This window comes from Crotalus tigris, unplaced genomic scaffold, assembly GCF_016545835.1.
Source record: "Crotalus tigris isolate CLP2741 ecotype Arizona unplaced genomic scaffold, ASM1654583v1 scf7180000018305.80059, whole genome shotgun sequence".
Classification (NCBI taxonomy): Eukaryota; Metazoa; Chordata; class Lepidosauria; order Squamata; family Viperidae; genus Crotalus; species Crotalus tigris.
This window is the reverse complement of record NW_024096933.1, coordinates 1-69,678: the sequence shown is the minus strand read 5'-3', so window position 1 is coordinate 69,678 and position 69,678 is coordinate 1. Positions and strand designations below refer to the sequence as shown.

The 69,678-nt window shown below is 39.4% G+C and overlaps 6 protein-coding genes across 19 annotated transcripts in view; 2 read left to right on the top strand and 4 right to left on the bottom strand.

The window, feature by feature from the left end:
- LOC120310968 (transcription activator BRG1-like) overlaps positions 1–647 on the top strand; it is an 11,001-nt gene extending 10,354 nt beyond the window's left edge. For both annotated transcript variants that reach the window (XM_039349990.1, XM_039349991.1), the window contains one exon: positions 120–647. In XM_039349990.1, coding sequence (XP_039205924.1) covers positions 120–152 — 33 coding nt within the window. In that variant the 3' untranslated portion in view covers positions 153–647. The remainder of the gene's footprint in view (positions 1–119) is intronic.
- A 437-nt stretch (positions 648–1,084) lies between these two features.
- Positions 1,085–9,648, bottom strand: LOC120310967 (deoxyribonuclease-2-alpha-like). 3 transcript variants are annotated; one of them, XM_039349989.1, is made up of 7 exons: positions 7,229–9,648; positions 6,405–6,514; positions 5,249–5,426; positions 4,690–4,771; positions 4,352–4,516; positions 3,165–3,362; positions 1,085–2,206 (listed from the first exon to the last, which is right to left on the bottom strand). In XM_039349989.1, the coding sequence occupies exons 2-7, from the start codon at positions 6,494–6,496 to the stop codon at positions 1,848–1,850; spliced, it is 1,074 nt and encodes a 357-aa protein (XP_039205923.1). In that variant the 5' UTR covers positions 6,497–6,514; positions 7,229–9,648; the 3' UTR covers positions 1,085–1,847. The 3 variants fall into 3 exon arrangements, with proteins under 3 accessions (XP_039205923.1, XP_039205921.1, XP_039205922.1); XM_039349987.1 differs by having other exon boundaries at positions 7,233–9,647; XM_039349988.1 differs by having other exon boundaries at positions 7,579–9,645.
- Positions 9,649–9,824: 176 nt separating this feature from the next.
- LOC120310966 (centromere-associated protein E-like) lies at positions 9,825–24,492 on the bottom strand. Of its 8 annotated transcripts, none has more exons than XM_039349979.1 (12): positions 23,315–24,492; positions 22,991–23,109; positions 20,761–20,895; positions 19,564–19,681; positions 18,591–18,641; positions 16,958–17,035; positions 15,660–15,716; positions 14,344–14,403; positions 13,042–13,106; positions 12,393–12,474; positions 11,094–11,152; positions 9,825–10,318 (listed from the first exon to the last, which is right to left on the bottom strand). In XM_039349979.1, exons 2-12 carry the CDS (start codon positions 23,038–23,040, stop codon positions 10,129–10,131), a joined length of 945 nt encoding a protein of 314 aa, XP_039205913.1. In that variant the 5' UTR covers positions 23,041–23,109; positions 23,315–24,492; the 3' UTR covers positions 9,825–10,128. The 8 variants fall into 8 exon arrangements, with proteins under 8 accessions (XP_039205913.1, XP_039205914.1, XP_039205912.1 ...); XM_039349980.1 differs by having other exon boundaries at positions 23,500–24,492; XM_039349978.1 differs by having other exon boundaries at positions 22,991–24,492.
- Positions 24,493–24,618: 126 nt separating this feature from the next.
- On the bottom strand, positions 24,619–31,000 carry LOC120310965 (Krueppel-like factor 1). 3 transcript variants are annotated; one of them, XM_039349977.1, is made up of 4 exons: positions 30,981–31,000; positions 29,483–29,590; positions 26,067–26,937; positions 24,619–25,748 (listed from the first exon to the last, which is right to left on the bottom strand). In XM_039349977.1, the coding sequence occupies exons 2-4, from the start codon at positions 29,567–29,569 to the stop codon at positions 25,573–25,575; spliced, it is 1,134 nt and encodes a 377-aa protein (XP_039205911.1). In that variant the 5' UTR covers positions 29,570–29,590; positions 30,981–31,000; the 3' UTR covers positions 24,619–25,572. The 3 variants fall into 3 exon arrangements, with proteins under 3 accessions (XP_039205911.1, XP_039205910.1, XP_039205908.1); XM_039349976.1 differs by lacking the exon at positions 30,981–31,000 and adding an exon at positions 29,739–29,792; XM_039349974.1 differs by lacking the exon at positions 30,981–31,000 and adding an exon at positions 29,758–29,786.
- An 8,199-nt stretch (positions 31,001–39,199) lies between these two features.
- On the top strand, positions 39,200–55,016 carry LOC120310964 (glutaryl-CoA dehydrogenase, mitochondrial-like). Of its 2 annotated transcripts, XM_039349972.1 has the most exons (12): positions 39,200–39,334; positions 40,341–40,455; positions 40,614–40,649; positions 41,355–41,498; positions 44,636–44,698; positions 45,534–45,704; positions 49,306–49,435; positions 49,755–49,971; positions 50,500–50,603; positions 51,818–51,943; positions 52,899–53,059; positions 53,186–55,016. In XM_039349972.1, the coding sequence occupies exons 1-12, from the start codon at positions 39,215–39,217 to the stop codon at positions 53,257–53,259; spliced, it is 1,461 nt and encodes a 486-aa protein (XP_039205906.1). In that variant the 5' UTR covers positions 39,200–39,214; the 3' UTR covers positions 53,260–55,016. The 2 variants fall into 2 exon arrangements, with proteins under 2 accessions (XP_039205906.1, XP_039205907.1); XM_039349973.1 differs by lacking the exon at positions 40,614–40,649.
- Positions 55,017–55,415: 399 nt separating this feature from the next.
- Positions 55,416–62,642, bottom strand: LOC120310963 (synaptonemal complex central element protein 2-like). The gene is made up of 4 exons (XM_039349971.1): positions 62,575–62,642; positions 60,869–60,983; positions 59,359–59,563; positions 55,416–56,665 (listed from the first exon to the last, which is right to left on the bottom strand). Exons 2-4 carry the CDS (start codon positions 60,976–60,978, stop codon positions 56,471–56,473), a joined length of 510 nt encoding a protein of 169 aa, XP_039205905.1. The 5' UTR covers positions 60,979–60,983; positions 62,575–62,642; the 3' UTR covers positions 55,416–56,470.
- Between the last annotated feature and the right edge of the window lie 7,036 nt (positions 62,643–69,678).

Genomic DNA, 69,678 nt, shown 5'->3' with positions numbered 1-69,678 from the left:
CCATGAGATTTCCTGGATCATTACTGTTCTTTTGCCTGCCTACCTACTTCCCAGGACAGTCAGGAAGATACCTGATACATTAAGGTACAACTAAAAAGTATTTTCCTCTTCTCTCCTAGGATCGCTCAGGAAGTGGCACAGAAGATGACTAGGTGACATTCCATGATGGAGACCTCAGGCATCAGTTTTTCCAAAGCAGAGGTGCTCTAGTCCTTTAGCTGCAACGGGTAGAAAGAAAAGTAGTGTTGGATGTGGGTAAACTGTATAAATTCTTCCATATTTATACTGCAGTGAAGATGTAGGACTTACTTGTGTCTTGCCTTGTCCTCACATCAGTAGCGTTTGTAACAGCATTAACTGTTGTTTTTTTTTAAAAAAAAATTATGACTGGGGGAACACTTGATTTTTTTTAAAGGCAGTACTATTTTCAGTTGCAGTATTGAATCACTGTAGTTTTAACCTGTGGGTGCATGTGTGTAAGCAGTCCACTTCCTAGTACTGTATTTTATGAAACAGGTCAAACAGCCAGCTGCTCCCCCCAAAGCAAGGAGAGGGTGGCAGGGGTAACTGTGTCAGTGTCACTGGATTTCAAGCAGTAATAAATTAAGCAAAACAAACAGTAATAAATTAAGCAAAACAAACAAACACCCCACCATCACCGTGGTGCATTTGTTAAATGTGCTTCTCTTTTACTGTAACATCTGGAAAGCTCCTCCCATCAGCTCAGTAAGGTCTGAAATGTATCCATCTTCTGATCCATTCAGAGAATACAGAATAACAGAGTTGGAAGGAACCTTGGAGATTTTCTAGTCCAACCCTCTGCTCAAGCAGGAGACCCTGTATCGTTTTAGACAAGTGGCTGCCCAGTCTCTTCATGACTATGACAACTATGATTATGGCCTGCTTAAAATGGCTGTCCAGATGCTCCTAAATCCCCATCTGGCTTCTCATCTGTAGTAATATTCAAAGGAGATGGCAGGTTGCAATATCTTATCATTCCAGATTGCACAAGAGATTTTGATCAGGCCTGTTTTTGTAAAACAGATATTTAAAGAATTTAAAGATGAAAACATCAGAACACATCTTTAAAGCATTTTAGCTTTTATTCATTTTGTCTCTGGTACTTTATTCTCATTCTGAAAGTCTCTGCTTCTTTTATCCACATCTATGTTTGTGGGCGATCATCTTGCATGACCTGCTGGGCGATGGAACAATATTCGTGCTTTAGCCAAAAACAAGAGAGGGGAGGAAGTCGCTCCATTTCAAATTGAGTTACTTTCTGGACCATGTATTCTGTAAATCTACAGAATTATGATACACATGTGGAAGTTACTTAGTAGGTTTGTGGTTGCTGTGGTTTAAGACATGCTGTATTTAACAAAGCCTTGTTAAAGGCTTTCCAATTACTCAGAAGGGGCCAGGGAGGCTTATCTTTAGATCAGCCTATTTCTCTCACACTCATAGAATTTGCACACTAAAAATATTTCCTTGGAATACCCAGATTTTGGAAACTTATACAAAATAAACACTGTATACATTTTTATTACAGGAAAAGAATTTCCTTCTGTATTTTTCCATATAACTCATGTAGCCCCTTGGAATTGTTATTATGTAACAGGAAAAAGATAGTGATGGGAGCAGTCCAGAACACAAAGAAACCATTGCTGGAAATTAACTTTCTGAAAAATAAGGAGACCAACGCAACAGCACAACTCCCTGCATTATGCTATGTAGGGAGTTAATATACTGTGAAGAAGATAGGTAGGGACATTATTATGCTTTCGAATCAATCTCTTTCCCAATTAATTGAATTCTGCTCCCTTAATAATATAGACAAGCTTAGCCAATTAAAGTCCGTATCCTGTTGTATCACAATCCGTATAGTTCTGTACCAAGGAGTGGAAGCTTTTCCAAATTGTGACATCACGGCAACAGATGGTACCACCCCCACGGTGTTCCTCTGCATGATTACGGTTCATGTCTCCAACACAGGCCCACTCCGAATCACTCTCTATTCCAACACACCACTTGGAATGGTCCGATGTGGAAAAGAAGGTGGTGGCTGGGTCCTGGAATGCCAGTTGCTTCACATTGTAAACTCTGTATTGTCCAGAGCAGTTGGATGCCAAAACACCATGAGACTTGAGCCAGAATTCAACATAGAGATCAGTAGCAAGAGCCTGGGCCAACCAGCCAGAGTACAGATCTGGGGAGATGAAATACAAGTAGTCCTTGAGTTACGAGTGTAATGAAGCCTGCCCATTACACTTGTAACTCGAAAACTTGTAGAGTGAATCTCGTACCTCAAATGAAATTACTCCCTTGCTCATTAAAATGCACACAGCTCGTTAAGCAAACATAAGTTATCTCAGAGTGGGGAAGGTCATGGAGGGCCTAGTGATGGAACAGGGCCTCCAAGGCCTCCCTGACCCATAAGATACCACATGCTTCCCCCCCCCCTTCCTGCTGCACCGGACTCACTTCGAAAAGATCGTATCCTCTCTGCTGCAGTTTTTGCTGCCGCCCAGATCTGAGGCTGGGGAACACTTCTGGATCTTGCCACAGCCCGATCCGGACTCTGGAGGCCTTTTCCAGGCCATTGCTGCCTGGATTTGAGGCCAGGGTGGGGTGCGGAAGCCCTGAGCACGTGGAAGTGTCCTCCAGCTTCGGTTCCGTTCTCTGTTGCAGAGAACAGAGGCCTAAAGTACCATGGGATCACGCGAGATCAGTAGCGTGAGATCTCGCCCCACTGACCTCGTGTGATCTTGGGGTTACTTTAGGCCTTCATTCTCTACGAACTCACTGAAGGCCTGGAGCAGCTAAGAAAGTGAAGGATCTCGATCTTTGCAGGGTGAGTATTGAAGGCCTGGTGCCTAAGGAAAACCAGGGGGCGGGGAGGGAGGGAATAACCAGGGTGAATGTTGCAGAGCCACTGCAGTCCCTCATAAGAGCTATAATATTTGTAACTTTGTGACTTGCTCATAAGCACTTGGGTGCGCTCGTCACATAACTTTAAATGAGCATTAAGTGAATGCTCGTAACTCAGAGATTACCTGTAATTGCAAATGAATTTATGAGCATAGTTTTGATATAACTCGATGGCCATATTCCCTCTCTAGTAACTCCACTGCTTTCTACACCTATCTTCCCCCATCATTACTTACCATCATCAAAGAAACGGAATTTTGCAAAGCTGACAAATTCCTTGCCCCCTTTTGATGTCAGAGTCACCGAGGAGTTCCATGGCTCCTCCTGTACATGTTTCCCCTCAGAAGCATTCAACAAGGCAGGCAGATCCCGGGCAAAGGCCCCTGGCACCTGGTAATCATAGACGTGGGGCTCCGTGAAGAGCAGCTGATTCCCTAAGGCGGAAATACAGTGTACAGTGTTAGATTTATTGGCTGGGAGCACATTATCATCCTGCCAGGAAAAAAAAAACATTTTGACACCTCAGAACAGCTAAGGATATTTCTGTACTGCTAGGATCTCCAGTCTCACAAAGGCCCATTGTTTTTTCCATTTGCCAAAGTTGACCAGCAATTCCTCCACATGGTCTACACGAGAACGCCAAAACTGGCCTAGCAACATGTTGCCACATCCGCACTCTCACCATGCTTGTTTGTTTAATGAAGCTAAAAAAAAAAAAAAAACACTATTAACTGACTGGTTTTCCAAGGCACCTTATTGACTGCTAGGAAGGGGAGAAGGCTGAAAGACAGGGACTCTTGAAAACAAACTGCAATCCAGATTTTGGGGATTTGGAGCAGCTGAATACAACTGCTAATGTTGGAAGCTAGGGATACAGCACTACCCTGTGTGGAATCTGCCTCAGTTTCTCCATAGGAATACTGTGCTTCTTGAAATGGAATCATGTTGAGAAATGGTGATGGTCTATTGCTTGTTCATATGCTATTCCTTTGTGGAGACAAGGGACAGAGTGTTCTTCATTTTTGTGGGGAGGCTTGGCTGGCATGGTTAGATGACTGAATGACATATTGACACATGCATTTCAAGGAAGCTAGTGTCAAAATGTTTGGCTGGAATTCTTCCTCATAAATTTTTGTACTCCTTGAACAATAATTTTAGAAGTTATGCTTCTTAGGAGCATGAACCTATAAATTTCTCTTTCCTCCGTTTCCATGGTAATAGCTCTGCTGTCTTGACTATCCTATCTACATCTTCATAATCCATTCATTCTCCTGCACAAGCCACAAGTTCGGGAAGATTTTTGTTTGGGAAAGACATTTTAGCACTTCCTAGCCAAATGCCCTGAAATAATCCCAAGATTTTCATTTTCATTTTCAGCATGGAGTTTTTAAATATCCTAACATTCCCCAGCCCTCACACCTACCTATGGCTTTGAACTGGCTATAGGGGTAGGTGACACATAGAAAGCTCTGTCCATAAGTCAGGGCAGTGTGGGGCCATGCATACGTCTTCTCATCCAGTCTGGAAGGAAACCAAGGTGTGCTGTGAACAAGCCAGAATCCTTGAGTTCTGTCCAGGAAGATGACCCCTGGGAGGGGAAGAGAAAAAACCAAAGCATGCAGTCAACCTCTGTCCAGCTGTCTTGAAGTTCCAGAAGTGCATCACAAAGTGGCTTGTCTGCTCCACCATAGACTAAACTGAAGAAAAGTCACAGGTCACAGTAGTCTCTTTCTTTGAATACATTTGATGCAAGGGCACTACCTTTTGTATGACCCTTAGAACCAGAGAAATTCTCCTTTGGAGGCTCATCGTTGTACAGGACATAGGCCATCTCTTCCTCCCTCTGGAGGGAAAATAAAACACACGTAGAGCAAGATTTTTCAAAAAGAACTTGAGTAGCTTCATGAGAGATTAACAGTAAAAAGAGATTCACTTGAATGCAGACCTTTAGGTATCCATAGCAATTTTTTAAGGGGATGACATTTGGTGACATTTCAAACCTTTCTCCCCAGGGGGTATTTATGTCCATGACTTATTGTTTTACATCTTGACTAGAGGTTCTGGGATTTTTTTTTAAACTAACAAGATCCACCCATGTGAAAAAGTATGCAGCCTGACCCAGCCTCAGTAATGTGGCCTTTACCACAATTTTGCATCCAATCCCTTGGTCCTACTTGTGATGAGACAAGTAGCCATTGGTGTGATTCAAGGGAAATTCAAATAGAAACTGGGTCTTTTCAGTGAGAACCATATTACCCCATGATCACAATTTTTAATTTGGGATCATGAGAAACTGAAACTGCTCTTTCTGCAGACTCACCTGCCTGCTTGCAGCCTCCAGATACAGCTGATTCAGTGTTCTGCCCACAGCTCCCTCAGTACTGTTCATCAAGCTCCTGCCTTGCACCCAGCCCTGGGTATGTCCATCTTGATACATGTACCGCATGCCTTCTACTGGGGAGCTGTGACGGGACTTGGGCAGCTTGTAAACAATAAACCTGTAAAACAGGCCTTTAGAAATCGCAACCAGCCCGTGGATGAGAAAACTCTGTATTTAATTTCTCTGAAGTGTGCAATGTGACTTCACTGTAGGATTGAGAAAGGAAAGGAAATGAGGAGATAGAGCATATTAGGGGTGTAAACTCCTGAGGCAATCTAGGGAAGTGGAGACTCACAGGATTTCAAAGATAGCCTCACTGAGAAATAAGGTTTTTCTCAGCAGTGGCACCTACATTACAGACCAATCTTCTGCCAGAAATCCAAATGACTCAAATCACTTCTGACCTTTAGAAAAACCTTAAGAGCTAAAATGTTCAGAGGGTATTTTAAGGCAGAGGTCCCCAACCTTTTGGGCACCAAGGACCGGTTCCGTGGAGAGAGGTTTTTCCACGGACCAAAGGGTGCCTGGTTTTGTTTGCTGCCTGCAGCTTGTGAATGGGGCTTTGCTTGTTTTGGCAGCTTGGTTGCTGGCATGCTGCGGGCCGGTACTGGTCCAGGGACTGGAGATTGGGGACCCCTAATTTAAAATCAGTCATCAATAGATCCATTAGGAATTTTGTTTGTAGTAATTTATGAAAAATTTGGGTAGTTTTAAGGATTATTGTTTCTACATTATATCTGTATTTCTGTCTTAATTGTACACCACCAAGAGTCCATGTAGAGTGTGATTGTTGATAAATACAATAAATAAATGCATTTTCTGACTAAAAGGCAGCCAGGATAGAGTGTACTGCTTGCATCTCTTGCACAAGGCATTTCAAATACACTACTCATCTGTTCATGGATGGTTGCAGGGAAGGAGTTGGGGTAAACAATTGAAAAGCCTAAAAACTGCCAGGGAAACAGGAAGACCAAGGAGGGAAAGAGAGGTGGAGAATTTAGTTTACTTTTTGTAAATTCCTCTAGAGACTTTGATGAAAAGGGCAGGAATCTTTTTGAGAAAACAAAAGATAAAGCCAGGTAAAATAAACACACACCAGTCGACAGGCTTCCCAGAGTCATCATAGCAGGAAATGCTCCCATACACAACATAGGTGTGAGCCAAAGACAGTGCCAGAATGAGCAGCATCAGGATTTTGCAGAATCCCTGCAAAGAATGAACAAGCATGGCTAAAAATGAAAGTCAGGACAATTGCCACATTCCACCATTATCCTAATATACCTGTCAGTATACCCATGAAAGGTTCCCTTTTTAAAAATGTATTTAACTGAGGGAAGTTTTCTAACCAAACATTCTTTAAGTGGAGGAAAACTGGCTTATTAAATAATATATTTTCCCTTTCTAATATAACTATCTCAATAGTTGATTCTCTTAATTTTTCTTCCCAACTTATTTTCACTTCCCCATTTAGCAAATGGCGTTTATAATCCTGAAATACAAATTATTTTGTACTGCATAGTCCCTGGAGGTTTCTACTTACAACTGTGTTCAAAAGACACATTCATGCTACCATAAAGCAACCACATGTGCTGGATTTGCACAACGGAGAACTAGTTGGCTAACTCATCACTCACTGTACCATGCGAGCACTTCCTATAGTCGATAACTGTTGCCTCTGGGGTCATGTGAAAAATGAATCTTTCATTAAAGTGCAATTATCACTTCACTGCCGCCCCCCGCCCAATAATCAGATTCAGATTAGGAGACAGCCATGGCACACAAAACTCAAAAGAGGAAAAACCGAACAGGCAACCCAGAATTGGTCTAACCCAAAAGATGTACATCTCCGTGCATCTCATCTTAGTCCAAGGAATAACGCGGAGAAATTAAATCAACCTTACCCAACCTGATGATCCTCACCTACCTTGGACTGCCACGCCCACATTCTCTGCGCAGCATAGTTATGGAAAATGGGAGTTGGAGAGCCAACGCTCCTGGAGGGCGTTAGGAAGGCTGAGTCGTAATCCTAGGCAGAGAGAGTCTGTCCTCCCAGCGTTAAAGCCGTCGGGGGCGGAAGACACCGAAAGAAATCACAGAAGAGGGAGGGAGCGAGGACGCACAAAGTGCTCGCCCGGCGCTCTGCAATAAGCGAAGGCGAGCTCGCCTCTCCGCTCGCAGACCCTTTTCTGACTCAACTCCCCGGGCGCGACGCCCACCGCCTGCCGAAGAATCTGCTCCTCCCCGCCTCGCCTGTTGTTAGGCTGACTCACTTGACCGTAAGAAGCTTTTTCCGATGCTCCGGAGGACGTACAGGACGTAGTGCAGCCACCGAAGGGGGACAACGCGGACTGGACTCTTAAACAGCTCCCTCAGCGCTGCCCCGACCGAAGGCGCCGCGCTTCTCCGCCTCGCTCCCGGTGAAAGGGAAAGAAAGAATAGCGAGCGAGCTTGGCAAAAGCTCAGCCGGCAATACTGTGCAGAAACTTTCCCATGGAGAAGAACATCATGTGCCTTGGCACCACCCTGCCCAGTTGGCGGCGGCGGCGGCGGCGGCGGCTCTTCCAGCAAACCCCGGGTGGAAACTGAAGGCGACACCCAAGGCCGGCAGGATCCGGGCGGGGGTGGCGGGAGGCGTTTGGCGGCGCTTGCCGATGCCCAGGGGGCTGGGCTTGGGAGTAGAAGAGGGAGGGTGGTCATTTGAGTGCATCAGCCGCCTGCATTAAGTTGCAGGCTAGGTGGAAAATCATATCTACTCTGTGGTTTATTCGGAAAAGGACAGCAGGAAGGTTTGCTATAGTTGGGAAGGCTCCTTAGAACTTAGAACCCTGCGGCTTTGCTTCCCCATTAAATTCACTGCCGGGGAATCTCTTGGTGATCTTCTGATCTTCTATCCTCGGGCCATCAAGTGCTGACCCTGCTGTAATTCCCTAGAATGATGAATCAAGATCTGAGATCTTGGCAAATGTTATACCTTTTGAGATAATCCAGAGAAGAAGCACAGCAATGAATCCTGCTTTTACCTGTTGGTGGTCCTCTGTGTCCAGCTGTCCAGGTGGGGCCTGTGTTTTTATCAGTCTCATGTGGCTTGGTGTCTCCCGAAGCTGACATTCCACAGGTCCAGCGGGAGCAGCTTGTTCAGATTCAGATTCTGCATATGTTAAGTCCTTTATTTTGGTAACTTTAAAGACTTTAAAGAAGTAGGATAGAAAGAGTAGTGTGATTTCTTTCAACTTTGATGTTGGAGAGAATATTGTGGACAGCCAAGAAAATCAACAAATGGATCATTGAACAATTCAACCAAAAGTTCTCACTTGAGGCACAAATGACCATAAATTACTCTATTTCAGACAGAGTATGTGAAGACCCAACTCTCTGGAAAAGGCTTTAATGCTGGGAAAGTGGAAGGAAAGAAAAGTAAAGGACAACCAGCAACAAAGTGGATAGGTTTGGTGATAATGGCAATGAATGCATCATTGGGAAACCTAAAGGAATAGGTTAGGGATAGATTGTCAAAGAGAAAAGCTGTCTGTATGAAAGCTAGGAGTCAAAAAGTCGTGTGATGACAAGTAATCAATTTCCACACCACCTAGTGACAGTCCTAGAACAATGCCTAATTATTCAATAAGGCATATTCAGAAAGGAGAGTGACACCCCTGACACACCTTTTAAGACTGAAAACTGCTCTGAAAGAGCTTCTTTGCAAGAAGAATCGGGCTGTCAGGTAGCCTATTGAGCAAAATATTTTGGTTTGCATTTGACAGTAAATAATCAAGAAACATAACTAAGTTTACAATATTAAATGTATGGCAAGAGATTAAAAAGACTTTGAGAGGTGGTGAGATCTATATCTTGCTCAGGATCAACTGCAATCATTGAAATAAATGGATTAAGCAAAGTAAACTATGGTATTTCAAATTACTCCAAATTATAATTATAATTTCTGAGATAATTCTACACAAATGGCAAGAAACTATCAAAATTTCAATAAGTTTCTAAAGAAATTTCAATATCAAGTTATTTAGCTTATGGCCAAAACATTTGTTACATAACAAGTATCTTGATATACTGTATGCTCTTCCTTCATCTCCTCATTTTCAATGTTATCAATGAGAAAGCCAAATAATCATAATACTTGTAACTTTAAACTGTAATATTCTAGTATTGATAGAATAGCTAATTTTTCTTTCCTCTATATTAGATTTTTATCCCACTTTTATTTGTATCTTTACATATATTTATATATTTCATGCTTATAGACCACCATCTCCCTCAGTGAGGGACTCTGGGCAATGTACAGCCTATATACTCAGATGCTACCTTAACAGCTCTTAGCTCCTTGGTTAGGACTTGAACTGTTAAGTTTTTAAGTAGTCCCAGACTGTGAATTGAATTGAAGATTAAATCTTAAATAACAACAACAATATCCATCGGTGTTGACAAATTTGCCATCAGTCAATTGCAAAAGGCTGCTTTATTTGGAATAGCTTTCATCCTGTGATGATATCTGTAACACCATCAAACATCCACATCTGCCTATCCTACGTCCTTGGAAAGGATTCAATAGGTAGACAAAAATGCCAAACCCAGTCTGAATATCTGGCTGACTGCAATGAATCATAATAATAAAGTTGTGATTCCAAATTGAGAGCAGATAATTTAGTCTGGCTATTGTAAATAAAAAACAACAACCACATAAAGGAAAGTTGCACAGTAAACAACAGATATGGTTCCTATTTCAGGTAAACAGAGAAGTTTGTGGCGATTGTTATTCAATTTTATTAAAGGTCATTAATGATATGTGTGTAAGTGCCTTCAGGAAGCTAAAGGGGAAACAACCTCTTGGACTCGATGTAGAGCAGGGGTGTTGAGTGCCGCTGCAAACATGGCTGCCTGGAGTACCTGCCATGAAAGAAATGGAGAGGCAGAGCTAACAGCAGGATCAGAAACAGGACTTTGGCCAAGGCCCACAACATCCTCCAGGCAGCCTGGGGAGTTGGACGTAGGAAAGATCTGCACAAAAAGGGGAAAGAACAATATGTAAACAAAGGCACAAGAAGAGGATCAAATACAGCTGATGGTTCCTAGTGGAACAATGAAAAGGTGGATTTATTTTTTCTTCATTTTTTTTAACATTGATTTAATATTGGAATAATGCTATGAGGGAGCCATCTCTTTTTTTTAACCAATGAAATTGAAGAGTCATCACTTCTTCTAAATTATAGCCAATGGAGAGAAAAAAATGGTAAAGCTGCAATGTCTTGTTTTTTTAATCAGTTCAGTAGGAATTTTAAAAGGGGAGGGGATTACCAATCAGAATAACAGGCCACAACCAGAGCCAAAGCAGTGGGAGGAGCTGAAATCTAGAATGGGATTTCTTTATTTCCATCTGGTTTATTCATGGGAGATTAACAGCTTAAAGCTGCAATACAAAAAATGCCTAACAGTATTGGGATGGGGGGACAAAGTTTAGATTAATTAATATTCAAACACATTAAATTAAGCTGTATACATCATGTAATTCAGCTTTCAGTCTTCTACTAATCTGGTTAAAGCTCATTGTGTGAATACAGTCAATGCCCTTTCCTTTCTTTCCATCCCCCCACCTCCAACTCTTCTGCTTTTTGTCTACCTATTTTACAGTACCTGCATGTTTATTTATTTAGACTTCTTTGCCTGCCAACTTGCCAAGATGACTCTATACAGTTTACAGCTGTACAATTAAAATATTGTATAAAATGTTAAAGTGTTAATAAATCATTTCTCCAATAGTCCATCAGTCACTTACATGGATGAGCAGTATTCCTTAGAAGTAATTCTGTATAGTTCCAGATGTGGAAGTCTCTTCTGAGAGAATAGGAAAAATAAAATGTGAGTTACAAGAGTTCCACCAAGCACACTGTTAAGAATCCTATGCTCTCTTCCAAAAGCAGTCCTCAATTTATAACCATTTGTTTAACCACACTTCAAAGTTACGACTGCCACAGAAAAAGTGACACTCTGTCCTTAGAATGACAATTGTCTCCTCACTCCCACAGTTACAGAAATGCAATTTGAGCATTGGGCTACTGCTAGCATTTACATTTGTTGTAGAGTCTTGTGGTCACATGATCATGATTTGCAACTTCCCCAGCAGGCTTCTGACAAGCAGAGTCAATTGGAGAAGCTGGATTCGCTTAATGACTGCATGTTTCACTTAATGATCACGATTCAAAAACTGTTGTAAAATCAGGTACAGTCACATGGCGACTACATCGCTTGCCATCCCAATTATGGTCATAGGTTGAGGACTACCTGTAGTGGAGTGCAAAAAGGAGTATTCTTTGACAGTTTCCTTCCCCGTTAAGAAGCAAGAATAAACGGGGAAAAAGTGGCAAAGATGGAGGCCCTCCAAAGACAAGGATTTGCAGCTGTCCTGGGCTGGCTCTACAGCTGGGTGATCAAGTACAATTGCCAATCTTGTTGATACAGAATGGGACAACTCACCATGGTTAACTCGCTACAGGCCAACTCGCCATAGGACAATTCAACAATTCAATTTAATTATTTAAAATAATTAAAACAAATATTTTAATTTTTTGTCATTCACATTTCATTTTGCCCTTCTTTTTGCATCCTTTCTTTAATGATTCTGTTCCACCATTTCTTCAATATTAATGTAACTCTTGTCCCATGGTGAGTTATCCCGCAGCAAGTTGGCCATGGTGAATTGGTCATGGCAAGTTGTCCTAGACCCTCGTGGACGAGTATTAATTTGCAGCTCTGCTCCAACATACTTAAAATGATTGCAAACCCTATTTATAGAGGACATGTCAGAATTTCAGGGTTCCTGTTAATACAGATTCTTGCTTTATCCCATTGCCTCTTCACTCTTGAAATTGTGTTCAAGTGCCATCTTTTTTTCTTTAAAAAAAAGGAAGATGGCAGTGTTAGAGCCTCTTTCATAGTGACTATTCAGAGGGAAATAGCAAAGTATCTCAAGGCAGGGAACTAGTTGGAGAGGCCCTGGCCAAATCATCCAGAGTTTTGTATTTGGAAGAGGGTGGCATTAAGGACAATTGCAACCACCCAATCACATACTTCATACCATCTGGTCGCACACTTGTTCCTCCCAAAGAAAGCCTCCTGCCAAGGTCACCATTTCTCCAGAAAGTGCATCTTTCTGCAAACTAAAATAGAACACAGTAGTAAAAAGGCAGGCTATGTTTTCTGTGTGTATAACTGAAGCCTAGCAGAACAGGAGAGAATACAACTTGGACAGAATATCTTGGGACTTGCAACTCTGTAACTTATTCTTGCTTTACCCAACTTGCCTTCTGGGTCTTTTAAGCTGCAGATTAAACTAATTTTGAAGTCTCCAAAAATATCTCGTCTCTTATACATGTACGCGTGCGCGCACACGCGCACACACACACAAGCACACAATGTTTCTTGCAAATAAATGCAATTCCACTGTCAAATGTAGCAAACTCCAATAGTAATTCCAATCCAGGATGTTTTCAATGAGAACATGTGCTAAATTTTTATTTATTTCCAGCCTATGTACATTCCCAAGACCTATTTGTTGAGATACCCTCAAATGGATATTATTGCTATTCCTATTTTACAGATGAGGAACTGAGTCCAAGAAATTGTGACCATACTCCTTTTGGCCAAGATTTGGTCTAAGTCTTTGATGCTCAGCTCATTAACTGATCATCATAGCCAACTAAGAGGATTGATTAGGTCATCCTTACAGTGCTATTTCCTGTTGAACTTCCACCACATTGTCTTCCAAGAAGGTGATACTTCGGTGCAGTTCCTTCATTGATTTAGAAAGAAAATAACACTGCTTTAGTCTTTCATATTTTTCTTTATCTTAATTTTTTACACTAATTCAGTTAAGCTTCAGACTCTCCTGAAAGCCCTGAGATGGCAGGATATGGGAAGAGAGATTAATTTGAAGATCGCTAATCCTTAATAGTTTATATTGGATTGCTTTATATGCCATCTGATTCTAACTGAAGATAATCTAAACCTGAAATCAAAACTAGAAGAGGATTTTTCTAGGAATTTGGCAGACACAATTTTCATCATAATCTTCAACTTTTATCTGTTATTTCAGCACTTAGATTGCTGTGGCAATTACAGGTAATCCTAAACTTATGGTCTCAGTTGGGACCAGGATTGCTGTCATAATTGCTGTGGTCATAAAGCAAGATGTCACATCACCACAACAACATATGATAGCAATCCCAGCACTCCCCACTGAGTCATTAAACAGGAATTGCGGGTATTTAAGCAACTACCCACTCCAACTCAAGCCATTCCAGGCTTGGTCCCTCCAAGCCCTGAGCCTCTGTAAGGTAAGGAACAGGCTCCAACTCCCAACACAACTGTTCCCTCCCCCCATGTCTGTATTTTGGCCAACCTGCACTCTGCCTTCTGGGGTGGCACAAGTAGCCCCAGCATTGTGTGACTCTGGAGCTGCTAGCCCTGTCCTGGGAAGCCTCAGTTACCAGAGTCTGTCCCAGCACGCATTTGGTTGCCCAGCTGCCTGCTCTTCCAGTTCCCTGCACCAACCTTTCACTTTTTGCACCCAGCCACCACAGCTGAAGCAGAAGCACTTTGCTGCCTTTGCTATTTCCTTTTCAGACCTTTGGCCTGTTACCCCATGTGCCCCAGCTTCTCTGGTTTCCTAAACGTGGCTCCCAAGCCTGCCTTAATAGCACTAAGCCACAGCCTCTATGAAGCCCCAAGCAAGCTTTTGTTCACCCAGTTGTCTTCTCTGCCAGTTCCCCGCACCAACCATCTACCTTTTACACCCAGCCAAAGCAGAAGCGCCTATCTTTGCTGTCTTTTTTTTTTTTTTTGTACCAAGCTTCTCCAGTGTACATTTTCTAGGTCTGTGTCTTCTTTTAGAAAGCAGTGCAGTGCCCCGTTTGTTTCAGTGCTGATTCGCTTTTACTTTGTGATTCCCTTTGATCATGCATAGATTCTGTTGGCTTCATATATGTGACATCTCTGTTGCAGGCAACAAAGCCTAAAGGGAGTCCTACCTGGCTCTTCAGAGACAGCCCCTGGATTACAGTGCTCAGTTTCTCAATATGCTGCTGTTTCTAAAATGCCAAAAATCAGAAGACTTTTATTCTATTTCTATGTAGAAAAAAAAGAGAGCTGTCAACCTTGCATACTTTGAGGGAATGAACCTGGAGGTGCTTCTATGCTAAAAACTCATAATATTAATATATAATTACTCTTCTAGAAGCTGTAGGAAGAATTGCAATTGCTTTGTAAACAGGCTTGCTGTATTATACTTATTTAATGTTAATATATTATCAAAATATTAAAATACCTAGCTAACTACTAACCAGTTTGCTAAAATATAAATGACTGAAAAATATAGGTTTTGAAATCATAGTAACATATTTATGTTCTATTATTCTTTTATCAAAGTGGTACTTTGGGAATCATAGAATCTTTGAGTTGGAAGGGACTTTAGAAACTATATAGTCTGGCCCTCTGCCCAGTACAAGTTCCTCTAGAAATGCCACTGACACTATCCAGTCTTTGCTTAACAACATCTGGTAAAAAAACCTCAACCACACCATGGTAGCTTGTTCCATACAGTGAGGAGGTTGATCAGATATTAGGCGGACAAAGGCTCTTTGTCCAGGCTTTCTTGGGTTTGAAGGAGAGTGCATAATGAAAAGTGAACAGAGGGGAGGAAGGTATTATATTTTTTCTTTCATAATTCTAGAATTCCGAATGATCTGGTAAGCCTGAATGTTGAAGATGGAGAGGAAATCAGAACATGCAGTGATAGTTTCGACTGCTTTGAATGAATTTGAGACAACTTCATAGGGCCTGGGTGGTACTAGCAATTAGTTGTAATGGCTGTATAGTGTATAAATATGGGGTGCAGTAGGCCACTTAGTACCTGTTTCTAGGGAAAAGCAGTAGAAGAAGCTATTGCATTAATATTTGGGTTCCCAGAAGCATCAGGCTGGGCTTTGTGGGAAATTAACATTATATACTATCATTGTCTCCAATTCTTATATTCAATATTTCCACAAGGCTAGTTTTATTATGAATAAATGGACCTTTTAGTCTTAGAAGCTGCTCCTAAGCAATGACATATCTCTCAAATTAAAGTAAGGATCCAGGAAGTAGCAGCTGAGAGACGATTGAACAATAGCCCTGCCTGCTGAATAACATATATAGGTTGTGAACTTTGACAAAAGTGACTATTATAAAATAGAGAGCTGAAAAATAATCAATCCCCGCCTTGACTCACATTTCTCAGCCAAAGACCCATGATTAGCTTGCTGTCAAAAACAAAGGAGCTTTGAAACCAGAAATATATTTGATTTACCTGCCTGATCCTCTCATACTTTGTCTGCCACTTAGCTTCCCATTCGAACAAGTGCCTCTGTGTTGGTGGGAAAAAATTATAATAATATAGTTGCAACAACTTGCAGTCTTCAAATGCAAAGACACAGCCACAGCTATGAGCTGTCCCCTAAGATCTTGAATATCTTAGATTATTTCTGTCCCAAAGGTGGGACACAATTGTGGAGCTCCAGTTTCAATACAGTAGTTCTCTTTTGTCTTCAACAAGTAAGTAAGCTGGTGAGAAACTATATTCTCAGAACAGCAAGAATGCGTTCAAATACTTCACACATGAAATCTTGGAGAGATTTTTTTTCTTACCGGTAGTAGCAATAATTGCCCTTCTAAACACTGCTCTTTGCAAAGCAAAAATGTTCCACCTCAACAACACACTTTAGGCCATGCCATAATGTATTCTGCCTCAGTGCTTCACCCTACTTCTTAAAGTACTGAGGTGCAAATCTCTTCTTGATTGACAGCTCATATCAAAAGAAATGCCCAGGGACTACATTCTTAGAGAGCAGCAAAACAGGGCAGCCTCTCCAGTGCATAAAAGCAGAGGCTATTCACTTTGCAGTTTTGCCTCATAGCTTCATCAGAAAGAAGTGTCCTTTTAACTTTATATATTCCTAATAGGGACATATTCCATTATGATACTTTGGGGAACAGAAGGGAACCAACTAGGGCACAAAACCTCTGCTCCATGCTCAAAAAAAGCTCATTCCTTTCTCCCCGCCCATGAGGAGACATACAGAGATCTCCTATCTCCATTCAGATTTTTCCCACTTCCTGGTAAAGAACAGAGGAGGAATTAGCAGACCTCCCATTTCCCATGCTTTTCACTGCCCAACAGCTACAGCATCTAGTTGTAGGGAATATGACAGCAGTAGAGCACTATTAGTTTAATAACCTGCTTCATATGAAAATCCTCCCACCATAAATCTTACCTTGTCTTAATAAATCTGACAGCTGTAGCATGTGGCATGAAAAACAAATACATAAGTGTATAACTCCTCCTGTCTGTACAAAGTGGATCTTTTCTTGTGAAAGAGAAGGGACAGTTACTCAAAGAATCAGAACTATATTTAGTAAATAAGTGTGTGTGTGTGCATGCGCGCGCATGGGCTTGTGTGTGCATAAAATAAGTACACAAGATAACAAATCAATGCTTAGGATTTCTATTACTCTACTACCAAATTCTGTGATCATTTTACATTAGTTGTATTGATTTCCTAGTCTAGTAGGTCTATATAACAAATATATAAGGTATGGGAAAGTTACCTTCAGTTCATTGCCTTCTGATCTAAGTTCCTTCTGAACATCTTTGTTGTACTGCTCATCCAGCTGTTGCTTGAAGACCTGTATGTTATGATTGCAAAAAGAATCCAAAGTTTTCATAGCTGGGAAGAAGGCAGTGCTGTTATATGGGCTCACAGATAGATGGTTAGGAAGCAGGATAGTGGTTTCTTATTTGATCTTGCACACTTTTCCACATCATCTGCCCTCTCAGAGATGAGCCAAGAACAGATTCTCCTAAACCAGGGGTCTTTGAACTTGGTCCTTTTATGGCATGCTGGCTGAGGAATTCTGGGAGTTGAAGTCCACAAGTCATAAAAAGGCCAAGTTTGAAGATCCTGTCCTAGACTAACATGTCTTTTGTATCTGCTGAGGCTCTCACATTCTGAAAAATTAGCAAATGTAGTATCTTGTATCAAAGACAATTCTTAGTTCAGATGCCTGCTCCCCCATTTGTTTCAGAAAAGGGTCCCTCTAAACCAGAGCTGGCCAATCTGTGTCCAACTTAATATGGTTTGGGAGAATGAGAATAGCAGCGGAAGGAAAGAGATTTTCTAGATTTCTGAAATCAGCAAAGATCCTGAATCCTACGTAAGATAGGAAATTTAACCATATCTTTATAAATCTACCCTCTGTAGCTGATTATTTAGTCAGATTACTGCATTAGTTTTTTTGGTCTGAATTTTCAGACTCATTTGAATTAAATTTGAAGCAAGATTAGATTTATGGTGTCATACAGTTCCTATATGTGCAATCTCCATTATGTAATCACATCTTTGACCTGTGAAGAATTATGAAATGATGCTAGATAAGCAGCATATATCCAAAGATGTTTGGCTAAGTACAGTTCTGATATATTATCATGAGTTGGTATCTTTCTATTGACTTATTGAGTCTTGCTACATGCTGGAAATTGCCATCCAAGTAAATATTATTCCAAATTCAGAGTTTGCATTGCTGACTTATTCTCACCATTCTCACCAGGTTATAATTGGTTTCTTATTTAGCAGCTGGTGTTTTGCATTGATTTCTAAGGTTCTACCCATTCCCCCCTTCCCACCAAAAGGGGAAGCACTTCATTTATTTTTCCTGGCTTCCCATCCCTGCTTTTCCACCATTTCTATATATACCGTACTATCACTGCTACGTGGCAGCAACTAATCAAATTTAGCAGATCTTCAAATGTCATGCAGGGACAAATCTAGTTAATAATTGGATGGGAGACTAAGACTCTGAGTTGGGAAATTGGGAATCTTTTTTTTTTGAAGGAGGCAATAAGAAACCACTTCCATGAAACTGCTACAAAAGTTACATGGGTTTATCCCATAGGGTCACCAGGAGTCAAGTGGCAGGTACAATGCCCAATTTCCATTTCAGGTTGCAAATTAAGTGCTGCATATTCAAATATTGGTTAATGGAATTTGGCATATCTATGACATCAATTTATTTCATTTAGTATGGCACTGGTTTTTTTGCAAGTTTATGTTTTAAGACTTATTGTACTTGGAGCACAAAGTGATAACCTTAAGCCAAAGTTAATCACTTTATTTTATAGTCAATTGAAGTTAAGAATAAGAGCAGCAATCTTCTTGAACTCTGCCCTATCTCAAGTACTCACCTTTTTTTCCAGTTCTTTAACTATCTCAGCCATTTTCTGATTTTCCTTTTCCTGCAATTTAGCAAACAAATGGAACAGTCTAAGCCCTGCTACTCAGATTTTTTTGAACAATTTTAGTGTTGTATTGTTTTTCTTATCAGCACTATTAACATTTAGAAATTATACTGTGTAGCACCTTAGAATATTCAGCATGCTTTATGCAATTTGTGTAAAGCCAGTATTGTTATCTTGAAGACATGGGGACTACAGCTAAGATTGCTATTAATGAATTCAAACTTTTATTAAACTTAGCACTATTTTCTTGATCTGAATGGCCTTAATCTGAAATTCTCCAAAAAGGTAGAGTTTTTAAAAGAATCCAATCCCTATTGCATTTCGCACAGCAAACATACCAAAGGCAAGTTTCGGATTCTCATCAGCAGGCAAGTTTCAGATTCTCATCAGCAAGATGGCATGGCCAATGAGAAAGGAGTATCAAAACTCTTGTCCAAAATGTTTAGAAAGCACCAGAATGCCTATTTTTAAAGACACTTTTTATTTCTTCAAAATGTTACATATCAGATAGGATAATGAAAAACCACATACTGGAATGGATATTTCTCTAGACGTAATCAATTTATTCCAAGGTATTTAAAAAACGTTGTTTTAGAATGCCTAAATTTGAAGGAGAAAATGTATTATTGGTCATCAGAAATGAAGACTAAAAACAGAACATTGAAACAGCAATTACAAAAATTACAAACAAACAAACAACCTTTATTGGTTCCTGTTAATCTACAGAGCCATTCTAACACCAACTTCTTTCTCCCAGATTACAAATTGGCCAAAGTTTCTAGAACACCATGTCACATAACCAATTCTCTTATCTCCACCCTGAGGCATAAACACAATAGTATAAGGAAGGAAGGAGGGGAAGCTGAGGACCATGGGGAGAGAATGCAGAGCTCTTAAATTGGTCCCCTGAGGGGCTCACTTGTTTGTGGATATGCAGCTGGCGTTGACGACTTCGGTTCTGATACTCCTGCAGAACTTCCTGGATTTCTTCCAGCTCCTCTTGCAATGCTCGAGTTTTCTTCTCCAGGGACTTAAAACTGCAAAGGAGAAAAGGGAAGGTATCCTCACCATCTCCTATGCCAAAATTTAATCCCAGAAGCACCCTACACTTGCCAGCACACTGAGCTGAGCCTTCCTACTTCCTATCAGCTAACCTTTGCAAATCCTTGCAGTATTCTTTGGTTAAATCACCATGAAGAAAAACCTCTACAAAAATGGCTTTAAATTTAGCCATAACAGAATAACAGAGTTGGAAGGGACCTTGGAGAACTTCTAATCTAGTCCAACCCCCTGCCCAAGCATGAAACCCTATACTATTCCAGATAAGTGGCTGTCCAGTCTCTTTTTGAAAGCTTCAAGTGATGGAGCACCTACAACTTCTGAAGGCAATTGTTCTGTTAGGAAATTTCTCCTTAGTTCTAGATGGCTTCTCTCCTTGATTAGTTTCCATCCATTGCTTTTTGTCTTGCCTTCTGGTGCTTTGGAAAATGGATTGAACCTCTCTTCTTTGTGGCAGCCCCTCAAGTATTGGAACACTGCTATCATGTCACCCCTAGTTTTTCTTTTCACTAGACTAGACAAATCCAGTTCCTACAACCATTCTTCAAATGTTTTAACCTCCATCCCCTAATCATCTTTGTCCCTCTTTTCTATACTCTTTCCAGAATCTTTACATCTTTTTTATAATGTGGTGAGCAAAACTGGATGCAGTATTCTAAGTGTGGTCTTACTAAGATTTTATAAAGCAGAACTAATATTTCACATGATCTTGATTCTATCCCTGTTAATACAACCTAGAATTGTGTTGGCTTTTTTGACTGTTGCCACACACTGCTAGCTCATATTTAAGTGATTGTCTACTAGGGTTCCAAGATCCTTCTCACAGTTGTACCTGTACCTATACCTGTACAATTGATTTTTCTTTCCTAAGTGTAAAACCTTACTTTTCTCTACATTGAACAAATTTCAATGTATTTCTGGTTTTTGACCAAATAGAAAAATGGGAGGCTGAATTCTGAATAAATAATTTTCATGGGACCCCATTTTCTCTCCAGCTTTTTGAGGGATCAGCAACTGTCAGGAAAAATTGGGAAGAATCCCCATGACAGCCTCTCACCTCTTAGTCTGCAGCAAGGCACAAAGCTGGGACTGATGTCTTAACAGTGCTTCATATTCCTTCTGCCAGACTTCACCGTGAGCAAGTTCTTCATGGATCCATTCCTGTAGCCAAGCATTCTCATCTTCAAAGTTCCTGAGTTTGTAGGGGAGAAAATTGATGAGGAGTGAATTTGAGGCATTCTGGTAAATCAGAGAGGTTGCAGAAGTGATACTTCCTGTCCAACTGATAAGTGTGAAAAGCAAGAACTAGATGTTCCTCCAAAATTGATGAAAAAACAAGAAGAAAATAAGAATTGCTGCCAAGAGGCCTCCAGCAATATTAAAGGAGCTGTAGGAATGTCTGGCAAGTAGTAGTTATGTACTATACAGGACAACAGTCTCCCATATTCTTCATATGTCTGGGCTATAGGGTAGGTAGGGTGACAAGATGGAAATCTTTTCTTACAAAGAAAGACATCCAAACCTGGCTCCATTTTGTAAAATCTATATCAAGTCTGACAAAAGCATGTGGGAAAATGTGTTATAGTCTGAGGAGAGCAAGGTTGAATTTTTTTGGCCATAACCTCAAAAAGTATGTTTGGTGCAACAGCATGCATCACCAAAAGTACACCATACTCACAGTGAAGCATGGTAGCACCATTATGCTTTGGGGCTTTTCTTCAGCTGGAACTGGGGCTTTAGTCAAGGTGGAAGGAATTATGAATATGCCAAATATCAATTTTGGCACAAAACTTTCAGGCCTCTATTAAAATGCTGAAGATGAAGAATTTCACCTTTCAATATGAAAGCATGCCTCCAAATCAATAAAAGCATGGCTTTACCAGAAGCTGATCAAAGTTTTGGAATGGCCCAGCTAAAGCTTAGACCTGAATCCAATTGAACATCTATGGGATGACCTGAAGAGGGCTGTGCACAGATGACCTCACAATCAGACAGATTTGTAGTACTTTTGCAAGGAAGAGGGGCAAAGATTCCCAAGGCAAGATGTGCCAGGCTGATAGGCTCCTACTCCAAAAGACTGGATACTGTCATAAAATCAAAAGGTGTTTCAATAAAGTATTATTTAAAGTTTGCATTATTGTAAGTTTTTTATTTTTATTTCCACCCCCCTAAATGTCTTGGACATTTTTTGTACTCTTCTCCTGACTAATGCATTCCAGCAACGAGATCCCTTTAATGCTTTGTAAACATAGCAGATCATGACTTTTGCTGTAAGAGGCAACTGAGTAACTGTATAGGGCTTGATCAGTCACTTTAATGGATGGCAGGTGTGCACTGACTACTATTTAACATCAGTTTGAATGTGATTCACATTCATATTTATAAGAGGGTGTGCACACTTGTGCAACCATGTTATTGTAAGATTCCCCCCCCCCATTTTAATTGAATTGTACAATTTACAGTATATGTTAAAAGAGGGAAAAAATTCTGAAGTGATTTATCTTGGTTTGATTTTTACATCTCAAAAAACTTGCATTTCAACAGAGGTATGTACTTTTTATATCCAGAGTTCTTCCTAAAGCTGGATTTGTTTCTTCTTTTCTTATACACTATGGGAATATTCCTTCTCATACTCATTTAAAATTATCGCCAATCTTTTCTGTGGCTGAAAATTCAAGGTTCTGTGTTTATCTAAGCGTTTATCTGTATATAAATTGGTAAATACATCCTGTCTGCTCATTCAGGGAAACAGCTGATTATATAATGTGAATCAAGTCTCCCTTCCCATATTTCTAACATGATGTGTAGTGGGAGAAAAGCTTCTTTGGCTAAATAGGGACTAAGTGGAAACAAAGAGATTGTTTTATTGCTATTTGTCCAGGAGCTGAAGGCAGTATACATAGGACATCTCCCATTTTGTCATGAGTAAAGTGAGTTGAAAGTACTGTTGGCTTATTTGGTCAGCCAACTCCATGGCTGAATGGGAACCCAAACCTGAACCTGGATCTCTCTAATCCCAGTCTAGAATGGTATCCATCAAACAAAACTGGGTCTAGGCCCTTCTATCTCTATGAAAAGCCCCAAATGGTTCCACTACTGGTGATGGTATTGCTATTCCTGTAAGAGACAAGTGTAAATATTGTATCTAGTTTTACCTTCATTACCTCCTATTCAGTATGCTAAAGATGTCTGTTTTCTGTAACATATTTCCCATGGCCTGACAGATCCCATTTCACAATTAGCTCTTTTTCATAATCAGGCTGCAAAGAAAAGCTGTTAAAACACACCCAGGACTTCTTTGCTTGAGTTTGCTGCTTTGACTCAGTGCCATATTCATGTCCACAATTCCTTAGTTGGGCAATTTCTTAAAGAAAATTAATACATTTGCAAGCATGAACTGGCGACCCTGAAAAAGAAAATATCAAGCTATTCACGCATTTATAAATATTGAACCACTTTATCAGATGACACCCCAAAATTGCTGTTTCTGTGATCCAGTGCATACATAAAAACATGTTACAAAAATAACATTTGGAAGAATTGGCTTGATATATGTCATATTTTTGTATGGCCAATTTACATGTTTGTGTGTGTGTGTGTGAAACTGATACCTGCCACTCAGGGACAGATTCATCAGGACATCAGTTAGTGACCACCAAGCCAATTAAATAGACCTTCTAAGAGTAGCTCCCTAAGCCAGTTGCCATCACATAGGAACATGTTGCTCGGCAACCAACTGCCAACCATTACCATTCTACCTTCCAAATGCATCTCAAACATAGGGCTAGTTCCTCACATGCTGTAATCCCAGAACCTGGGATTGTCCTGGCAATAGCTTTTTCATTGGCTCCTTGGAAAATTGCCTCCGTCTCACATCCAGCAGACCACGAGTGACACAATTTTAGATAATTTTTATTGCCTCAGTGAACTTTCCCCTTTTAGCCCAGCACTCTAAGGCAGGCAAAATCTCTTAGGCTTTTTCACCTATTATCTTGGGGAGACATCTGGAAACTGCAGCAACAACTTTGTGGCATTTCTTCCAGAACTGTAGGATAAGCAATTTCATATTGAAGTGAGCCCCAATGACATGCCAAGGGACTCTAGGAATTTATCTCCACCCCATCCAAAAACCCGGGGCCCACGTGTGTTAACACCACCAGACTTCTCTTTAAGGAGAAAGATACAGATTGGTTGAGCTCCCTCATGGTAGCCTGCATTCTCCCATTGCAAAAACAAATCCAGAGAGAAAAGAAGTGGCAGACTGCTTGCTAAAATGTCTGTTCTCCTATCTCACTGACCAGGGGTATCCTTTCTTGGGTCTTTCCAGGAGCGAGAATATTAATGCTCATAACCACTGAGGAGGGGAAGAAAGGCAAGACCAGCCAGTATTTGGAGGTGCCCAAAAGTAATCTTTCGGTGATTATTCTGTTGTTGAGGAAAAGCTGAAATATTGGCTCAGCTGCAGCTTCTTCAAAATCATAGGAAAACCTATTTCCTCAAAAAAAAAAAAAAAAAAGGCTGCAGCTTTTCTTTGATACAAAGAATAAGACCTGTGGCAGCTCAGAACAGCCAGTAATTTTTGTTTCTTCTCAAAATTCCAGGTTTACGGATGATTGTTAGTTATCTTGGAGCTACATCTAAGCACTCAGATAACAGCTGAGACCTTTCCCAAATGTCTCTTGCTTCTCATACTGTATCAGCTGAATAGGAAGAGCAACTATACATTGCTGGATTCACGTAATACAACAGGCAATCATTTATTATGCATGGTTTATTGAATAAACTATACATAATATACCAAGCCATGACCATGGAAGTCATACCTACTGGGTTGTATAATATTATGCCAGAAATATGCAATTCATATTTTGACTTAGCATTGTGAACCCACAATTAAAGTAACAGAACCAAACCATTTGACATTGGATGGTGGCCTTTTAATAATCGCAAGATGTAGACCTTTCAGCAAGTCTAATTTGCATAAAAAAATTACACTCTTCAGCACACAACTGTTAAAAAAGGAAAGTTGTGTTCTCCTTCACATCATGGTTGTTCAGTTCAAAAGATACAAAAGCATAATAAAAAAGGAATAATTTGATACATGCAGATGTGTCCATTTTTCACCAATAAAACTATGCCAGATACAATAAAGGAACTCCTTTGTTCCCTTATTTTTTAGCCCAGGAAAAAGGACTACTCCATCAGCTCCTTCAACATTTGATCCTAATAGAAGATCAAAATAAATCTCATTTCCAGGATCTGCCAGTGAGGGAAACTTCAATGCCTTCATTTTAATACTGATAGCTATAGACCCTAGCCCTTATTCCAATTTCATGTATTCAGAAAATATATCTAAGAATGCATTAGACTAATTGCGTTGGCTTCACTGCTGCCTCAGATCCCTTTCTCATATCTCTGGCATTAAACCAAAGTAAATCATACCTACAGGAATGTTTTAGGCTATGGAAAAAGTGATCTCTTCTTAATGCAAGATCAATGAAATATAAAAGGTTCTTCTATAGCCTAGATGACAATAGCTTTGTGGTCTTAGAAATAACTTGAATGCTATTTAGTAGGAAGAGAAGAAAAAGATACAAGAATGCCCAATTTAGGTTTCAAAATATGGGTATCATGTTTTTTTTAGTAGTGATAGAATAACACAGCTAAAACCCTTCAGTCTGGGAGTCCAACTAGGTAACTAGTCTCCATTACATTCTCTTGGCTAATACCCCAAGGGACAAAGGCAGGTGTGCCTTCTTTGTAGGAAATGGAAACATGCAGAGATACCTCCCTCACCCCACAATCACTATCCCACTGTGAGGTTTCCTTATGAGTTAGAATATCTATTGCAATCCAAAATGTTTATTTGTCACACGTGTCTCTTCAAATGTAGAGAGAGGTGATCTGAACGTGAGAAAGCACGTTGACAGAGGTGACACTTGAATGGACGCTGTCCTGTGTGTTTACGATAATGGCGAGTCAGCTCATCTGAACGGGCAAATTTCCAACCACATCCTTCCCAAGTGCAGTGATATGGCTTCTCTCCTGTAAAACAGATAGTACCACTATGTCCTTTTGCTATCATTGGACCCAAAGAGGGTCATTATTTTAAGTTACACAGTTAACATTCATACAGAATTTTGAGGAAATAAGCAGCCCCAAATTACAGGATCTCCCACTTCCTCCTACCCCAACACAGGGCAAGGGGGCCAACCACATAGTGCAACATCCAAACTTTAGATATTCAGCAGACACAGCAGAAGACTCAACAGACGAGCAATTGCTAAGATCCCAGAGCAGAGGATAAAATGCCCCAAGAGCCAACGTACAGCTACACACAGCCTCTATATCTTTTTTTCTTACCTGTATGTGTGCGAAGGTGAGCCTTGAGATGGGAGCTCTTGGTGTATGTCTTCCCACAACTGGGATGACTGCAGATATGACTAGCAGGCCGCTTGTGGGACCATTGTTTGTGTCCTTTCTTAGGCTTGGCTATGGCTTCTCTAGTAGGTGACGGTGGTTTCCTGAAACCAAGGAGTGGCAAAGCATGGAGAACAGAATCTGTCTGGTACATTTGAACTCGGGCTTGATATGGGTTATGGGAGAAAGGATGGTAACCATTCAGCAGACTGCAGTGTGGCAGCTGGGAAGCCACTGCAGCTGGTGGAAACTGATTGTAAGAAGCATGTTTGCCTAGCAAGTGAGGACTTGGCTGTACATAGGCTTCACAGGTTACATGATAATATTGCCCGAGAGATTTTTGTCTGGGCTCCCTGGGCTGTTGCCCTGCTGCAACAAGAGACACAGGATCTCCCTGGGCAAAGTGTGGCAATTGATTGTTGGAAAATACTAGACTCTTATTGGGCTCTATTATATCCTGGGAATAACTGGCTGGGATCGGGGCACAGTTCACAGAGTTCTCTTTTAGCAGGAACTGGACTTCCGAGCTTGAGGAACCAGGAACTTCTGCAACCTTGAGGCTTCCTGGGAGCTTTTTGCTGACTTCCTCCTCAACTGACACTGTCTGACAGACAGCAGACACTGAGGTCTGGTCCTCTTGGTCAACTCGAGAAAGACTGGCATTTTGCCCTGAGGTAGAAAAATTTTTTAGGAGAAAGTCAAGGTCCCAATAGGCTTCCTCATGCTCCTGCTTGACATGTTGGATCCCTTCAGGTTGGTTTGACTCCAAGAACTCCAGAGATGGAGTTTCGGGGCAGTCTTCTGTCTTCCACCACTAGAAAGCAAGTAAATAGCTCATGAAATAAATTGCATTCCAGGTATGAAATGCAGGTAGAAGCTGGTGGGAAGTAAGCAGATTCTTCATACATTGTAGTAAGTGCCTTTCACTAATTGAAAGACAGAAGCAGGTTACAAATGTTCTGATGGATGAGCTTCAGAAACCAGGGCATAGGCTGAAGCCTGCCATCAAGGTAGAGATAAGAAGCCCATTATCACAAGACTGCATAAGTTTCTGCCTTACAGTTGGGAGAGGCTGAATGTTAGTTATCTCACCGGGCCTTAGAAACAGGCAACAGAACCATTTACTACTCAAGAGACTTTTTTTCAGGCTGGTTCTTAGCATCCTATGGTTATTCTACTCTAGATTTTCAAGGACTGCAGATTAGAAGAGTAGAATATCCAGCATTTATTCTTTGAAGACCATCATATCATTGTAAGGATTGAGTAAATACAGTAGAATAAAACTATTTATGATCTGTATATTATTATAACAGGGTAATTAATACAGAAGCAGCAATTTATTTCATTTCTTCCCAAAATTGGATCCGACACCATAAATACAGTATCTCCACTGCTTATATTCAGGCTCTGACCTGCAACTATAAAATTATGAGATGCTAGAAAGGAGAAATTAAAAACATGAACTCTATGCTATAAATGCAGATAAGACTAGGAAAACTTAGTATTAAAAGCTAATTAACATTATAAAACTATTTTGTGAATAAAAACTCTTTACATACTAAATATGATGCCAAAGTAACATATATATAACTCTTATTAAGGTTATGATTGGTAAAATATAGAGGACTAAAAAAATCAAGCAAAGAACATTTAAATAAGAAGAAAACACTTACTGGGACCCTAAAACTTAAAATAGTACTACTAATAAATAGTGTTTATTATTAATATTAATAGTGTTAATAATATTAGTTTCCTGTGTGAAGCAATGGCAACTAAAAGACAATCTGCAACTCCTCTAGGGATTATTACAGTTCCTCTACAATAAGAAAAGCAAATCAAACTGTTCATAGAACCAGGGATACTGCTACCAGTATTAACAAGTAGAATTATAGGAGCAGAGTGCAAGAGGCTATAGGAAAAAAAATCCAACAAATTTGTGACGTGGAGTTTCGGGTTTCTCCAGGTCAGAGGGACAGATTCCCATCCTATTTTTTGAATTCCTTGTTTTCCTGTTCTGTTTTTAAAATAAGATCAGCCTGAAGATGAATACTGCACACCACATGCCACATTTTACTGGACCTGAATATATATTTATCACTCAACTATTATTTTGTAAGCATGTAATATTTTTCTTTATGGCTAAACTACATTTTTTAAAATTAATAGTATGGTTACTGTACAAAAACATAACCATATGTATACAATTTACAATATAGCATTTCAATTAAGATATAACATCTATAATACAATGGCTTCTGCTTGGAATTTGGCCATTTTAAACTACACAATGGCTATGTTTTTTTTCTTGTGACTTCTGCTTTCCTAGTGGAACAAGACCCCTTTTCCTCCCTACCACCAGTAGAACCTTAATCCTACCACAATTAAGAGTCAAAGGACAGGTGATAATTGTTTGCAATTTAGGCAGACAGTATAAATGTCTCTTCTTCTATACAGTTTGTTCCAGTCAAAAACATGGAGAAACTGACTTTAAAAATAAGCTATGATACATAATCAATGTAAGACTAATAAAGCTATGCATGCATTGCAAGCTAGCATGAAGTGTGAATTCAGCTCTTACAATTAGCTTGTGGTTTAGCCAGTGTGAGGCTTAAAAGCATAGCACTGTACTCAGTTTAAATCATGATTTAATTATGAATAAATGTGTCTTACAAACAATAAATACGGGCAATGAGAGAAGGGCCATTTTGTCCCTTTCACATTGGTTACAGGATTATATCAATAGCTGTGATAATCTCCAGCTCCAGAAGACTTCAGGGAAGTTCCTTCTGAGAAGCATTATATCCACTGATTCTACCCCACTGATTAGACTTTAGCTCTGACTAGTTGTGTGGGTCATTTACCAGGTCTGCACACATACATCTCTTAATTTAAGGTGAGAAAAACATCCTAAAACTACATGACATTATCTCTCCCAGACACACTTATAATCATGAAATATTTACCTAACATGCAAACTTTCTACACATTTTTGGACTGAAGCTTGAACAAGCACAAGCACTCCAAAATCACCAACTTCTATTTATTTAATTAGCATTATATCCTGCCTTCCTTTCAGAAGGAAAACCTGGTGCCCAAAACTTTCTGTTCGACTACTTTCTTTATAATGGGGTAAGACCAAGAATGTCTGCTACTCTTTCCACCATCTAGCTAGGGGAACTCCTAAAATACAAAGGTTTACAATACTTTGCCAGATCTGTTCTGGAAAGGAACCTTGATACTGTTAAGAAACAGCCGTGGTCCAACTGGGAGCCAATACTTATTAGCACCTTTCCTCCCTTTAGACATTTTTAATTCTTACCAGAGGCCACCTTGAGCCAGCATCCCCCACAACGTCTCACCTGGAAACTTTCAGATTGTATATCCTGGAAGTGGTTAAACCCTCCCAGGATACCAGCTGGGGGTAACACAGCCTCCACAAAAGCCATGGCTTATAAAAAGCTATATTCCTGAAAGAAAAGAAAAAAATAATAAGGTAGTATCACATCTCTCAAATCTTTGCTTACTTCTAGCTACACACTTCTTCTTAGGTATAAAAATTTGCTGTTACTCTCTCATAAAAACGTCACCCCTTCCTTTCCTTATTCAAGAGCAAACCTTTTACTTTAGGTGTTACCATCAATATTTTTCTTCTTTTAATTCTTTCCTTCGTTTGTCAGTTTGAACAAGACAGAAGACTAAATGAAGCTACCTAAACCAATCAAAAGAAGGGGGTGTGACTAGTGAAGGAACAAGCTGCAGCTGGATTAGGATTAAACATAATCAACTTGTTTGCAGCACATTTATTAGTTACTTTCTTTAAATAAGAGAGATAAGGATGAATTCACAGTTCAGTCAGTAATCACCTTTCATTTATTTATATTTTATATATATTTATATAAATTATATATATAATCATAGGTTATTTATATGAATTTAGTTTATTTAGAAAATAGAATTATTACCAATAAAATATTATTTTACCCCTTGAAAGGAATAATGTGGACCAAATAGTTCTAATCTGGACTGTTGTTGAAGTAAAAAAAATAGAGCAAACTATAATATATGTTATATGCATGTTACAAATATAAGAACTAAAGGAAGGCATATAATTTGCAATTTTCTAACACTTTCAACAACCGAGGTTATTAGTAAAAATATTTTTCATAGCTATTTTATTGAAAGGGGGAGAGAAGATTGTTTAGTATCTAAAAACTACAATTTAAAACCCACCAGCAGTCATATGTACCTACTCAGAAGTAATTTGTATTAAATTTAGTTGGATTATATTCCAATAAAGATTATATAATTGAATCTGAAAGCCCTTTAAGACTTTGTGCAATACATAATGCAATTTTTAAAATATACCTCTAAATACCTCACTAACTTCCACAGGCTCTAATTACAGAAAGTTGATAAATAAAATTATAGAGTTTTGGGATGTCTCTAAGAAAACTATCTGCAGATCTAACAGGCAGTGAATCACCAGTTTTACATATGCAAATTTAAAGTAGTCTGGCTTACTGAGTTTTGAAAGAATTTTTCTATACCCTCTAGCTCAGTGGTTCTCAACCTTTTTAATGCCGTGACCCCCAACTGGTCGTAAGTCGAGGACTACCCAACCGGTCGTAAGTCGAGGACTTTCCCTGCCCGGGAGTACCGCACATGCATGGTGCCGCCCCCTGTGCCAGCCGAGGCGTAGCTGGCAAACGGCACAGACGGAGCAGGCCGACCACCGGCTGGGCCACCAGCTGGCCCAGCCCAAGGGAGGTAAGGCACCCGCCGGGCCCCACGCGTACCAGCAACCCTCACAATGCCCACCGGCCTCCCACCTCCCACTCCTGGCCCTCTTTTACTTACACTTTTAGTAGTTGCTCAGCAGGGAGGGGTGGAAGCTTCCAGACAGCTCGCCTTCGCTGCAGACAACTTGCAGCACCGTTTGCAGAATGGGACTTTTGGCGGGCTCAGCAGGGCAGAGACAGCCTGGACAATTCCTATTGGCTTTTGAAAGCCAATAGAATTAGACTCTATTCAAGAGAGTCTATTCTATTGGCTTTCAAAAGCCAATAGAATAAAAGGGAGTAGCACAGCTAAGGAAAAGGGGGAAAAAATGGCAGATTGCGTTGTTTAGTGACCCCCGTGAAATGGTTGTTCGACCCCAAATGGGGTCGCGACCCACAGGTTGAGAACCGCTCTTCTAGCTCAAAATACCATCAGGCTAAGGTCATGACTGAAAGGGAATCTTGAAGCAACATTCATAATATAGAAGGTGATACAGTATTGTATAAGAAATAAAAATACATACTCCATTGATTATAAAGGAAATGAACCTTCATAGCTCATATTGTGCACACTATCAGAAAAAGGCTACAGGCATGGTGGGGGGGAAGGGTGTGGAATTTTATTTGTAAAATCTCTACAATGGTAGATACTGTATCATAATCACAAAACACCCATTTCCCTGAAGCGGACTAATGAGTTCTTTTCCACTATTTCTCTTTGAAGCCCCCTAAGTGCTCCCTACCTCCCCAGTTTAGTCATTTTTCTGGATAAGTTACCATATTAAGTTTTCAAGAAAACCCAGCACTTAGGAGAGTTAATAAAACTAACTATTGGATTACAAACCTATGGCCCCCAGCCAAGATGGCCATTTACTGTACCTGTGTGCTTTACTACTTTTCATATGTTAAAAGTCTTTAGAAAAGAGTTGATTTCTTTTCACTGGTACATGGAGAGCAATTCTCAGGATATACGATCTTAATCCGTGCTTGCATATGGAAACTGAGAGATAATGGCTTCGTGACTAAGCATGCACTTGGAAGGAAGCCCTCAGTTCTTCTGACATGGCTGACTCTAATGATGCCAGAAGTAAATGGAGAAGTCTTCCGAAGTGTGTGGACTCTAACTTCATCTTGCTTTCCCCAGCCACACCAGCCTCCAGCTGATATTTTGGGCTCCAACTCTGCTCTGTAAGGACAGGACATCCAAAAGCGTGGGCAGCTTTCAGCTGGGCAAAAGCATAAATACAGATTGATAGCTTGCCTTGGTTTTGTATTAGGAGGTCTCAGGGGGTCTGGCAGCAGACTCTGTTCTGATACAGTATTGAGGCCTAACATTGTTTTGCCATTGAGAGGAGAGACACCTTAAAAAGAGGATTGCATGGCCCTTGCCAATGAGACTGAGAAGGAAAATCAGTCATGGAAGGAATAAAAGTCTTAAGGCAGGGGGCAGGCGTAGACTAGCAAACTAATGTGATTCATTTATGCTTTAGTATGAATGCAGAAACATGCAGGAACTGAGTAAACTATGGTTAGGCAAACTCTGTGAACACAGCAATTATATGAGGATGGAGAAAAGTTCCTAACTTCAAACATGCATGCTTGGGTTGAATTCTGTGTCTTTAATTATTTTGAAAGGATAAAATAAATGTGACCTGGCATAATACTAAAATGTGAAAATGTGGTTTGCCATTATATTAAAAGCTCAAATTGGGGGTGAAAAGATGAAGGGAAGAAGTGTTTATTTTATACAAGGTGCATGTATAACATTGATACTTTTGCAGGATGCAATCGGGGTCAGTCACTGGGACCAGAGGTTTAGTCTTCTGAGCTTTTGGACTCATGCTGGAGTCCTTCCTCAGAGAACTTCTCTCTAGCAGAGTGTATTATTACCCTGGAACACACACATTTCCCTTCATTCATTGATACTTTTCCTCTTTGGATATGTTGACTTGCCAGATTGTGAGAAAGATATTTAGATTTTAAAAATCATTACCTGAAAAATATGTCATTAACACAATGAATCAAATATAAGTCTAGATTTGGCCCAAACTGACCATTGTACAAAAAGGTTTCTACCCAAGAGAAACATAAAGAATGAAATGTGCTTATACTCTTTAGCAAGACCAGACTTGGAATAGTGCATCCAATTTTAGTTACCATAGTACAAAAAAGATATTGAGACTCTAGAAAGAGTACAGAGAAGAGCAACAAAGATGATTAGAGGGCTAGAGGCTAAAACACAGGAATAACAGTTGCAGGAACTGGGTATGTCTAATCTAATGAAAAGAAGGACTGGTTAATTGTTCTAACTGTCAGGAAGTTTCTCCTTAGTTCTAGGTTGCTTCTCTCTTTGGTTAGTTTCCACCTGTTGCTTCTTGACCTGCCTTCAAGCATTTTGAAAAATAGCTTGACTCCCTCTTCTTTGTGGCAGCCCCTGAGATTTTATCATGTCCCCCCCTTGTCCTTCTCTTTGTTAAACTAGACATAACCAATTCCAGCAACCATTCCTTATATGTTTTAGCTTCCAGTCCCCTAATCATCTTTGTTGCTCTTCTCTGTATAAAGCAATATAAAATCAGTGTAGAAGTGTGTAAAGGAGGAGGGGACTTTTTATCATGCATGGTGGATTTATGAAAAAGCAAAAAACATGGGTACAAATTCATACAATGATGCAAAAGATATTACAAATATTAATTCTGGAAATAAATGATTATCTCTGGATTTTATCAACAAGGAATTAGAAAAAACCATAGATAATTTATATTGTATACAGTAACTTGGCAAAATTATTGTATGCATAAAGTTGGAAAAGCAATGAAATGCCTACAGTGGAATACTGAATTACGAAATTAACTGAACTGTCAATGATGGCCAATTTTTCTAACCAGCAACAAAAAAAGGACAGAAAGTACAATTGTACATTTTTTCTTCTCTTCAATTTCTTTCTTTCCTATTTCCTATCTTTGTTTTATATATTTTATATGGTTTGTATATTCTACAACAATGAAATTTTCTAATTAAAAATATAAAAAGAAATTTGTGTTCAGATGACTGATCGGTAAAAAATATTTTATGTATAGCAGGAACCATGCCTATCTGTAAAAATATCTGCAGAATACCCTGTTTTTATTTTGCTTATCATATTTCACTTGAAGGACTTAAGATAGTGGTTCTCAACCTTTTTAATGCTGCGACCCCCCAATCGGTCATAAGTCGAGGACTACTCAACCGGTCGTAAGTCGAGAACTACTCAACTGGTGCAGCACCATTTGCAGAATGGGACTTTTGGCGGGCTCAGCAGGGCAGAGACAGCCTGGACAATTCCTATTGGCTTTTGAAAAGGCTATTGGCTATTCAAGAGAGTCTATTCTATTGCTTTCAAAAGCCAATAGAATAAAAGGGAGTAGCACAGCTAAGGAAAAGGGGAAAAAAATGGCAGATTGCGTTGTTTGGCGACCCCCGTGAAATGGTCGTTCGACCCCAAATGGGGTCCTGACCCACAGGTTGAGAATCACTGAGTTAAGAGAAAATACAATTTTGTAACCTCAGCATTACTGATAAAAAATTTGAGACTAGTGAAGTTTTTTGACAGAAAAATAGAAGGTAAGAATCTTGAATATTTGGAAAATTTCTTCTCTGTTTAAATATAATGTTTAATTTGTCATAAAAGAACTACTATGGGGTTGCACAGAAATAGGCCATCAGTTAGAATCAGCTTTACCTAATACAGGTAGTCCTCAACTTACGCAGTTAATTTAGAGACCACTTGAAATTACAATAGCACTGAAAAAAGTGACTTATTTTCACATGACTGTTGCAACATCCCCATGATCACATGATCAAAATTCAGATGCTTGGCAACTGACTCATATTTCTGACGGTTGCAGTGTCCCATGGTGATATGATCACCTTTTGTGACTTTCTGACAAGCAAAGTCAATGGGGAAGCCAGATTCATTTAACAACTATGTTACTAATTTAACAACTGCAGGGATTCACTTAACAACTGTGGCAAGAAAGGTCGTAGAATAGGGCAAAACTCAGAATAACTGTCTTGCTTAGCAACAGAAATTTTGGGCTCAATTGTGGTTGTAAGTCAAAAACTACCTGTAGTTAAGTTTCTTATTGAAATGAAATCAAACAAAAAATGAAAGTTAAGCTAATAAAGTTTCCTCTAGCAAATATCTAAAGCAACCTGCTCCAGTCTAGAGTTCATGGGTTTGTTAGGACTACAAGTACCAGAATTCGTAACCAGCATGGCTATTGTGTGCAGGCCGAGAATTCTGGCAGCTGTAGCCAAATTTCATCCAGAGAACCTTAGATGGCTATCCTGGTTAGATCTTTCTTCTGCTACACAGCATAGGCAAAAATTGCAGTTATAGGCCTCAGAAGGTCTTGTTGTAAACAATGTTTCTGAAATTCTCCTCTGAAGTTTCTCAGAATCAATCATGCATAAGTCTCAAGCATTCTGGGGCCAGACTCTCTGAGGCTATTGCATGTTTTAATCTTTTCTTTGAACTATGTCTCCACTAAAACAGTTATTAGTCTCTTTTTATACAGAATAAAATTGAGTAAAATACTGTAGTATTTTGACAGATCAATGTTTGTCTCCTCCCTCTCCTTCCTGCTTTGGTCACAGAGTAGTTGAGAACTGACTTAATTTCATGGTAACTGTGATAGCTTATGCCCTGCTCTGCATTGACTTTTTAAAAAACTATTATAGCAAATACTTTGGAACAAAGCCAAGGTCACATTGCACTAATTACCTTGGCTGGGAGTCATGAATATGAATGCATGGATAACCTTTATAATGAAAACAAAGGACAGCTCAACAGAGGCAGGATATTTTTATCCTGCATTGTTTGCTCTAATTCACTGCTTGGATTTTCATATCCCTTATCCCAAGCCTTTAAAAAGTTATCTGCATTTCAATTTAAAGCACATTTATGCCTTTAAGTAAGTGCTGATGTATGATCCTAAATCAAAAGAAGTCACAAAACAGATTTGTGCAGCATTAAGCTAGATCAGCATTTTTCAAATATGGCAACTTTTAAGATGTGTGGACTCTCCCAGAAAGGAGATAAACACAACATAATATACCAGAGTCTTCATCTCCACATATCTGTATAATCCCCTTTTTAAACAATTTCAGCTAGGGCCATTATCAGTACTTGAGGTTACAAATTCCATATGGTTAATTGTGTATGGTAAAAGAAGCTGCTATTTTGTTTTGTAATTTATACAGGATCCCTGCCAGATCTTTTGGAACAAGCAAAAATAATTGAAGACAGGCAGTCCTGCAAGTAACCCAAACCTATGCCATGACAGACTTTACAGACAATAAGTAGTACCTTGAATTGCAAGATATCCACTGGAAGAAGTCATCTGATGGCCTCATGTAGATGTTATGGAGTGGACCTGTCCTCCCCTTTTCCAACACTGATTGGATCTGGCCCTTGAAAAGGAGAAGGATCATAACACTGTGCCTTCAACTCCTAACCTCCTGAACCTGTCCAGAAGGATATCATCAACCAAAAGTAACCAAAAGCTATTGAGAGATAAAGGAGGGCTAGGAAACATACACCCCCTATCACCAGGTCTCTTCAGAAGTCATCAAGTGTGACCAATTATATTCTAGCTCTATAATCAGCTCTGAGCCCTGACTGAATGGGGTCCAGATATATTCTTTCCCTCATGGCCTTCAGAATCTGCAGCCCAACCAGTTTCTCAACAACCCTATCTAAGGGGAAGTTGGAAGCAGGACAAAAATTGTCTAATATTGCAGGTCCAATTGAGGAGCCCCCTTAAATACAGGTGAACTACCACCTATGTACATGCAGGTAGAACCACCTCTGAATTCACCATTGCTTACCAGGGGTTCTCAACCTTGGCAACTTTAAGACTTGTGGACTTCAATTCCCAGAATTCCTCAGCCAGCACTGGCTGAGGAATTCTGGGGGTTGAAGTACACAAGTCTTAAAGTTGCCAAGGTTGAGAATCCCTGGCTTAGACCCAACTACATGTTGTCTCTCAGAATGTCCTAACCAGCCAAAAGGGACATAGACCTACACAACAAATCACTGAAATAACAGCCCCAAGAATCCTGTCTCTTTTCTCAAGACCAAGACCCTCAAATACAATGCAGATTACCAGGCTTCAATCAATTCCACTAAAAGTGTCCAGTTCAGAGGAGATCGCAGTGATTTTAATCAATAGATACGTGAGAGCATTCTCCATATTGGCCCCCACAAGCATTTGCCTCTCCCCTCCTTTCCAAGAGGGACTAGGTCACCCTAAAGAGCAACCAATCTGCAGACATGATAAGTATGGAGAAATAATTACATTTTGTTGTTCTTATTGTCATGAGTTAATATTTAAGGAATCTTCATGCTACCTAAAGGCCCTGTTTATAGTACACTACCTGGCTGATGGCCTGAGTATCATCTAACTTGTGGTAAAAAAACAAAAGAAGTACTGTAGACTCAGGAAACAATGGGTAAAGAAGGAATGTGGACTGTGTTGGGAGGAATTCCCCCGTTCGGTTCTTCCAGCCGGGATTCTCCTTGACAGCGCAGTGCAGAAGAAATAGATCGTGAAGCCAGCTACCAGAAAGAGGTTTTATTTCGAGGATCAGCGTTGAGTGACAATTCAGCTCGAGTCCCCGGCTAGCTAGACAGAGTGATCTTTAAACAGGGGTTTTTATACCCTTTTGTGGTTTCCAAACTTGTCATTTCTGATTGGTAACAAACTTACCATTTCTAAGTGGTGAGTTAAAATTTGTCTTTCTTGATTTGCTGGTTTGTGACTATTGTTAGTTCCTTTTTCGTGCCTAAAAGGTGTTAATTACTTTTATTGTTGTGTCCTGATTGCTGCTAGCTGGTTCCTCATTGTGTGTGTCAAGTGTTTGCTGTTTTAGCCTCAGGCTGCTGTTGACCCAGTTTAGTTGGGGTGTTCCTAGATTATTTCTTAGTTGGGCTGGGGAGGGGGTGAGTACAAAAAATGTATTATAACAGCACAAAAGGAATATGGTCTGGTTTGGTCATCTAGACAGAATAAAGACCAAACTGCAAACAAATGTAAGAAGAGTAAATAAATAGAGAAATGATGGGAACCTTCAGAAAGTCATGGCTGGATGAGGTTAGTGAAATCCTCAAAATTTAACAAATAGTGTTGCTGTAAATTAGGATCTAAATAGATCACTTCCCTTATGTATGAATATTTTCCACTTTAACATACATCAGTTTTTAACTATTAAAATTAAATGTAAAATTAAATATTTTAAAAAGTGGCTTTGTACTCTAACTCTGGAATTTGAACCAACAAATCTTTTCCTATAGAGAGTTTTAAAAGGGGGAATGCTCTGTTCCCCCTTATTGCTTAGCAAAGTAAATAAAACAGATTAGGCAGGGAGCTTTAATTGTCCCTAACTCTTGCACAATATTCCTGATTTAGGTATAAAAAAGAAATCTAGAGAAATATGTACACTACTTATATAAAAAGGGAAAAGGCAAACAACATCCACCGTGGAGAACTTACTGGAAGGTTCTAAGCATTTATCTCTATTGAGTTGTTTGTTTGAATTGCAAAAATAACTTTAAAAAAGGCATCTGTTTTATTCATGAGCCATTTTTTTTACATCTTGCCCTGCATGCATAGACTAAAAGTAACCATAAACATGGAATACTATAATAGTAGAAGGGTGTCTATGCTTAAGGAATCCATTTTAACAGTTCTTTTGTGCATTCACACTAGAAGCACAGTACGAGGAGACCACCTAATTTTTACAGGCTGAGCACACACAATACCGGTAAGTAACCAGTTTTTTTCGTAACTTGGAAGGGGGGAGGAGGTTGAGGAAAACGATCGGCCACCTCCTGGCGGCTTCCAATGGGGAGGTGGAAAGAAGGCGGAGCCAACCCAGCTGCAACCAGCAAAATTAGGCATGGATAAAACTGGAGATGTTGTGAAATGCAAACTTTACAATGAAGACAAACAACGGTTTCTGGCACTTTCAGAGGCACTTTGCCAGCAATGACGCATGCTCAAAGGCATTTGCCCATAAGGAATGAACCAGCCCTTAAAAATGCGAAAGGGCTCAGGTTAATGTGAAAGCTCAGGCTACCATTCCACCTTTATTAAAGGATAAAGTGTTCGAGAGAGCCAGTTTGGTGCAATAGTTAAGGCACCAGGCTAGAATCCGAGAGACCCAGAGTTGTAGTTCTGCTTGAGGCATAAAGCCAGCGTGACTTTGGGCTAGTTATTTTCTCTAAGCCCTAACTGCAAGGACTAGCCCAGGCAGTCGCCAAAGTCAATAATGACTCGAAGGCATTCACCCACCCCCATATTGTCTGTGAACCAAGATCTCCACACTATGCAAAGAAACACTCCTTTAAGCTGCATAGCTATTACCAAGATTGATGCCCAGCGAGAAAAGGTACATTTTTTGAAACTTTTGAAAGGTGTTATATGTGTGTTAAATAAGGCAAACCAGCAAAATAATAAACAGCAATACAGACTGGGTGAAAAAAAACTGTCAAGTAACGGTGAGACAAATGTATGAAACGTTCACATCAGCAAAACCCCAGCGCTTGCCGCCTGAGCCGCTTCGGGATTCCTCCCTCCCCTCCTTTTCCCAGCCGCCGAGCCCCCCCCCCCGCCGCCGCCGCGTGCGTCGTGGCCACACGCCTCCTCTGCCTGGCCAATGGGCGAGGAGCGCGTCGCCTCGCGCTGCTAAGAAGGAAGGGCAGGCGAAGTCCATTAGCCTAAGGAGGGGCCGTGGTGAACTCGGGAGGAGACGTCACGTCACCTGCCGGCCTGTCAGTCTTCCGCGAAAAAGCTGGAAGCAAACCGTGAAGAAGCAAAGCCTCGATCGGCCCCACTCTCGGTCAGTATTCTTTTAAAGTACGGGTTGAAGTGCTGACCCTGAAATCAGTGGCGCTCCCAGCACTTGTTTGTATACAGGAGCGGGGAAATCCCTGACGGGTCCCTTCTCTTTTCCCCCTGATGGAGAATAGGCGCCTATAATAACCCCGTCCCCCAGAAGAAAACACACGAGTTGTGTTTTCTGCTCTGCAGAGCGCTAGGCCCTTCCCGCAAAGTTGGATAGGATTCATGTAAGTGGGCCTCGCATATCCTCTGTTTTCCTAATTTACACCTGGTCCATGGTGTACTGCTTGAATACCTTTTCCCATTTTCCCCCTCACTTTATTTGACTGTTTCTTTAATCCTAGGGACTGTTCCTTGTTTATTTAGTATGTGGTGCTTTAGTTTAATTCTTGCTTCTGTGTTATAAATAAAACTGAACTGAGTTATGGGTATCATCATTCTTCTATTCCAGCATTTTTTGGGGGGGGAGAAGGAGGACAATTGCACTTAGTTGAACACTCCAGTGATTTTCACGACTTAAAAGCTTACAATTTTCTCCATTTGACCTTTTCCAGGATTTATCCTCCATGGCGCTAAGGTTACCTAGCAGACTATTTCTGCAATGCAGAGGCAGTGTCACAAACTTCTGTGATACTCGAGCACAGAGCACAAGTGCACCTGTGCCAAAAGGTCAGTGACTGATTTTTGCTATCAGGTGAGGGTAGAGATAGTAGGGCCACAGCTAAGAGACAAATAAACCTATTTAGGATTCTTGGACTTTATGGAGAAGGAGCACAAAAGAAACAGTTGGATTGAGAAATGGGCTTATTTTGTCATTTGTGTTACAGAAAAAGAAGGGAAGCCTTTGGTAAATGGATCAAAAGGTAAACAGATTCTCCTTTCTTGCCAGTTGTGATTTAGAGCTGCATATCTGAGCTCATAATTTCCAATCACTCTTGAAACTTCATTCCTCCTAATTCATAGATCCTTACATTGAGAAAAATTGGAAATCTATTTGCTCTTGTTGTATAAGATACACAATCTGTTAATTCCTTTTCATTAATTTGGTGGGTCTGAGGAAGGATGTGAGTGTCCAAGGATCTATGCATCTAATAGATATAGATTAGATTTTGATTAGATAACTAAAATATTTTATTCCCTCAAAAATTGGTCCTGGATATTCTGTTCTAGAAGATACAAATCATTACTGCCACTATCACAATTGATAATTTTGTATATGTGTGTTCCCAGAAATAAGGCCCACCAAGCTGTCAACCTCAGTGTATAAATAACAATTATAGTTATAGAATATAACTCCGACCTGTATATTTCAGAACCATATGGTATAATAATTAAGGTGTAGACTTGGACTAAAAATGCATAGATTTGCAGACAGAGATTTACACAGGTTTGCATGTGCCAATTACACAACTTTTCGATGGCATTCATGTTACTGTCTGTTGGGAGAATTGTTGGACTATGTACTCCAATTACTTCAGCAGACCTTATATGGTACCTTTCATACTGGTGAGGGAATTTCTTTATCAGTCCTTTTATTCTTCAGGCTAGTTCTAGCTTTCTTCTTCCAGTTCCAAAAGCCCAGTTTGACTGGCGTGATGCCCTACAATTAGAAAGACTCCTGACTCAGGAGGAAATAATGATGCGGGACTCATTTCGTGCCTATTGCCAAGAAAAGTTGATGCCCAGGATCCTTATGGCCAATCGAAATGAAGGTAACTTTGTATTAACAATGTGGTGTTCTTCATACTTTGAGGCTTTGAGCTTCTACAGTCCCTTGGAACTGCTGGCTGGGCTGAGGCTGATGGGAATTGAAATTCAAAACATATGTAGGGCAGTAGATTGCCTATTATTGCTTTACATAACATGACATTCACCCTTTAGAAATAGAGAATCTCCTGTTTGGCATTTGCTGAATGTACCAATACATTAAATAGCTAAGTTACTTATTCAGTGACTTGGATGGCAGTACTATTGTTTTGGATAAATGTCTATGGAGATTCTCAGTCATCCTGGTCATAGTTATCTCAAAGGTGCTTTTTCACTAGGCAACTGAACCCTTATGTAGCCATATTTATCTGTACAAACCTTCAATGTATTTAAAATAGGTAGTTGTGAGGCAGAGGTCCAGCATGGCACATATGTGGTCTGGGCTGAGGTTCATTCTGTCACCTAAGGTGCTGTCTACAAGAGCACAAAATGGGAGTTATCAGAACCCTGGACCACCAAACTGAAGGTCTGCCTACCAGCAAAGATGAGAAAGAAAAAGAACTAAAAGACACCAAGGAAGCCCGCAGAACGTGTGGCTATCCCAAGTGGGCCTGCATCAAATCCCAAAGAAGACCCAGCAGATGCTTCTCCTTACAGACAAAGAAGAAAACAATAAACGAAACAACGTTGTCATTCCATACATTGCAGGAATATCAGAAAAGCTCTGGAGGATTTTCAGCTAACACAACATACGTGCACACTTCAAACCCACAAAAACAAAACAACCACTTCAAAAATGTATGGCACAACATTGGAGAACAAACCCATCAGGACAAGATTCAGCAGTCCATCTCATTTAAAAGACAAAGGCCACTCTTTCAAAGACATTTTGCTCAGAGAGAACCACTGGTTTGAAAGAGGAGTCAAAGGGGTCAAAGAGGCCATCTATGTCAAAATTGAACAGCCCTCTCTCAACAGAGGAAGAGGGATACGACATCTATCTTCATTCTACAACACAGTCCTTTCAGCAATTCCAAGAAGCTCCATACTCATTTGTACTACTCGGGTGACTCTGGTGACACATAAATCTCCAGGTGGCCTCAATGATTCTCTAAAAGAATGCAAATGACCAGCTATCTGCAAGGAGTATAAATCCTTCCATTCCCCACTATCTAGTCCAGTGGTTCTCAACATGTGGGTTGGGACCCCATTTGGGGTCGAACGACCATTTCACGGGGGTCGCCAAACAACGCAATCCGCCATTTTTTTCCTCTTTTCCTTAGCTGTGCTACTCCCTTTTATTCTATTGGCTTTTGAAAGCCAATAGAATAGACTCTCTTGAATAGAGTCTAATTCGATTGGCTTTCAAAAGCCAATAGAAATTGTCCAGGCTGTCTCTGCCCTGCTGAGCCCGCCAAAAGTCCCATTCTGCAAACGGTGCTGCACTAGTTGAGTAGTCCTCGACTTACAACCGGTTGAGTAGTCCTCGACTTATGACCGGTTGGGGGTTGCGGCATTAAAAAGGTTGAGAACCACTGATCTAGTCAGAGCTGGAGAAGCTTCTTGGATGAGAAGTGAAATGTTTTCGAAGAAAAACAAAGTCCATTTGCCTCGTGAAAAGGCACCTTTGGGATCAATTTTCAAAAGGGAGTGACAGTATCTCTGAGTTAAGTGTACTTTGATTTCCTTTCAGATATTCATGTTCTCAGAAAATGACACCTATCTAGGTATCAGAAATGAAAATATATGTGGGTATAAATCAATGAGAGCCAGTTTGGTGTAATGATGAAAGACACCAGGAGATCCTGCCTTATTTTTATCTTGTCTTAAGCATAAAGTAAGCTTAGTGGTTTTGGGCTATTCTCTCACACTCAGTCCTAGGAAGATGATGAAAGCAAACCATTTCTGAAAATTTTGCCAAGAAAGCTGCATGAACTAATGTAGACTTAGGAGTCAAGACTCACTTGAAAGAATATACATTTTGTCTGTGTTATTTCATATACAATCTTACCTGCCCTTAGAGCTGTGGTGACATAGTGATTAGAATGCAGTAAAGGTAGGGATCCCTGCAGATTTTACTGTAGGGGTGGTGACTGTAGGGGTTGTTGCTGACTGTAGGGGTGGTGCTCATCTCCATTTCTTGGCCATTAAGCTAGCGCTGTCCAAAGACATTTCCATGGTCATGTGGCTAGTATGATGTCATGAAGCACTGTTACTTTCCCACTGAAGTGGTACCTATTTATCTACTTGCATTTGCATGCTTTCAAATTGCTAGGTTAGCAGGAGCTGGAGCAAGGATGGGAGCTCACCTCATGTGGCACTCAGATGTTGAACCTGAGCTGTCGGCTTTCTAGCTGACAAGCCCAGTGTCTTAACCGTTGAGCCACCATACTGCCCTAGAATGCAGGATTGCAGGCTAACTCTGCCCATAGCCTGGAGTTCAATCCTGATTGGCTCAAGGTTGACTCAGCCTTCCATCCTTCTGAGGTTGGTAAAATAAGGATCCAGATTGTTGGGGGCAATATACTGACTCTATAAAATGGTTAGAAAGTGCTATAAAGCACTATGAAATGGTATTCCCAAGTGGTATTTCACAAGGCAACTGGACTTTCTTGTTTTTCTTTGAAGGCGTTTTGCTTCTTATTCAAGAAGCTTCTTCAGCTCTATCTGAATGGTGGGGGAATGGAAGGATTTATACTCCTTGCAGACAGCAAATGAATGCAAATGACCAGCTGTCTGCAAGGAGTACAAATCCTTCCATTCTCCACCATCCAGTCAGAGCTGAAGAAGCTTTTTGGAAGAGAAGCGAAACATCTTCAACAAAAAACGAAGTCCAGTTGCCTTTGGGACAACCATCATCTGGATGACTGAGAATCTCCATAGACATATGAAGTGGTATGTAAGTCTAAGTGCTATTGCTATTAAAATGGAATACTGTTTTTAATGTAAATTCAGTAATTGCTGACTTTGGGGCTCTAGTAATGATCAAAGTTACTTGTCAGTATTATAACATGTCTCTATATTGCATACCAGGCTTCTGAGAAATATAGAAATATAGATACTTTATGCATATTTCTTACAGTAGGTTTTGCTTATAATGTTATAAATTACATTCTTTTATTATCTTCTATTTTCATTCTAGTCTTTCACCGGGAAATTGTGTCAGAGATGGGGACTCTTGGTGTCTTGGGCCCAACCATCAAAGGTATTGTTAAACATTTTTCATGACGTGGGTGAGCCCATTATATCTGTAGCAGAAATGGAGGGTTTTTCAGAACTTTTTCATGTTTCTTGGGAGGAGAAGTTCAAAATTTATCATGTCTCCATTTCAGCTGTAGTTTAAGTATTTGATAAATCATCTCCATCACCTTCTAGGTATTTGTATACCTCTTTTATTTGACTGATCAGTTCTTTGTTTCTGCTGGTTTGCATTTGTATTCAGTCAGTGACTTCAAAGTTTTATCTACAATTTAATTTATTATTTAATATTTTTTATTTGTCCTATAAGAGAAATATAGTTAAAATCAATGAATGAAAGAATATGGGAAGTATATTTTGAAGTGTTTTGAAAAGTAACAATATGATGTATTTTGGTTGTGCTACTAGTCTGGTTGTGGCTTATCTTGCAGAATTAAATATTAGATTTTGTTTTTAAATGCCCTGTTATGAATTGTGAAATGCTTGACTACAAAAATTAAAATACAAACTTTTAAAATCCAGATTTAGAAATTGCCAATCATTTATCATATTTGAAATATTAGGGTTTCTAGTTTTAGAGACTTAGTAAAACTTGATTTTAGTTTATATTAGGAACTTTGAAGCTGTAACAATTACCTTATATCTGTAAGATATAAAATACATTTTGAGGCTTCTTGGAGTATTAGGACACTACTCTGCTAAAATAAATTATTCCCTTTATTTTCTTGTTTCTTTCTAAATATTTGGCAGATAGGATCTTTCAGGAGAGTTAGCTCAGAGGGTTACAACTGATTTCTTGACACAGATGGGTTTATGATTAATTCTCCATTCTTTTGCCTTAGGTTATGGCTGTGCGGGGACCACTTATGTTGCATATGGACTCCTGGCCAGGGAGATTGAGAGGGTAGACAGTGGTTATCGGTCAGTCATGAGTGTTCAGTCATCTTTGGTGATGCATCCTATATATGCATATGGGACAGAAGAGCAAAAGCAGAAATATTTGCCAGGCCTGGGTGAGTTAATTTATTTATTTATTTAATTTTATTTATATGCCGCCAAATCCCAAGGGACTCAGGGCGGCATACAAAATTAAAACAATAATCTAACAATAAAATAATACAATCATACAGCGTGTCCGATCATATCCCCCCCCCCGGGGATATCAGCCCCAGGCCTGCCGGAACAGGAGAGTTTTAACAGCTTTCTTAAAGGCCGGCAGGGTGGGAGTAGTTCGAACCTCGGGGGGAAGTTGATTCCACCAGGTCGGAGCCACCACAGAAAAGTCCCTTCCCCAAGGCCCCGCCAGCCGACATTGTCTGACCGACGGGACCTGAAGGAGGCCCAATCTATGGGACCTCACCGGTCTCTGGGAACTGTGCGGCAGTATGCGGTCCTGTAAGTAACCTGGCCCTATGCCATGAAGGGCTTTAAAGGTGATAACCAACACCTTGAATTGCGTCCGGAGACCCACAGGAAGCCAGTGCAGCTCGCAGAAGATAGGTGACACGTGGGCGTACCTTGGCGCGCCCACAATCGCTCTCGCGGCTGCATTCTGAACCAACTGTAGCCTCCGAACGCTCTTCAAGGGTAGCCCCATGTAGAGCGCGTTACAGTAATCCAGTCTTGAGGTGACAAGGGCATGAGTGACCGTGAGTAAAGCCTCCCGGTCCAAATAAGGCCGCAACTGGTGCACCAGGCGAACCTGGGCAAAGGTCCCCCTGGCCACAGCTGATAGATGTTGTTCCAAATTTAGCTGTGAGTCCAGGAGGACACCCAAGTTGCGTGCCTGCATTGAGGGAGGTAAATTTGCCCCCCCCCCCCGGACTAATGATGAACCATACTGATGATACCTCACCCCATGTCGCCGAATGATCTCATCCAGCGGTTTCATGTAGATGTTAAAAAGGAGGGGGGACAGGACCGAGCCCTGAGGCACTCCATGATCGAGGCGCCTAGGGGTCGATCTCTGTCCACCCGCCAACACCGACTGCGACCTGTCAGACAGGAGGAGAACCACCGCAATACGGTGCCGCCCACCCCCACCTCTCCGAGACGACGCAGAAGGATACCATGGTCGATGGTATCGAAAGCCGCTGAGAGGTCAAGAACCACCAGGATAGAGGAATGACCCCTATCCCGGGCTCGCCAGAGGTCATCGGTCAGTGCGACCAAAGCAGTCTCAGTGCTGTAGCCGGGCCTGAAACCAGATTGAAAAGGGTCCAGATAATTAGTTTCATCCAAGGATCGCAAGAGTTGGGACGCCACCACCTTCTCTACAACCTTCCCCACAAAGGGGAGGTTGGAGACAGGACGAAAGTTCTTCAAAACAGCTGGGTCCAGGGAAGGCTTCTTGAGGAGGGGCCTCACCACCGCTTCCTTTAAAGGTTGCGGGAAAGACCCCTCCATCAAGGAGGCGTTGATTATCGCCTGGAGCCAGCCTCGTGTCACCTCCCTACTGGCAGAAACCAGCCAGGAGGGGCACGGGTCCAATAAACAGGTGGCGGCATTCATTGCCCTCACGGCCTTGTCCACTTCATCAGGGGTCACAGGCTCAAACTCGCTCCAGATAACATGACTAAGACCAGCCCCCGGCAACTCGGCTGGCACTGCCCAGTCAGAGTCCAGGTCTCTCTAAATCTGAGCGATTTTGTCCGAAAGAAACTGAACAAACTCCTCAGCTCTCCCCTTCAAGGGTTCCTCCGCCTCTTCCACTTTAAGAAGGGAGCGGGTCACCCTAAACAAGGCGGCCGGGCGAGATTCTGCGGATGCAATAAGTGCAGAAAAGTGAACATGCTTTGCCGCCCTTATCGCCACTAAATAAGTCCTAAGATAGGCTTTTAATAGTGATCGGTCAGATTCAGAGTTACTGGCCCTCCAATGTCGCTCTAGACGTCTCTTGTGGCGCTTCATCTCCCGGAGCTCCTCAGTAAACCAAGGTGCCCTCCGGGGACCACCACCACAGAGAGGTTGCAAAGGCGCAATTCGATCCAGGGCCCCGGATGCCGCTTCATTCCAGGCCGCAACCAGGGACCCGGATGAGTTGTGGACAAGGGAGTCAGGTATTTCCCCAATCTCCTCCTGGAACTGATCTGGGTCCATTAGGCGCCTGGGGCAGAACCAACTAGTCGGCTCCCTCTGCCTGCGATGGGGGAGTGATGCTCTGAAGTCCAGCCTCAATAGGAAATTATCTGTCCATGACAAGGGCGAGATCTCTATTCCCCTTAATTCCAGATCATGTCTCCATTGCCCCGAGAGAAACACAAGGTCGAGTGTGTGTTTAGTTTAGAAGACTGAATGCAGAAGTTTATTCTGTAGTTATACCAACATTGGTATGTTTTTATCGCTTGTGCTATTATTATTACACAAACATGCATACATGTGTATGCATGTACATTCACATCATATTTAAACTTGCCCAAATCCCAAAGAGAACCAATTTTATCTTCTCCTATCCAGCCAGCTGACATCTCAGCATTCTGTATGTCCTAAAAACGTATGCTTCGCAGATCATATTAATGTTCTTACATTTGATTATTAAAAAATATTTTAGAGGAGTTCTAGTATGTACTAGAAATTATCTCCTTTTTATCTATTTTTATTCTATCTTTTGTATTTTAGAAAATTTCCTAGTTACAGTCTTTTGATTTGCCAGCTTTGGAAATAACAATTAAAATTTGCACAAGACAAAATTATAATTATCTCCTTTATTCACATAGAAGTCAGTAGTGTTACTTTTTTGTTTCCTTGAATATCCCAAATATCTTCCTTTTTTCACTTTTGGCATTTATAGTAAAACAGTGAAGTAATTCTTTTCCAGGTTCTTCTCATCCTTCAATTAGAATTTGGTTGAGGTTTTTTTAAAAAAAACTTTTTATTTAACACTAATAATTTTATTTTTACAGTTTATCTATTCTATTTTACCCATTAAAATTATATTTTAATTTCATGTTTTAGTTAATTGTTACTTCATTCTTTCCCCATTTCCCAGTACTTTCCTTCCATCTTCTGGTTTGGCTCTGCTTAGACCAGCTTTAGACCAGCTTCAATTTTTTTCTTTTTGGTTCTGCTGGTTTTTTATCATATTGTTTATTAAGATAGTTTTGGCTGTTTATTTAAAGAATACTCTTTTTTAAAAGTAAATTACAGTATACAATACTTTAATCCAGAAGGATTGATAGAATTTGTGAATTTTTTTGCCTACTAGGATCCATAGTACAATGGTAACTTGCTACTCATTGTTAATTCCAGGAGGTGCAATGAGTACCAAAAACAATGAATATCAAACATATTTTCCCATAAGGAATAATTTAGTGAATCACTAGGCAGCCGGACACTGACAAGTTTGACTCTTCCAGCTCTATTCTGAATTGAAATTGAAATTAAGTTCTAGCTTGTGCATTGAGTACCAAGCAAAGAATGAGTACTGGGACAAAATTTTCAGATCAAAATATGTTGAGTACCAAATTTGATGAGTTTCAAAGCGATTAAGTATCAAAGTACCACTGTAGATTTATCCTTGTGAAGTTGTTTAAATAACAACAAGACTTGTGAAGAAGTGAGAAGGATAATTTAGGAGTTGCTATACTCATCTTTTGATGTTTTTTTTCACCATAGCTAAAGGAGAGTTGCTGGGCTGTTTTGGGCTTACAGAACCTAACCATGGAAGTGATCCTGGTAGCATTGAGACTCGGGCCCAGTACAACCCTTCCAGGAAAACCTACACACTCAATGGTTCCAAGACTTGGTGAGGTTTGCACTTGTCCTCATGTATGCAGATCACAAGAGGGAAGTAACCTAGGACACTTGGATTATTTTGAAATAGTGGTAAAACTTTAAGCCCCTGATAATTATGGTGACAGATTTGAGAGAAGAGGACTGAATTAAATTTTGTTTCTGGAAGATTAGATACCACCTAAGCTTTGCTCTGTTCAGAGATGGTTTTCACATTGTATTTTCCCCTCTAGAGTATGCCTTTTTGTAGCTACTTGAATTTTAACTTGATTTTTATAAGACCTAATGTTGAGGCATACCAGACATTGACAATATATTTGCTCTTTTTTTAGGATCACTAATTCTCCGATGGCTGACCTATGTGTAGTGTGGGCTGTATGTGATGATGGCAAAATACGGGGCTTCCTATTGGAACGAGGAATGAAAGGTCTTTCTACCCCAAAGATTGAGGGCAAATTTTCACTACGGGCCTCTCTTACTGGGATGATTATTATGGAAGATGTAGAAGTGCCTGAAGAGAATCTACTACCCAAAGTGTCTGGACTTGCAGTAAGATCTCTCCACAATCCATGTGATACTCATTGGCATGTGAATGGTACAGTGACCAGGAATGCTACAAGGGGTGTTAGTCCAAGTTAATTACCAGGGGATGTTGAGAAAGATTGAAAATACATTTTAGTTCAAGCTTAACAGTATTTCTAGATAATTTAGCTATAAGGTTTGGGTTTATTTCATTATGAATGTGTAAATTGCATTGCAACAATAAGTACTACTGTACAACTAAGGAACAAATATAAATCTAGTATTCCATATTTATTTATATTATGCTGTCTTTGAACAACCTCCTTCAAAAAAACCTTAGTCGTATCAAATGTGATTTATGACATTATTTTAAAAGGGACTTAATATGTAAAATAAACTTGAGGGCAATCTCATTTGTAAGCTTGCACACACAGCTAGTAAACAGATGGTAGATGCGAGTCATGTGGATGATCCTTGGAAATCAGTGCCTTTTTGGAATAGAAGGAATATTAATAAATTCCTTCTCTGAATTGTAATGTCTTTCTCTTCTCACAGGGACCTTTTGGCTGCTTGAATAATGCACGTTATGGCATCTCCTGGGGAGCACTGGGTGCTGCTGAGTTCTGTATGCATACAGCCAGGCAGTATACTTTGGATAGGTAAAGTCTCAAGATTTCTTGACAGATGTTCTACAGCAGTGGTTCTCAACCTTTTTAATGCCGCGACCCCCAACCAGTCGTAAGTCGAGGACTACTCAACTGGTGCAGCACCGTTTTGGCAGGCTCAGCAGGGCAGAGACAGCCTGGACAATTCCTGTTGGCTTTTGAAAGCCAATAGAATTAGACTCTATTCAAGAGAGTCTATTCTATTGGCTTTCAAAAGCCAATAGAATAAAAGGGAGTAGCAAAGCTAAGGAAAAGGGGGAAAAAATGGTGGACCGTGTTGTTTGGCGACCCCCGTGAAATGGTCATTCGACCCCAAATGGGGTCCCGACCCACAGGTTGAGAACCGCTGTTCTACAGGAAATGGCATGTGATTGCAATGATGCTTACATACTAATATGTAGGTATCCTTAATATTTCATTTACACAAAAACTATGATTGTGATATGATCCCAAGATATCAGTCATGTGGAAGAGATTATGAGCTTTGTTTCAAGATCATGCTGAGCATCCTTGACTGAACTCACATTTGAAAAAAGATATCCAGCAATGCCAGTTTTGCTAAGAATATATTGGATGAAAGAAGATTCCTAAAGATATACATTTTATTTATATTTCATGGGTTCTTAACAGATCCTTAGGTCCCCAGGGTACTACTCAAGATTATTCATGGATGGTTTCCATTTGTGCAGTTCTATGGCCATTTGTAATAGAGCACATATTTAGGGTCACTGGAATATATGAAGATAATAGAAGCAGCTGCATTTTCAGATTTAGATTATGTCTCCATAATTTTCTATAATTCTCAAGTTATATTAACTAAAGTGTATCTCCAGTCCTAAATCACACTTCAGGCTGGATTTTGTAGCCAGAAATTATTCTATAGATTATTCTGTTGCTTCTCATACCATATATTTAGTTAGTGATTGTATTCAATTCTCTTCATTGAATTTTTCTGAGTCTCCACCACTTTTTCCAAGTTTGCATCTTACAGAATACAGAAAAGATCTTATTCTATTTCATCTGCTCTTTGTTACACCTGTTATATCTGAATTCTTCTTTAAGATTAACTTGATATGCTTAAAAGCTTCTAATATGATAGAATACCTTCTACATGGTGATCCTCCAAATACTTCTAGTATTTTAAACTCTTTTTTTCTACAGTACCTGTGCAATGGTTTTAGCTGAATTATCTCATCCATTCATCTTAGAAATCAGTTTGGAGCTCCTTTGGCAAGAAACCAATTGATCCAGAAGAAGTTGGCTGACATGCTCACAGAGATCACTATTGGGTTACAGGCTTGTCTGCAACTGGGGCGCTTGAAAGATGAAGACAAGTAGGCATACATTTGTGTATGTAATTAATGACAGAACTGTGCATAGTGACCTTTTTTTCCTCATAGGGAGGTTTAGTCAAATGGAAGATAAAATGGACACACTACTTCATTTTGTATCTGGGGAAACACTTTAAAAGAGCAGTACCTCTCTGCTGGAGAGAGACAGAGATAAAAGGGAGGATCAAATTGTTCTCCTTTTTTTAACCCACAAATTACATTTTTTCAGTTTCTCCCAGCACTGCAGTGTGCAACAATTATAAAAAAAAAATCTACTCACTGTGTTGCAGCTAGCACACATCTGGGACTATCCCAGTGTGGAAGGTAGACATTAGAAATTATACTTTAAATATAGTAACCCATTACTATTTTATAGTATGATATGACAAAAAGCAAGGTCTCTATTAAGCTATAAGAAAGAAGGGAGAAAAAGGAGATAAGTTTAAGCTTAAGAGAATACAAAACGGAGCTGCAATTTCATTTCTCAGAGGATAGTCATATGTTAAATATGCTGTGTTAAGTTCCTGGGAAGATGCAGTCAAGCTTGAGCCAACTAAGAGAGAAAGCCTAATGCTACAGCATTTAAGTCTGCTTTTAAAAGCAATTAACACCAGGAAGAAAAAAATTGCACAACCACAAGATGTGGTTAGTTATTGCCATTCTTTTCTTTTTCATCATAATCCCAATGAAACTCTGGCTGTAATGGTAGCTGTAAAAAGAAAGCATTGGAGGTTGGTAAATGAGGATCCAGATTGTTGGGGGCAATATGCTGATTCTGTAAAAGTTCTCACCTCTCTTGTGTACCTTGTCCTCCTGTCCAATTTTTTTTTTAAAAAAAGATGCTACACTAGATGTGATTTCTGTCACATCTGATTTGTTATCTATTTTATATGAAAAACCTAGGCACCTAAGCCCTTTCATTCCTCACTTGATTCTAGCATTTGTTCTATGTTCCCAGGGCAACTCCTGAAATGATCTCTATGCTGAAACGGAATTCCTGTGGGAAAGCCCTGGAGATTGCCCGGCAAGCTCGTGACATGCTAGGGGGCAATGGAATTGCAGATGAATATCATGTCATCAGGCATGTTATGAACTTGGAGGCAGTTAACACATATGAAGGTAAAAAAGGATTGTAATTATGTCCAGCAAACATGTTATTTAGAAACATGTTCTATTATTTTGCTTCATTTATATCTTTTTTTAAAGAGACAATTCTAACAACATTTTTCCCTTTTTTGCCTTCAGGGACTCATGATATCCATGCTCTCATCCTTGGCAGAGCTATCACTGGACTTCAGGCATTCACAGTTGGGAAATAAACACATTTCTTCAGTTTTCTTCTATATGATTCCAGTTTGGAAGATCACTCAAGATGGTTTATGACGTGGGAATATCTTTATAAGATGAACACGACTGCTTCTGCTCACCAGACTGTGATCAAATTATTCAGTTCAACTCAATTATTTGTAAGCTGAAACAAATCAAGCATTTGAAAATTCTCTGTTGTTCACCAAAAGTACAGAAAGAAATTAAAAGTGCTGCGTTATGTTAAACGAAAAACTTTTTCTAATTGGTAGAAGGATATCACTATAGTCTAGGAAATGTTTTGGAATTGTCTAATTGTTTTTGAGGCAAACTATTTTGGTAAGTAACTGTAGATATTTGATTTTTAAAGCTGACTGCTTTAGAGTCCAGTCACAGCCCTGAGATCTATATCAGCGTGGATAATCTACAATTTATAGTTTTAAAAAATCCAGGTAAGATTCCTCTTTTTGTGTAAGAGGAACCTGTAATACTTGCAAACACAGAAGATGAAAATCAGAATTTACTACCTACTCTGTGCTTTTCCTGCCCTGTGACGTAACTAGTTGCTGTTTTTAGTGCCTTCATTGACAGTGTTAAATAAAGACTGATTTTTTTTATATTAGCACACATTTTTGTTGGTGGGTTAAGCTATTTCAGCTCAGACCTTTGCCCCTTTGAATAAGATCCCCTTTGTGCTTTCAAAAATAAATTTAATGTGATGAATTTCCAACAGTAGTTTGTGTAGAATGATTAGTTGAAACCTGATATTCTAATACTAGCGAGGAGAGAAAATTAGGCTTTCCTGTGAGCAGTTCTTTCACATCTTTACTAGCACTTAAAATTATTTAACTCTTTGGATAGGATTAAATAGAGAAAACAGCCCATTTCTACCCAATGAGACTGTGAGTGGCGGTATTTGTCACAAGTATAGTGACAAAACTTAAAAGGGCATTGAGTTTTGCCACTTGTAAGAGAACACTTGAAATTGTCTTTATTTAAAGCAGTAAAGTACTATTATAGCTTTTGGCTGTTACACTTCTGCTGCTGTGGTTAAGAATTCAGAAAACAGTGACTGAAGTATGGCAATTCCAAGTTCTTATTGCTAGATGAAATGTAATGAGTGGGGCTTGAAGATTGATTCATAGTTTTCCAAAATCAGTGATATTGGGTTATATTTTGCAATTGGCTATGAATTTTATGATTTCATATGGTTCTTAACTGTGTGTGTGTGTAATCAGCAAATTTGTCCCTATCATCAAAATTCATATATAATGTATATTTGGATTCTTAATTCTCTGTTTTTAATATGCAGTATGACTTTTAAGTGTTTCTTAGCATGTCAAGTGTTTTGTTCGTTTAATCTATGTACTGAAATTAATTGGTAATTAATTTTATTTTCTAAAACAGAAGTTACATTATGGAACAGTTAAGGCTGTAAGACATGAGGTCTAATCTCTGAGCCTTGGATGTGGCCCACAGAGACCACCAAATATTGCCACCACATTATAAAAAGGAAAAAATGATTATATTTAAAGACAACTTAAATGTAATCGTTTTTTTTATCCTGGCCCCACAGCTTCCTTATCCCTGATTTTGGGAGTAGAACTTTCAACATACCACTCAAAGTTAAAGTAAAGATGTTAGCTTAAGAAAAGTTGTGTAATCATGAGCCAAGAAATCAATTTCTAATACTTAAGGAGCACTAAATAAGATGCAAATGCAGAGATAAAAATGTATGATGTTTCTAATTAAAAGGACAGATATGAAAAGATTTTTTTTGTGGTTTACCATATCACACTGTACTGCCTAGTACTGACGTTAGTATATTGCTGAAAGGCAAAAAATACAGGGAAAATAATAACCTGGTTAGCTACTGCAAGAAGATATCACAGACTAACTACAAACAATGGCATGACAAAGTAGCAACTGGAATGGTGCATTGGAAGATCTGCAAGAAATATCATTTGCCTACAAGCAAGAACTGGTGGGACCATAAAATAGAGAAAGTAATAGAAAGGGGAAAAGCTAGTGTTCTGGGACTTTAGAATTCAGACAGACAGGCACCTGCCACATTATGTGACAGATTTAACAATTGTCGATAAGAAAGACAAAGTCTGGATAGTAGATGTGGCAGAACTTGGAGACAGCAAAATATAAGAGAAGAAAAGGGAGAAGGTAACAAAATACAAAGAAATAGAACAGCTGTGACAAATGAAAGCAAAGGTAGTATCAATAGTAATAGGCGTCTTGGGTGCAATCCCAAAACAACTGGAGCACTACTTGAACACCATTGGCCTTGATACCATCAGTCGATTGTCGACAGCTTACAACTTCTGAAGATACCTCTAACATCATCAAGCAACATCTGCCTGTCTCAGGTCCTTGAAGACTTGATAGCGGGATAAAATGCAAATCCAGTCTAAACAACTGGCTGACTGCAACAAACCATAATAAAAGAAGAAATACCAACAAATTATTTTTACTTCTGAAGTTTATGAACATTTATGTTTAAAGTGCGAATGTTTGCCAAGTTTTAAATAACTTGTTCATTTCTTAGTGAGAGCACTAGATATTATCTTTGTCCTAATTACCTTTACAAATAATAGTTATTTTTTTTCTTGTACTTTCATACTATAAATCTGAGATGTTCAGCTGAGTACTTATAGATGTTTTATCCACTCAGTGATGACGATCTTAAACTGCCCTTATAGCACTTCATATTCTTGACCAAAGGCTTGTTGTGATGATATTCAAGAGATTGCACAATAGCAACTTCCTGATTGGGCTTAATTACAGTTAATGGACTAAAGGAAGTCAGCCAAGCAAGGATTTGCCTTGCTGAAAATGCCCATTTTATGGAATGAGAAAAAGAAAAGAGAGAACTAATGAGTATCATGTTCCTATGTACTGACTACATTTGCTTGGGCGATTGCTAATTGTTGGTAATAGCTCAAATGTTGGAAAAGAAAATAAATTACTATATATTAATGTAACTGTAATTTTATTGAGATTATGGATTAGAAAATGACTCATTTGTAAATGAGTAATGAAGAACCAAAAAAGTGCTTGAAAATAAACTTACCTATGAACAGAATAGATTTGGATGCCATTTTGCAATTCAAAGAAGCCAAATTACTATTTATTGGCACACAGATCTATTTATGTATTTATTCTTTCTTACTATATTCTTTCCCCCTCCTTTATTTTATTTTTTAACCTATAAGATTACAATTCAGATTGACCACACAGGTCTTTATACATCATTTCCACAGTATGACAAACCTGCTTGAGTTCATTTTCAATCTGTCTGATCTTTTCCATGATCTCAGAAAGCTCTTGCAGCTTATCCTGAATAAGCTTGTTATTATGGTCATAAACAGGAAATACACTTTCTTCCAATTTTTCTGCCAAGCTTGAAACCTGTGGGGGAAAAAGAAACAGTTAAAATGAACCTGGCACACTTCTTTGCCTACTTTTGATTTTAAATAGTAATAAATATGTCCACTTGCAATAAATCATAATGTGAGTAACTGTTATAGAATTATAAAAAAATCTGGTGAAGTAATAGGCAGCGTATAGCAAGCAGGAACAACTGAGTTCTTCAAAAAACTGATAGATTGCTTGACTTGGAAGCTGTGGGCTGCAGTATAGTAAGGCAATCATGTATTTCCAATAAGTTCAGCATCAATATAGTAATCACTGGGAAGCCAGGTTGCCCAAGGAGAGGTGAACTTGCTCAGGTCAAAGATGAAGTGTCATTTTCTGATTCCTTTGTGATGTGTGCATCGCCCTAACAGTTTTTAGAATCAATATTGATATTGTAGTGAGCATATAATTGTCTTTGTAGCTATCCTGCTTTTACCACTAATATTGTGATGTATTTTTGCTGCTTATATCAGAATGTTTAGTCATATTTTCATAGGGAATAATATAGCAATAACAGGGTTGGAAGGATCCTTGGAGGTCTTCTAGTCCAACCCTCTGCTCAAGCTAGAGAACTTATATCATTTTGGACAAATAGTTGTTCAAACTGTTTGGAACTTCTGGAGGCAAGCCATTCCATTGATTAATTGTTCTCACTGGCAGGCAATTTCTCCTTAATTCTAGATTGGTTCTCTTTTTAATGATCTTCCACCTGTTATTCCTTGTCTTGCCCTCAGGTGCTTTGGAAAATAGGTTGACTCCCTCTCTGTGACAGCCCCTCAAGTACTGGAAGACTGCTATCATGTCACCCCTAAATCCTTTTCTTCATCAAACTAGACATACCTAGTTCCTTCAACTGTTCATCATACGGTTTAGCCTCCAGATCCCTTATCTTTGTTGCTCTTTCTGCACTATTTCTAGGGACTCAACATTTTTTTGTATTGTGACCAGAACTGAACACAGTACTCTAAATGTGGTCTCACTAATGCAGTATAAAGCAATGCTATCTTGATATTATCCCTCATTGGCTTTTTTGGCAGGTGCAGCAAACTGTTGGCCTATATTTAAATGATGGTCCAGTAGGATATCTAGATCCCTCTCACAGTTATTATTATTGAGCTAGGTACCACTTATTCTATACTTGTGCATTTGTTTTTCTTGCCTAAGTATAGGCAGTGGTGGGATTCAGCCAGTTCGCAACACTTCGGCAGTACTGGTAGCTAATTTTTTGTTGCCCAAGCCCATAATGGACTTCTGGAAGTGGCATCCACACAGAGAACCGGTTGTTCATGTATTTGAATCCCACCACTAAGTATAGCACCTTACTTTTTTCACCACTGAAATTCATTTTGTTGGATAGGTCCCAGTGTTCAATTCAGTCAAGATCCTTCTGAATCTTGAGTCCAAAGTGTTAGCTATTCTATCCAACTTAGTGTCATCAGCAAATTTGATGAGTTCCCCTTCTATCCTTGCATCTAGATCATTTATGAAAATGTTAAAGAGTACTGGGCATAAGACAGAACCTTGAGGTATCCCATAGCACGCTTCCATCCATGCAAATGTAGTTCCATTGAAGACTACATGCTGAGTGTGGTAAGACAGTCAACAGCAAATCCTTTTGCTAGTGGTCCTTTCTATCCCACATTGTTCTATCTTATTAAGAAGTAAACTGGTCTACTTTGTCAAATGTGTTACTGAAATTAACTGAAGTCTAATTAAACTGTCCACATTTTTTCCCTGATCCACTAATTTGGTTACTTTGTCAAAGAAGGAAATAAGATTTGTCTGGCATGCTCACAAATCTACCGCTTAATTATCTTTTTCAGGATATTCCAGGAAAAAATTGCTTTTTATTATTTACATATTTTTATTTTTAATTATTGAATTTTAAATATGTTTTACTATATTGCATACTGTATTATGTTCAGTGGAAAGGTGAGATACAAAATGCATATATAAAATTACTTACTTTTTTAATAGCATCAAACATTTTTAATTCAGTTTTTTCAACTGGAAACAACAGTTCCGACCTTGACAATATTTCCAGAATGTTCCAAGTTCAAAAGAGATGCTTCCAGTTTGGGAATACCAGAACAACTTCAGAATTGTTTTATTAGAGTGGAACAGTCAAAACAACTATTTTGAATACGAAAATGTTTATAAAGTATGACTTTTTTTTAAGATTTACCAGTCTAATCTACAGCCAAATATTTTCCTAATGATTTTCTCTCCATGTTCTAACCAGATTAGATCATGCTTCATTTTTTCAAGTTTAGCCATGTTGTTAAGGTACTGCCACCATTTTGATTAAAAGCAGAAAGATAATTAAGATAATGAAATATTACAAACAAAGATTGTGAAAGGAGTGGAAAGTACAGCATACATTCATGATGAATTTAGTTACCTTTTTTCAGAGTATTTGAAAAAATGAGGCTCTCACTTTTAGGGGTTAATTCAGGGTCTTCAAACTTGGCCCTTTTATGACTTGTGGGCTTCAACTCCCAGAATTCCTCAGCCAGGTATGCTGGTTGAGGAATTCTGAGAGTTGAAGTCCACAAGTCATAAAAGGGCCAAGTTTGAAGACCCCTGGGTTAGTTCTTTGGAATAATTTGGAAAATTAACTTTAATCATTATTTCCTGTTTCCCAAAACTCCTGAATGTTACCATCACCAGATTTATTCCTGTTTTACCTTCATCAGAAGACTTTCTCTGAAGTTGTTCATGAGTACATGGTCTTTCTTCCTATTCTCATTAATCTTATCAATTAGTTGCTGTGTTCTTTCCTGAAGATTTTCAATAGTTGAATCTAGGGCTATAAAATAATTTGAGGCTTTGCTGTCTGGCTTTCCTCTGCTTACATTTGCATTGGGAAGAAGTGTTTTAGGAGAATCTTTCCTATATTTTTCAGAAAAAATAAAAAAATGAAATGTCTTACTGTATAACATTAATAGTTTTTGTACCTAGAGATATTGTAGAACTTATTCTATCACAAGTAAAATTATCTTCATAACAAAGTGTTCAAATTACAATAATTATGGAGTTTCTTAAACCTATAAGCAACTCACATGCCACGTCTAGTCCAAGAAAATTTGGTTTGAGTACCATGTTACTTCATCATATTTAAAACAATGGAAAACAATGGATTGCAGAGAATAGTATTTCATACAATTCTCATGTTACTTCAGTTCTTTTTTATTAACAAAATGTCTATACTGTCCCAATACAATTGAATAAATTTTTAATGTCATAAATGATTTCTTTCCATTATCAATTTTGTTTATTTTCATCTATTTTTCCACAGCCCACGTCTGACTGTATGTTTCCTTTGAATTAAGTAGAGCTACATTTCATGGGGCGTAAACTTAGCTAATTCATGTGATTTTTATACTGTCCAGTGGATTTATGTAGTCATATCCCATTAAAAAGGGGAAACAGTTTAAGGACCTTTTTGTCCTTATGATACAAAAAGAAAAAAAATGACCAATTCTCTCAATCCATAATTTTAAAAAATATAATTTACAGTTCTAGAATGCTACTTTCATTTATTATAATAACTTATCTGTGTCTTGTCTGCTCTTTTATTCATATTCTTTCTAGCTTTATCCAAAAAACACAGAGTAATATTCAATGCTTAGCCTATTTTTATTCTTATAGCAAAGTAGGAGAAGACTGCAGCATATCTTCATTTTCTTAAATTGCCAAGAGGATTTGGAAAGACACCTGTCTATATTACAGAATGCTATTGCCCAAGTAGACAAACTTGCATAAAAATGGTTATTCCAACTGCATTCGTATATCATATTAATCTCTAATATAGCCTGTTTGTAACATAAATTGGTTATGTGAAACGGTAAACTGTAAATCAGAATACCATTTAGATTGTTATTCAAACAACACATTAATACATATGAACAAGATCAATATAATACAGCAAGCACATCATCTATGAAATGTCATTTTAGTTGCATTGGGCACAAACCTGCACCACTGATAATACTTTATGTAGTTGTAGCTACTATTACTGTTACATATTTCCTCATAGGTGCAAGATTGTAGATTTTGGTAAATGTTATGCTAAAAACCAACCTTTTGGGGGGAAAGTCTGTTCATTGATAGTATGGGTCATGATACCTATTTTGAATTCACATTTGACTGTTGAAGATTTTAAAGTTTCACAATACTTTTTAAAATCTTACTTACCTTAATGGATTATCGCTTAATTCATTACTTTCTGAATTAGTGAAGAATAGACTGTTTGATTTATCTTGTTCTTGCTCTGGCTCTTGGAACTGAAATTCTTGAGTAGACATAATAGCTTTTAAGGATGAGGAAGAGAGATATGGTCAGAAGGCAGTTAATCCACATTTTTGTTAATTGTGCTATTGTACCAGCTTTCTGCAAAAGCTAAAAATAATTGATAAAATTTTATATAATCCTTTTAAAGTAGTTTAATTATAACCTGATTTTAAATATGTTGAACCCAATTCAATAGTTTTTGAACACATGATAGAAAAGCTATTTCATATCAAAGGGTTTTCTATAATTGTGATATTTTCTTTCCATTACTCTCTGGGAAACCGCTTTGATATTCTGGCAGCAGTCATCTTATATGACAAGATTTCCACATGTGCATTTGCCAAAACCCATTCACTCAGCCATAGACATAAAGGGCTGCTTTTAGAATTGCTCAAACTGATAAAATGGGCAGCTAAGATTATGAATTCTCAAACTGATTTCCAATGACAAATTTGTAGCAGTCAGTCTCTATCGTTTTTCCAAAGACATCCAAAGATCCTGTATACTCCAGTGTTGTAATAAGAAACAAAAGAGAGGTATGTGAATGGATGCCAATGTAAGAGAAAGTTATTGCTGAGACAGGCAAGTGGTAGTCCCCAGATTTTCTTCTACAGAACTTGAAAATAAAAATAAAGTATCCTAGTGAATAGCCAGTACTATGGAATTGATAGAGCTTAAAACTTAAAGACATGGGGAACATCTGTTTAAACACTTCCTCAGTCATCAAACTGGGCAACCACTAACTCAGACTAACATTAAGCAGTATAAAATATTGCTCTCCATTTTCTTAAAGACATGTCTTTTTTTAAAAAAAAATCAACTCTATTTTCTACTTAAATAGTACTAATAATGCAGGTAGTCCTCATTTAGTGACTGCCTTGTTTAGCAACCATTCACAATTATGGCAGTGATGAAAAAATAACTTTACAACCAATCCTTACATTTACAATCTTTACAGGCAAAAGAAAGCTGAAGTAAGATTATAAGCACAGAGATGGTTTCGCTTGGCAACTGCTTCACTTAATTACTGTATTGCCGGCTCCAATTGTAGTCACTAAATGAGAACTACCTGTAAACTCAGAAGAATATGTTACAAATTCATATTGTATAAACGTGTGTGTGTGTGTGTGTGTGTGTGTGTGTGTGTGTCTGTGCACGCATGCATGCACTTACTGAGACATTTATCAATTCCTAGCAATTGCCTGGGGACTAGTTGCTGCAGTTTTCTTGGCAAGATTTTTCACAAGTAGTTTGCCCTTACTCTTTCCTAGGGCTGGGAGAGGGTGACTGGCCCAAGGTCAGCCAGCTGATTTTATGTCTGAAGCAGGACTAGAACTCAAGGCCTCCTGTTTCTAGCCTGATGCCTTAAATCACTACACCAAACTGGCTCTAAGAAACAGCTTTACCATAAGGGTTAAAATTAAAATAAATAAAATAAAAATATAATATAAAATTCAGATAGACTCTGAAGAGGAGAGAGTTCCACAGAAGAACAGGACCTTGTTCAAACCTCTATCTCTCCTTCCCTGTGTGTGTGTGTGTGTGTGTGTGTGTGTGTGTGTGTAGATACACAAACACATCCATAGATTTGTGTGGGAGGAATGGTTTACCTTCTTTGACTTTCTGCCCTATTTTGAATAAGACCAAACAGATTCTGCCTTGAGGAGAAATTCCTCCCTTCCCCCTCTCCCCTCACAATAGTTGCAGATGGGGGAGGGGCCTGTGTGTTTAAAGAAATCAAACATCTGATGCATCCTTCAAGAAGGATGCCTCCATTAGCCTTCCTCAAGCTTCCTTTTTTGTCCATCAGCCTCTTTCAACCTCATATCCCCCAGACATCTTAGACTCCAACTCCTATGTTCCCCAGCCAGTAAACTGTGGGAAGATAGGTGTTTGAATCCAACACCTCTTGAGGAGAGCTCCTTGGAAAGGCTAGCATATGTTTTGAGAAACAGACTTAGGTATGCCTCAAGGAGGCAGGTTTATGAACCTCAGAGAAAGCTGATGGCCCTTTTCCAACTATGGTAATACATTTTAGTGAGAGGCATAAATTTTTGTAAGCTAAATTCACTTTATCAGGTCAAATGGAATTGTAAAAGTTTATGCCTTTTGTAAAAGTTTATGCCTTTTAATAAAATGTGATACAGTAGTTGGAAAAGGGATTACCAGACTCCTGATTACTTGCTACCAGCAAGATCCCAGGCTAGAAACCAGGAGACAGAATTCTAGTCCCACTTGAAGCATGAAACTAGGTGGTGACCTTGGGGCAGATTCAGTCCTGGAAAGAAGAAAACAATAACAAATCATTTCTGAAAAACCTTGTAAAAAATATCCTGCAGGGGACTAGCCCAAGCAGTTGTCTTTTTCTAAGGCACAGGAACAAATGCTGACTAGAGAACCCTTAGAAGAGAATATTGTAGCTCAGGATTGAACTGTTTGTTTGATGTTACCTAGTTTGGTAATGAAACTTCTGCAAGAAAACAACCAAGGTCAGGGAGCACCAAGGACCCCAGAGATACCCCCAGATGGCAGTAGAGAGAGACAGAAAACTAAGTCTGTGCTATCATCTGTTTAGATTTGTTTCTCCCATAAAGTTCAAACTATTCTTGCTGGTTAAGATTTCCTTAACAGTTAATTATATTTAAAGATTTAAATCCATTTTTCCCATATAAACCATCTCGACACTTTTACATTTCTTAAAGAATAGGTAAAAACATTAAAGAAAAGGAAAAGAGAGCAAGAGTAAAGAAACATAAAAATAAAATATTACTTAAAATACATATTCCTCCTAAGCTAATATATATTCATTCCCAAAATTTCTTATTCTTTTTAACCATGATTAAAAATATATTTAATCTTTAAATATTCCATTTAATGTGCCTAGTCATCTAATCCTTTAACTCTTATTCAAAACATTTTTTCTACATTATAATTTCCCGAAATTCAGACACATTTAATTATCTAAAACATTTCCTTCATCTAGGCCATTTCAGTAGTATTATATAACTTATATCAAGAAATAAAATAAAAAGGGGGAAAAAGCATACAGTATTATTTAAGGAATTCATCTCTCTTAGAATGACATATGTATTCAGAATATTTTCTATTTCTTTAACCATATTCAAACAAATGTTTCTTTTTTAAATATTCTCTCTGGTAGGTCCCATCATCTATTTTCTTAATTTTCACTTTAATCTTTTTCCTTTGAGCAGTATCTTTCTCGATCAATGTGTTTTGCTGAATCAAAAAGGTTTTCCATATATTCATGACTGTTGCTGTAGGTATAAGAAGTAAATCGAATAAAGTGTCTTTATGTGAGGCTTTTGCCTTTCCATGTTTCTTGAAAATATTTTTCTCTTTCTCCTTCTTTGCTTCTCTTATCACTTCCTTTCTCTCTGATGTTTTCAACATCTCTACATTCCATTTTATCCAATCTGTTTTTTTGTCCTCAGATTTATTTTGTAGTCTTAAGGGATGAGTTGTTTTTTCCATTTCTTGTAAACTTTTCCCCACTAGGATTAAACCACGTTTTCTTGCTTTGTTAAGTTCTGTTTTTGAGTCTCTATTTTCAATTTTATGTCCACTTATTTGTTTTGTCTGCTCCTTTTCTGTTGTTGTTTCCTGGAAGACTTTTTGTTGTAAAGTTAACTTAGAGATAGATTGATTTGTATTTTCAATGTTATTTTGGATTTCTTTGTGATTTGAACTCAGTGTTATTTGAATTAATTTCAGTATACTATATATCTCCTCCTGAGAGGTATTTATATTTTCTTGGTGTGTTCTGTCTACATGTCTCTGACCCATGATGGCCAAAAGTTGGAGTTTTCCTTCTTATCTGCAAATAGCTTTAGAGTCCCGGTTAAATAGATTTTTTTCCTAAAGTTTATAATTCTCTCTTTGTCTGCAGCCCAGATTGTTGTCTTTTTTTTGTCACAGCTGTTTTTTATTATTAAAGCTTTGAAGGTCACAAACACAGATTAGCTTTTCCCAGGTTTTGGCAAGTTCTCTATGGAAATCATAGCTGTCATAATCTTCATTCATCACTAGGTGTCAGCATCTATTTAGTTTTCTATTTGAACAATGGTCTTTAAAATGAGAGTCTTAACCATTTAACAATCTTAAACTTGTCCAAAGTTAATTTTTAGCTTTCAAGTTTACAAATTTATTTCACTACCATATATTTTGATCCTCCATAGAAATTTTAATTCGCCACTTCCATTATATATAAGGATGGGGTGGAAGTCCCCCTCCTTCACTTTTTGCTTCTTGGGGATCTTTTCCAGGAAATGTAGTGTAGAATAGAAAAGGGAAAATCAGATTCATCACACAGTTTCAAGCACGCTGTTTACTGTAGTGCTGGTTAGTTCTTTTGGACTCCAGTTGCAAGTAGCTTGGGCTGATTGATGAAATACAGCCTTTCTCCTGTCAGATTAGAAGGCTTTCCCCAAAACGAACAGAACAACTGCCATCATTCCAGAGTTGCTGGGGCACCCTTCTTTCTTCGCTGCTTCTCCGGGGTGGCAGGACGAAAGTTGGCTGTGGGGGTGCAGCAGTCCGCAAGCCCGCAACCAGTCACTACTGCACAGGACCGGAAGTCCCTATCCCACATTCCTTATTCTCAGTACAAGTTAGGAAATAAGCTATAAATCCAATCTTTATCCATATAGGAAAAATAATTTCCTGTGATCTCTAATTATAATTTTAAACCTGTAATATCCTTTTAGAGATACTGGAAGGGAGCTCTTCATTTGTAGCATTTGTAGCATTAGTACTGTCTTGTGAGTTCAAGCCTGATTGTATTGCAGCCAGCATCTTTTAGTAAAAGAACCTATCACTTCGCCTAAATGTAGTCCAGGGTCTTTCTTTCCTAAGGGATCAGACTGGGGCAGCTCTGACATTCTTACAGTTTTCAGTTGTGGAGAAATGAACAGAGACAATGTTTTGAATTGAAGTAAGAAAGGGAAAAGGAAGGAATCACCTTGTCTTTGCTGCTTGGTCAGAGTTTTGGTTCTTGAAAGTCAGTGTAAGATGAATCTCCAACAGTCAGAAGGCAGGGAAGATAGAGGGTCCCTATCAATACTGTTTTGCTTATGCTTTTTGAATTCTTAAAATCATGGAGCTGAGAAAAGATCAAACGGTGCTTTCTTTGCCTAATTCTGGGTGCAGCTGTTCAGATGTGGTTGGGTAGACCCAGTAAGATTGTGTTTCTAGCCTAAGAAGGCAATGTACTGGAGGGCCCTGAGTCATCTGCCACATTGTAGGACCCAGCAACCTCCTAGCAGTTGTACTCCAAGTCCAACACAGTGAGGGATTGGGACAGGCAGCTGCCTGCATGAAGGGTACACTAACTGGACTCAAGTCTAATTTCAGAGGTGAGAAAAGATGCTGGCTTCAGAAGTGTCAGAGGTTTCTCTCTGAGATAAGCAAAATGCTGGCAAGTGAGAATAGCTCATGTCTGGGCATTTCTTCTGAATGATTTCAGCTATGGGTGGGGATTTTAAAAAAGATAAGAGGAGAGCATGGGCTGACAAAACAAGAGAGGTAGCTTTTCCTTTTTATCCATGCATTTGACTAGAAATGCAAAAAATATTAATAAACCAGGTAATTCTATTTTGGAAAAAACAATTAGAAAGCAGAAAAAGGGGGGGAGAGATTGGGTTAGGTCAAGGCTTTTCAACCAATGGTATGGGTACCCCCTGTGGTACATTAGCACCTGGCAGGTGGTACGCGACCATCCTAGAAAAGTGGTAGCGGGGGAGGGGAATGAGCTGAACTGGTGGCAGCACCGCACAAGCCTGAGTGAGAGATGGCTGGAGCTGCAGGGCTGTCAGAGCTCAACGGAAATGCCAGGATCAGTGCCAGGCTCCAACTGGAGCTCGGTGCTGATCCTGGCACTTTTGCTGAGCCCAGAAGAAGCGCCGATCAGCTGGAATGTTGCAGCATCTCCAGGGTCTTGTGATTTACATTCAGATGCTTGGCAATTGATTCATATTTATGACGGCCACAGTGTCCCAGAGTCATGTGAAGTGACCAAAACAGTGGTTCTCAACCTTTTTAATGCCGCAACCCCCCAACTGGTCGTAAGTCAAGGACTACTCAACCGGTCGTAAGTCGAGGACTACTCAACTGGTGCAGCACCGTTTGCAGAATGGGACTTTTGGCGGGCTCAGCAGGGCAGAGACAGCCTGGACAATCCTATTGGCTTTTGAAAGCCAATAGAATTAGACTCTATTCAAGAGAGTCTATTCTATTGGCTTTCAAAAGCCAATAGAATAAAAGGGAGTAGCACAGCTAAGGAAAAAGGGGGAAAAAATGGTGGACTGCGTTGTTTGGCGACCCCCGTGAAATGGTCGTTCGACCCCAAATGGGGTCCCGACCCACAGGTTGAGAACCACTGGACCAAAACCTGCTGCAACCACCCAGCAGATGGGGGGAATAAAAACTAAATACCTTCCACCCCACCCCGCTGCCAATCTTCAACAGAAATGCTCACAACAATAAAAACCTTGAACAGGAGGAAGAGCGCCGCCGGGCAGGCAGGCAGGTGTCTTGCTTCACTGTGCTTGGGGGACACTTTTTTCAGTGCCATTGTAACTTCGAACAGTCACTAAGCGAACTGTTGTAAGTCGAGGACTACCTGTACTTCATCACTTTTTTTTCCTTTTTTTGGTCATCAAGTTTTTGACACCTTGCTGGGTGACTAGTGGCACTCGGATATTGCCATATCCTAAAAGTGGTACAATGGGTGAAAAGGTTGAAAAGCTCTGGGTTAGGGGACTGGGATGGATTAATGGCCTTTGTTCCTAACCTGAATAAGGAGAGTTATCACAAGATTTGATGATCTTAAAGATTTATCAAACTCTTTTTTATTAGGAAAAGTTTCAAGGAATAGCTGATAAGTCTTGACAAACTTATGCCTATTGCTTTGACTAATAAAAGGAATGACTCAGGATGATTTCTTGTCTCTGACAATATTATCTTATGCAGATAGTCTCTTTTTACTCTACCATTGTTCCTCCACAACTCAGCAAACAGCAAAGGGCAAGACAATCTTAGCCTTGGAGGCTTTTAAATATCATTTTCCTCTATTATTACTAGACTGGGGGCGGGGTTCCTAGAAGGACTATAGTTCCTTGCTTTTCCTCAAGGTAGGGGCAAGATCCTTGGCTAGACATTCCTGGAAGGTTTCTTCTAGTGCGTAAAGACACCAATTTTGATTGGAAACATGAATTGTGCATTGCAGTTAGCATTTTTAACTGTTTTGCTTGCTTGTAATATTAATATATTTGCACAATAAATAAATAATATGTGCCTTCCCAATACAGTCTTTTGCCAGTTTCACAAAAAAACACAAAACAAAAAAAATTTCAAATTGATTTCTAGTCTCTTCTCTTAATCACTATACCCAACTGGTTTTTGCACAAACATTTTCCAAATTGAAAGTGCAATTAGATGGAGGAGCAAATTGTGTAACAGGATGAATGCTAGGTCCCAAGAAGACAGCAGAAACTACCAAGTTTCCAAGAAGATAAGGAATGTTATCCCAAAGTACAAGGCATATGAAGATCCAGGAGCTTCTTGGAGAGGAAGTTTGGGGAAATCCTCAGAATGGTATGGGAAAAAAAATGCTGACATCAGTCGAGCGAGCTAATTGCTATGATTTCTCATCTAATACTTGGGTTGTTTTCGAGAGCTAAACTAGATCCTCCGAATGGGGAACTCTTCAGTGACAACACAAAGTAGGTGGAGCCTTTCCTCCGGGTTTCCCCGGCATGTCTTCTGCCAGATTTTCAGATGGAGGAAGACGAGCTAAGCCTACCGCCTCTTAATCTCCCGCGCTGCTTTGGGAGAGCCACACAAGTCACAGCGACAGACTTGCCAGACTTCTATCGGGTGGCAGCGCTTTGCCGCTTTCTAACTGCTGCAGCTGCAAAATCTGAAGAAGAACGCTCAAGCGCCTTCGAGGTGGGGAAATCCCGCCACTCCGGTGAGATTTGGGAAGGGGAGGGGGGAGAGACATTTCATAACCGTGCAGCCTGCGAATACTAATCTGGCGCTATATGGGTATCAAGTAAGAATTATAGTTGGGTGTTCTGATTTTTCCGGGCCTGCCTTCAAGTTATGCACAACTATTACTGGGAGGAGCGGCTTTGCATCTGCTCACGGGAGGGAACAGGCCCCCAAGGGCAGTGGAACTCGTTGGCTGCTCTGGCTTGGTGAATGTTTTCGAAGAGCTTCTTGGATCTCTTTGAGCGAAGCTTTTTCTGCCCGTGTATTGACAGACATAAACCAAAGCTGATCACTGAGGATTATTCACTTAGAAGGGTCAGATCTGGAACACCAGTTGTGTTGGCGTGTTTAAACCATAACTGCATAAGGACTAAAAACAACCAGAGAAAAGGGCAGCTGTTTTAAGGTTTGTAAATCTTAATATGCTTGGAGGCTTAGGAGAAAAGGAATGGGATTCCACAAAGCCCTTGATCTTTGCTCAGCAACCTTACTAATATTAACTGAGACAGCCAGGATAGTATTTTTTGGCAAATGAAAATCTGGGTGTTTTCAATAAAAAGGAACCTTGTGAGGAGACGGGAGCATTTTTAAAAGCCATAAAATACTGCTGAAAAGACATGAAAAATAGCACTGAATCATGCAGAACAATGTAATATTTGTAAAAAAAAGAGAGCTTCACTAACGGGCTGCAGATATAAAGCTTT

Excerpts from the sequence above, each read along its gene's own strand:
- LOC120310965 (XM_039349977.1), bottom strand. The coding sequence starts at position 29,569 with ATGGCTTTTGTGGAGGCTGTGTTACCCCCAGCTGGTATCCTGGGAGGG. Across the intron at positions 26,938-29,482 it reads TACAATCTGAAAGTTTCCAG|TGGTGGAAGACAGAAGACTG; the intron begins GTGAGACGTTGT and ends CTTGCTTTCTAG. Across the intron at positions 25,749-26,066 it reads TCACCTTCGCACACATACAG|GAGAGAAGCCATATCACTGC; the intron begins GTAAGAAAAAAA and ends TCTGTTTTACAG.
- LOC120310964 (XM_039349972.1), top strand. The coding sequence starts at position 39,215 with ATGACTCGAAGGCATTCACCCACCCCCATATTGTCTGTGAACCAAGAT. Across the intron at positions 40,650-41,354 it reads TTTGGTAAATGGATCAAAAG|TTCCAAAAGCCCAGTTTGAC; the intron begins GTAAACAGATTC and ends TTCTTCTTCCAG. Across the intron at positions 45,705-49,305 it reads GAAATATTTGCCAGGCCTGG|CTAAAGGAGAGTTGCTGGGC; the intron begins GTGAGTTAATTT and ends TTTTCACCATAG.
- LOC120310966 (XM_039349978.1), bottom strand. The coding sequence starts at position 23,040 with ATGAATATGGCACTGAGTCAAAGCAGCAAACTCAAGCAAAGAAGTCCT. Across the intron at positions 19,682-20,760 it reads GCCTTGCTGCAGACTAAGAG|TTTTAAGTCCCTGGAGAAGA; the intron begins GTGAGAGGCTGT and ends TCTCCTTTGCAG. Across the intron at positions 13,107-14,343 it reads GGCTGTCTCTGAAGAGCCAG|GAACTGCACCGAAGTATCAC; the intron begins GTAGGACTCCCT and ends AAATCAATGAAG.
- LOC120310967 (XM_039349987.1), bottom strand. The coding sequence starts at position 7,253 with ATGTGGGCGTGGCAGTCCAAG. Across the intron at positions 4,772-5,248 it reads TGGAGGCTGCAAGCAGGCAG|AGGGAGGAAGAGATGGCCTA; the intron begins GTGAGTCTGCAG and ends TTTTCCCTCCAG. Across the intron at positions 2,207-3,164 it reads ATTCCGTTTCTTTGATGATG|ATCTGTACTCTGGCTGGTTG; the intron begins GTAAGTAATGAT and ends TCATCTCCCCAG.
- LOC120310963 (XM_039349971.1), bottom strand. The coding sequence starts at position 60,978 with ATGTCTACTCAAGAATTTCAGTTCCAAGAGCCAGAGCAAGAACAAGAT. Across the intron at positions 59,564-60,868 it reads TTAAGCGATAATCCATTAAG|GAAAGATTCTCCTAAAACAC; the intron begins GTAAGTAAGATT and ends TGAAAAATATAG. Across the intron at positions 56,666-59,358 it reads GAGAAAGTCTTCTGATGAAG|GTTTCAAGCTTGGCAGAAAA; the intron begins GTAAAACAGGAA and ends TTTCCCCCACAG.